At 33.5% G+C, this 57529-nt stretch overlaps 3 protein-coding genes across 3 annotated transcripts; 2 read left to right on the forward strand and 1 right to left on the reverse strand.

Annotated features, from left to right (window-relative positions):
- Positions 1-7276: 7276 nt before the first annotated feature.
- LOC133190295 (F-box/LRR-repeat protein 4-like) lies at positions 7277-19322 on the forward strand. The gene is made up of 6 exons (XM_061325834.1): positions 7277-7357; positions 7694-7810; positions 8225-8330; positions 14956-15129; positions 15323-15431; positions 16655-19322. Exons 2-6 carry the CDS (start codon positions 7746-7748, stop codon positions 16666-16668), a joined length of 468 nt encoding a protein of 155 aa, XP_061181818.1. The 5' UTR covers positions 7277-7357; positions 7694-7745; the 3' UTR covers positions 16669-19322.
- Positions 19323-21666: 2344 nt separating this feature from the next.
- LOC133190296 (uncharacterized) lies at positions 21667-40149 on the forward strand. Its single transcript, XM_061325835.1, has 17 exons — positions 21667-21775; positions 21961-22063; positions 23050-23223; positions 23356-23464; positions 23759-23849; positions 24291-24393; positions 24770-24943; positions 28240-28348; positions 28572-28671; positions 30685-30790; positions 31162-31335; positions 32429-32534; positions 33674-33840; positions 34061-34300; positions 35279-35423; positions 36534-36659; positions 39670-40149. Exons 1-17 carry the CDS (start codon positions 21696-21698, stop codon positions 39867-39869), a joined length of 2307 nt encoding a protein of 768 aa, XP_061181819.1. The 5' UTR covers positions 21667-21695; the 3' UTR covers positions 39870-40149.
- Positions 40150-51366: 11217 nt separating this feature from the next.
- On the reverse strand, positions 51367-56852 carry LOC133190825 (TD and POZ domain-containing protein 3-like). Its single transcript, XM_061326507.1, has 8 exons — positions 56756-56852; positions 56258-56363; positions 55911-56084; positions 55367-55475; positions 54904-55088; positions 53819-53936; positions 52394-52516; positions 51367-51706 (listed from the first exon to the last, which is right to left on the reverse strand). The coding sequence occupies exons 1-8, from the start codon at positions 56839-56841 to the stop codon at positions 51558-51560; spliced, it is 1050 nt and encodes a 349-aa protein (XP_061182491.1). The 5' UTR covers positions 56842-56852; the 3' UTR covers positions 51367-51557.
- Positions 56853-57529: the final 677 nt, after the last annotated feature.

The raw sequence follows: 57529 nt of genomic DNA on the forward strand, positions 1-57529 counted from the left end.
AACCGAAGAAAAGGAAAGCGGTAAGACGACACATTAGGATGTTCACGGAACAAGAAGTATGTCCAAAACCACCTTCGCCAGTGGCTGCAAAAGATAGAAAAGACTGGCTTACATGGTAAATTCAAAGCATGGATCTACCAAAATGGCGTCTTTCCCGGACTTTCGTGGATGGTCATGGCTTTTGAAATTTCAACTTAAGCAGCAGAAGATATGAAAAGATAGGACAATGGATATCTTCGTTGATGACCTGAGTCTCATCCAGTCTCACTTCCATCGGTCTATACAGCCGCAACGCGAAGCTTCAGCTATCACTTTTATCACTGGTTGAAGAGTGTACGGTTTCAAAGTGTCAGTTGACACTAAAGGATTCACAGAACGCAAATCAAATTCAGAGAAGCATGGGTGTAGACAAGAACAGGACGAAAGTGGAATGCTAGCCAAGTTGTACAGCAAGCAGGCAATATGGTCAAAATAAAGACATTAAAGAAAGCATCCGCACAGGTAGACAAGGTCTCAGAATAACTAGATACAGAGAGTGGAGATCAACAACAGGGAAATAGAGACGTAATGTTGTGTGAGACGAAATACACAAAGGAGAGGAAAACCAATAGAAATTGAAGTCAGTCGAATTCTTGACACCAGGGTTAGATAGTCATGTTGTATATTTTATTTGTCAAAATAAAGTATATCAGGAAGGACAGTTCATTGATCCTGAGAGAAGGACTACATTGTCAGATCTTTGGAGGTTAGAACCCTTACGGATTTCATTCCTTCTGAGGTCAATCTACTTCCACACCCTACTATCTGTTAACTTGCTGTGATGGCGCCTAACAGAATCACTAGTCTACGAACTGTGGCAACATTTGCCCACATACTGTCTGGGTGCAATATGGCACTCTAACAAGGACTACATATATACACCAGATTAGGAGCTTAAGAAGCCTTAGGAACGTCAGAAGCAGATAGTCTGGCCAATAATAAATAAGCAGAATACCGTCATCTGTAATATATCAAAGAACGCTTTTGACCACTTTTAATTGTGTCCGTCGGGCCCAGTTATAGCGTCGGTGGCCGATTCCTTCAATTGCTTAAAGTCAGCATTTCGTAAATTCCATGGTCGTTATAATGATCTTACTGGCAAATATAACTTGTCACTGGATTGTATCTTGGCTTACTTGTTTTAAACCAATTGTTAGGCCTTTGTTTTTGTACTAAATTTGACTACGAAATGTTCCTCTACTCGATCAATACATAGGGCTCACGAAGGGGGGAGGGGGACCGGTCAACAGGGGGTGCTTACTCCTCCTAGGCACCTGATCCCACCTCTGAAATTTTCGTGGGGTGCGTGTTTATGCCCTGTTCACAGGTCTGTATTGTTTATACTTTTTGTGAGTTCCATCACTGTTTTTGTGTCTTCACCTTCTTCATTGAAGCAGTCGTTGAATAGTCAGTCGACCAACTTTCGGTCATCGTCCGAACATCGCCAGACAGTTTGTTCAGTCGGTCGTCGATCGGTCGACATTAGGTATTGGGTTTTCGTAAATGTCGGCCGGGGTGAAAATCAAATTGCGGCTCAGCGCTTGATGATCAGGCGACGATTGGACGACATATAAATACTTAAACTTTTACAGTAATCGGTGTTCCTAGAAATTAATTTGACTGCTCCGTGTCGTCCGATAATAGAGTCGGTCGATCATGTTCTTTCAGCCGATGACACTAGAAAAATTTGGTTGCCCGATCATCGGCTTAAATATGACCAAAGTGTAACACTGACCTGAGTAAAGGCTACCTTTTACTTCCTAATTCTAGACATATTTTTAAACCAAACTGTACATTTTGTCCACCTTCTTACCCTTTACAATCGTCTCTACAGACCAATAAACTCTCTTGCTTTGAATTTTCTGCCATCCGACAAAAATTCAAAACAAGCTAGTTAATTGGTCTCTAGAGACAACTATAAAGGGTTAGGAGGTGGAGAGAATACACATGTTGGTTAAAATATATGTCTAGAATTTGGGAGTGAAAGGTATTTGATTGACCAAACCTGGACAGTGGAGAAATTTTCCCCAACCGTGCGCAGAAAATCTTGCGCCATACATTGCACAATTCTTGAATTACGGGATCTGTAGCGTTATGGTTAAAGACTAATATATATACAACCAGAACTCTACGGTTCTGCAGCTACATAATTTAACTCTCTTTGTCTCCAAACTTACTCTTTATCCGAGTATACTCATTATCAATTAAACCATTCGGACTAAATTTATTTTCTATAAACGATATGCAAAGAATCAATAACTAGATTTGCGGAGAGATGAGATCGTCAATTTGATTTTAGAAATTTAAACCTAAATAATTTCCTTATAGTACAATATTAGCCTAATATCACCGATATTTTAACGAAAGAAAAAAATCCATTCCATGACAATCTTTATCTAAAAGGTCGTTAGGAATTCGGTCAATGGTTAAAACGACTGCATTAAAATGGAAACAGTTCACTTTTTGTATCAATCCAGTACAAGAAACATGTTCCTTTTATGAGGCAACAAACTGAAATGCGTTAAAGTAGTTCACTTTTTGTATCAATAAAGTATAAATTCAATGAAAAGATAATTTCAATTGGGTCATTTACTCTACAAATCCTGTCATACTTAAATAGTTTATTTTTACTCTTTACGAAATATGATCCCTAACTTGTACTTTCGAAAATAATTTTGGCTGTGTATCCTTGCTAATACAAGTAAATGCGAACTGAAATATAAACAAGTTCAGTAAAATTGCTATTTCGGTGTAGGTAACCTAAATTTTTGGACTCAAGCTTACCAACTCTAATTACAGAAATATTAACATTTTTAATATTTATATTGTACAGATTACTATATATATATATATATATATATATATATATATATATATATATATATATATATATATATATATATATCTTTTTTTCATACTTCACAAAATTAGACTATATTTAAATTTTTGAAGTTTTATTCTCTCTCTCTTTGGAATACTGAAACACTTAGCTTCCATTTCCAATCATTTCATGCAAGTATAACTCAAAACATCGTGATACAGACGTTTTATTGCTGAATAAAATAAAAATCTTCTCTTTTTTTAACAGCTGATAAAGATCCACAAAATTTCAGTAATAATAATCATAAAAATTGAATAAATGATCAAAGCATTTGTTGTAACAAAACTAGTCTACTATTTTATTTTATTTCTTAAGTTTATCTAGGTCATCCATAACTTTTTTTTTAATTACAAGGAATTTGACATCTGTGTTCCGAATAGATAATTGTGTAAGACAGGTGGAGAATAGGAGGTTCGGTTCACCGAACGACCTTTCTTTGTTAACATCAAATTGCTGGAGGGAACAGTTTTCTTCTTCCTTTAAATATTGCAGCATTTTTAAGTGTAATAAGAAAAAAATAGAAAGTTTTAAGAAAATTAAATTTTTCGTTCTATGGGACTACGTATCAAATAAAATAGAAAGATCTTGAGCTTGATATTTTTAATGATGTACATTATATAAGACTGCGGAACATTAACTGGCAAAATTGGAAATATGCAGCTTATGTCATTTCCATCTGTTACAATCAAACATTTAATGATAGACAATGGAATGGGCGGGTACAATTCGACACGGACGTCCGAGAAAACATTATCAAATTTAAGTGCCTCCGTGATGTAGGGGTATGTTGCTCGCTTAGCAAGCGAGAGGCCCGGGATCAACTGCGCATGCTTTTCTTTTTTCCCTAAGCGGGAGACACAAATTCTCTGAATTAGCTTGTATGTAACCTATTCTAAAGACATCTCTTTCACTCCCTCTGAGTGTGTGTGTGTGTGTGTGTGTGTTGTAGCATTTATTATACTTTTTTAAAAGTAATAGCAGTACTTCATGAATATATGTGCCATAATTCTATACTCGTTATCAATTAAGTCGGAACAAATAAGCTTGGTAAAGTCGGGGGAATGGATTGATTTCAACACCTCATTGTTCGAAATAAATATTTCAATAAAACATTTTTTTTCTTTTCATCCAAAACACACCTAAATGTCTTAAACATCATCCGCTATAATGTCAAAAATTTAGAAAATGGACCGAATCCCCTATTGATCAGATAAAATGTCTATTTCACAATCCTTATATATTATGTTGTCTGTTGTCACTCTACAAAAATATTTTCATTAATTTAATCTTAAAATTGCCGTTTGAACTTCATTCTTTCGACAAAATCAATGAAATATATTACCCAAAAAAGTGTCAGATTATTCAAACAATACTTTCAATAAAAACCAATCAATGCCTCCTAAACTTTATTACAATATTATGAGAAGTACATGAGGTCGGATTGATCGCGTCAAAGAAATAACTGTAAAATTGGCCGACAACCTACGGTTCATTGTCAGTAGGGTATGATCTACCTTCTTTCTCTTGTAAACGTATTGCGGTCTTTATCATTTGTTTGTTTGTTTATTGTTTAACGTCCCTCTCGAGAATTTTTCACTCATATGGAGACGCCACTACTTGCCGGTGGAGAGCTACAAATTTTGACCTATCTCGGCACTCAGAGCCATTGAGCAGTGAGAGATCTTTTTCGTGCCAGCATCTACTGCGACACGGGACCTCGGTTTATACGGTCTCATCCGAAGGACCGATCTCCAAGTCCCACAGTGGGATTCGAAGCCGCGACGTAAGGATCAACCCCTTACTCCGCGACTCTAGAGCGTTTGCTCTAACCACTGCGCCACGCGGGCGATGCGGTCTTTATAAAAGTTTTTCCGGCCGGTAGCCGTAGAACGGTGGTAATCGGTAGTAATTGGTGGTTTGAGCGATGCCCCAACATCGGTTCTCATCAGCCAAGTAGTCCTTAACATCTCTCACAGCAACAGGCATACCCCCGCCGATGATCTACGGCACCGATTACCGTCCGGACATCGAGTGTAGCCATAAAATTCCAATGCGACACCACAGTTTTCTTCAAATGTACGTCAAACTCCAAGGTCAACGTCATGAAGTTAAAAATGTGGTACCCAAAGTAAGGTCTAGTCACAAGGAATATACATGTGATATATGAAAGTCCTAGCACCCACTTCTGGCTTCAAAAGAAGGTCAAACTCAAAGGTCAAACTTAGAAGGTAAAAATACTGGTACTCAAAAAGATTTGGACACATGAAATACACATATGAAATATAAAAGTCCTAGCTCCAACCGTTCAAAAGTTATGAGCAAGGTTAATTGCTGATTTTTTTTTTAAATAAAAGTAGGTTAAACTCCAAGTTCAAGGTCAAGAGGTCTAATATGTTGGTACCCAAGAAAGGTCATGTCACAAGGAATGAACACGTGAAATATGAAAGCCCTAGCACCAACTAATTGTGAACTAGAGTATCGTTCAATATCGTAGTAAATATTACATGTACAATAACACTTCTATTTTTCAAAAAAAATTCGCAGGTTCGTAACAGGCCCGTAGCAACGGCTTCAAAAGTGGGGGATCCTACCCAAAATAAATCTGACAAGCAAAAAACAACAAAAAAGAACTGAATTTTCGCAGTAATGTTAAGGCTTCCCGAAGCTTTAAATGCGTTTAAAACATAACACTGCATTGCAAGGTCGATTTTGATTTTCATTTGTAAGTTATTACTTAAGTACGGTCAATTTATATAGAGAGTTCTCTAGGCTATATATAAACGTATTTGTTACGATATCACATGACCTCGTTGATCACGTGACGGTCATTTCTACTTTTTTGAAGTGTTTCACATAAATCGCTTCGGCGCAGCTGATTAACACAATTATCATTAACTTTTTGTCACATAAATAAACTCTTCGCATCCTTCTGAATGACCGTTCACGGTAGCTCAGTCGGTAGAGCGCTCGCTCCGTGATCGGGGGGTCGTGAGTTCGAATCTCGGCCGCGACTGACCTAAGTCGATAAAAAATGGGTAGCAACTGTTCCTTCGCTATGCGCTCGGCACTTTGAAGTGAAAGTTGCGGGTCCTTCGGATGAGACCTTAAAAACCGAGGCCCCGTGTCACGGCAGGCGTTGGCACGATAAAGATCCCTCACTGCTCAATGGCCCTGAGTGCCGAGTAAAGGTCAAAATTTGAAGCCCTTCACCGGTATAAGGTGACGTCTCTATATGAGTGAAAAATTCTCGAATGGGACGTAAAACAACATACAATCAATCAATCCTTCTGAATGTTATGAAAATTGTTCTTAATTGAAGTTTTAAAATCGGGACATCTTTTTTTCCTTTTAGGGTTAATTAATTGGAATATTTCTGAAACCGCTGAAACAAAAGAATAAACGGAGGTTCGCATGCATTCTTTTTTAAGGATAGACTCTGCATCTGGACAACACAAATAAAATATTATAGTAGGTACAGACTGGTAAACTTATGTAAATCAAGTCACGGTCCCAAAAGAACTTTTTTTTGGCTTTTCAGATAATTTTGGGAAGTTGCCCCCTCCCCCTTTTGGTCAGTGTAGGTTTTTTCTTTTCTTTCTTTCTTTCTTTCTTTTTTTTTTTTTTTTTTTTTTTTTTTTTTTTTGCTTGTCAGATTTTTTAGGGAAGTTGGACACACAACCCCCCTCACTTTTTAAACCGTTGCTACGGGCCTGGCAAAACATACCAAATTTCAAGATTTCTCTTTAATTATGAAAAATAATTTAGTACGCATGGTATGCTATCACATGTATAATATACCAATATACGTCGCAATGAACGTTTATGAAAATGAGATTTGATAAACGGACATAATGAAATATACATGTTTGCAGGATCTATTTTAAAACATGACGTTCTTTTCTTCTCCATGACGTCGCATAAAGCAACGTCAAAATAGCTTAACGTTATCGTAAACTATGCTACTTTTACATTGAGATAAAACAAAAATTAAGGTTTGTACAAGCATATATTGATAATTTCATGGGAAAAAAAACACCCTCTGAAAGAATTTTGAGGAATATTATTTGATTTGGACACGGGCCGAATTTGGCATCAAACGCACTTTGTCCTTTTTCAGAAAGGAAGATAAAACTTGCTCTCCTATATAGATAGTGTCTATAAGAGAGCAAGTTTTATCTTCCGAAATCAAGATGTTTTTCTGGTCATAGTAGCTTGGATCTTGGTTTTTGTTCAATAATGTTCAAAGTGTCCGCACTTTTGATTGCTGTTGAATAGTCCAATATAAAAAAAATAAGTAATTTAAGCCAATAACCACACAATGAGTTTTTGTCCGTACTGGATCACCGTACCCACACTCGGGTACCTATTATATTGATCATTCATGGTTAGCACGACTTGATCCCCGGAATAAGTTGACCACAGGCAAGTTGACCTCAGGTTTGTGATTCTTTAGTATACATGGGGCATACATGTATACCATCACATTATTATGTATGTCTTGAATATTAATGAAGAGTATGAAGCTCTATTGTACGTGTGCAAGCTTGTTGTACAGTTGTATAACGTTAGATCTATACGAGTCGTGACTCTTTGGGCTCTTAGTAATAGATCAAAACAAATCAATGCATGTATATTCCCATAAAATCAATGTGTTTTAAAACTAGAATGAAAGGAAGAATGGAAAGGAAAACTTACATAGGCCTATCGGAAAATGTTCAATGTATATTTCAGTAACCATAGTGATATTTTAACAAATAAGGTTTATGTTTGCAGCCCTATGTTCAGAGACTACAGGTGATCTGGAATCGGTTTGTTGCGAGACATAATGACCGTGATTCGGCAGTGGATATCAAGGGTCCTAAACTATTCCTCACAATATGACAGTGCGGGGTAAGACTCTCTGTCTCTCTCATGCTTACAGCATACAATTTGTAATGAATTTGTTCATATATTTTAGTTAATGAACGGATTATAAATATGTAGTTGTGTTCAATCTTTATGTTTGTGAAATGAAATTTCTTGCAGTCAACTTTCATACAGTTGAACCTCTGTGTCTCAAACATCAAAATATCTAATTGTGTACCATGAATACATCAAATTGAAAAAATATATATGATGTACCGGTACTAAGAATATGATTCTTCGCTTTGATGTTTCAAACTCTCAAATATCAATTTTTCACTGAGTTTCTTTGACTCTGAGATTTTTAGGCTACAAATTAACTGTATTTATGTATAAATATTTTGGAAAAAATATGCTAATGCATTGTACCGAGATAAATGCTTATTGTAAGTATTTCTTTAGATGGTCAGCTAACCAGGTAATAGGTGCTCCTAAAGTGTACCCAAGACATGGAGATATCCGAGGGGCATGGGCTACTCAGACTAAAACTAACAAAGAATTCATAGAGGTATATACCATCTTCAATACTGTCTCTGATACACAGTTTCATGGTGCAATTCTGTCAAAATTCCACTCAGTTTCACATTCCTGTTTCTCATGGTGCATATTCTTGTTTCTCTTTTTCTTTGCATGAACACAAAAATGAATCTCACTGTATTTCAGAACAAAAGTATGTAACATAAACCAATTTTAAATGACTACTTATATCCTTATTTATTAAGGGGGTGGGGGGGGGGGTGAGGGGGGGTCCCACTTGCCTCTGGACCATAACTCTGGATTGTTTAATAAATATTTAAATATTTTGACAGTTGTCACAAAGTTAGACAATGGATTATTTGACACAATCATGACTTAATGACATTATCACTTTATATAAATTCCTTTTCTCGAAGCAAGAAATAGCACCTTAAAGACTGTAAAAAGATTTGAATCTGCCTATGAGCAGGTAGATATACAGCCAAACCTACTTTAAATTTCTGGAATTTGATGGAAATAGAAAAAAAAGTCTGAGATATCAGAGGATTCAAGAGAATATGGTTACAATACATTGAATAAAAAGTGGTTGGGACTTGCAACTCTGACATATATATATATATATATATATATATATCCAAAATTGAAATAAAGTCTCAGTAATCGGATTACAATATTAAACAAATATAAAAAGAAAACACAAGAATCCTCCGTAAAGCTTTAGCGCTTTCATTAAAAATCTTCAGAAGCTTTACATTACAAAAATGTATACAACGGTAACATAGTAACAATGATTATGACGTTAAACTAAGCGGAACGTTTAATGTCTATATTGTGACGTCATAGATAAAATACTGCAATGATGATGAAAAAGTTCGGGAAAATCATAGGTAGTTTATAAGAGACTATTAAGTTTTGGCTTTAGAATACAAATAAAATGTTTTTCTTTTTCCCGTCTCTGGATATCACTGGCACATCTGAGTTTATAAAAAGGGAAAATGTTAAATCGTTTTTTTCCACAAGTTTCCAGGTGTGCACTTAACTGGATTTGTCTATATTCAGGTGTACTGATGTGTTGCTTATGTACACGTACACGGGCACGGAGACTGTTGCCAGTTTCACCAATATAATATTCTTTGCATCCAGGACATATGATGGCGTATATGACATCTTTCGTATCACATGACATGTTGGCATTAACTTTAAATTCACGCCCGTTAAAACTATAACTCGTCCCTTCTGTAATGTAGTCACATGTGCCGCAGCGAGGGTCCGTACACTTTGACACTGTATAATTATGGTCAGCGAATTGGGAGGAACAAAGTATTCTCTTAAGGTTTTTAGGCTGACGTTTACTGCTGATAAAACGACAGTTTTTGTATGTAGTTTTCGTTTGTTCATCCTCTCTAAGTAAGCTATTTAATTCATAAACAATTGAATTGATGTTTTTATTTCTCGGATTGTACGTGTGAACAAAGGGTATAGTTTCTCCGTCCTTCGCACGTCGTGTGTTTGAAAGTAATTGTGTTCTATCACACTCCTTGGCTTTCATAATACTATTATCTACCAGTTGCTCTGGGTATTTTTGGCTCAATAAATACAATTTTAATTCCTCCAAACGGATATCCCTCGTATTAATATTGCTCACAATGGTACAGATCCTTCTTGCGAGATTATATGGTATAGCCGTTTTAGTATGGTGGGGATGGCACGATCCGAAATGCAGATATTGGTGTGTATCTGTCGGCTTATAGTATATATCCGTATTTAACCTGGTATTATCTTTTGATATAAGAACATCGAGAAATGGCATTTGCGTATCATCTGTTTCCATCGTGAATTTGATATCCGAGTTCATTTGGTTTATTAGATCGTAAAACTCCGATAATTTGTCGACATCATCATCCCATAAGATAAAACAGTCATACTCATACATATTTAGATAAAACAGAATACTTTGTTCCTCCCAATTCGCTGACCATAATTATACAGTGTCAAAGTGTACGGACCCTCGCTGCGGCACATGTGACTACATTACAGAAGGGACGAGTTATAGTTTTAACGGGCGTGAATTTAAAGTTAATGCCAACATGTCATGTGATACGAAAGATGTCATATACGCCATCATATGTCCTGGATGCAAAGAATATTATATTGGTGAAACTGGCAACAGTCTCCGTGCCCGTGTACGTGTACATAAGCAACACATCAGTACACCTGAATATAGACAAATCCAGTTAAGTGCACACCTGGAAACTTGTGGAAAAAAACGATTTAACATTTTCCCTTTTTATAAACTCAGATGTGCCAGTGATATCCAGAGACGGGAAAAAAAAAAAAAAAAAAAAAAAAAAAAAAAAAAAAAAAAAAAAAAAAGAAAAACATTTTATTTGTATTCTAAAGCCAAAACTTAATAGTCTCTTATAAACTACCTATGATTTTCCCGAACTTTTTCATCATCATTGCAGTATTTTATCTATGACGTCACAATATAGACATTAAACGTTCCGCTTAGTTTAACGTCATAATCATTGTTACTATGTTACCGTTGTATACATTTTTGTAATGTAAAGCTTCTGAAGATTTTTAATGAAAGCGCTAAAGCTTTACGGAGGATTCTTGTGTTTTCTTTTTATATTTGTTTAATATTGTAATCCGATTACTGAGACTTTATTTCAATTTTGGATATACCCATCCAGTGATCGAGATGGAAACACAAAATTCTACAAATAAGGAGAAAGAAAAAGGACTTGACAAAGACATGTTATTAGCGGAACTTTTAAAGAAAACAGATGTAACAAATCAACTACTGAAAGATTTAATTGAGGTTTGTAGTAATTTGCTACCTAATAATCAGTTTACTTCAAATTTGGATTTAAACCACTTAATGGATGAAGAGGAAACAAATTTGAAAACAGCGTCAACACAAAATGTTGAGATGACCTCATATCAGTCTCCTACGCAATTAATTCAAAGGGAAGTTAATGAGCTCGCTTTACAAAAAGAAGCCATGAGAATTAAACAAAGGATCAAGGTCACTTGGACGCAAACTCTCAACTCCAGGAAACAAACATACTATAAACAAATAAGTAATGCCAACCGCGCAGAATATTACGAAAAATGGGTAAGTCTGGAAAATCCCGTAATCCCGAGGAAATTTAGAATTAAGCCAATACGGGGAGAACCGGTTGAACAAACAAATGTTAGAGTTGAGACAGCTAAGAGTCGTGTGATGGGAGAAATTCAGTTACTAAGAATGAGGGCAGAAAACAACCAAAAAAGAGTTCTGTCGATCGACCTAGAAATGGATCGCTTACTGAAAACTAAGGCATATGGCAGAGTATTAGAAATACTACAAGATACGTGGAGATCTGATTGCCTTAAGGAGGAACAAACTTCATACAACAGATGGAGATATACGGAAGCCTGGCTTTTGGATTATGAAAAAAATTATGGTAAAGAAGTTATTAAACAAAATACACCAAGACTACAGTCATTGCATAAAAGACAAACTTCTAGGAAAAGTTACGCGTCCGCCGTAAGAACCAGTTCTGCAAATAATCCTACAGTTACAGGGGATTTCCCTACGGAAAATGCGCCTGAACCATCGTTTTCTAAAGGAATAAAATCATTTTCGGGAAAACGAAAAACCGCAAATAAGAATCAATACGAGAATTCTGAATCCAGAAGTAAATCTTCTCGTAGTGCTTTTCCACAAAATCAACAGATTCCTAAGTACCACAAAGGCATAAAAAGACGGAATCAGGGCAACAACAGACAAAATGAAAATTACCGAGGATACGTTAGAAGTAGGCGTCCACCAAACTTTTACAGAAACGAAAGAACTACGTATATTGGAAGAGGGGTACGCAATTATTTTTTAGGAGGAGGCAAAATGAACCAAGGCCAAAGATACAAGAACCAATTACCACAATTGTTAACAACAACAATTCCAGGGATGCACCCAGGAATGTAATTAAAATAGAACCAAAAGTATTTAATCTTTCCGACAGACATCTGACGGATTCCGAAATCAAATTACTGTCTAAGGGTCTTAAATACACCCCTACACCTCATGTAAATAATCAAGAGCTTAAAACGGATATTAAAGCCTATACTCGACGACTCAGGCTATATGAATATTTTCATGAAAGTGATACCAATGAATCTGATTCCGAGTCTCAAGAAGCAGAACAAATAGACCTGGTAAGAAACAAATCTAAGTTTAATCCAAAACGAGGAAGAAATCGAACTTTGGATGCCGTTTGCGACACATTAGAAAATATTCATTTTCCAAACAAACCCAGAAATATCAAACCCAACCTTTCTAAGGAAGAGGAAAAAGCTCTTAAAAGCCTATGCGATGACCCTACTATCATTATTAAAGAGGCTGATAAAGGAGGTGGAGTTGTGTTAATGAATAAGGATTTTTACAAAAATAAAATCTTACAAATGTTACAAGACAACAACTTTTATGAAAGACTGCACAATTGTCATGAGAAGAAAACAATTACTAAAATAAAAAAGCTGGTATATGGACCACTATCGGAAGGTTTAACAGATAAAGAACAGGACTACCTGACAAACTTTGAATTCCGAGAGAGCCAATTCTATGGTTTACCTAAAGTTCACAAGTCTAAAATTATTAAGGACGCCATAGCAAATCAAAATAGTGTATGTATTACGTGTCTAGATCCAGGTGATTTATGCTTCAGACCCATTGTAGGAGGACCAAACTCATCAACACAAAGACTGAGTCACTTATTGGATATACTTTTAAAACCATATTGTCAAAAAGTACCCAGCTTTGTAAGAGACGATCTGGATTTCATAAATCATTTACCTACTCAGATCACCTGTAACACAAAACTTGTCACTTTTGATGTCGTTAGTTTATATACTAATATTCCTACAGAATTAGGATTGGAAGCTGTAAAATTTTGGATGGAAAGTTATCCCGATATACTAAATGACAGATTCCAACAGAATTTTATTTTAGAAGCACTTAAATTAGTTCTAGAAAACAATTCATTTGCTTTTTCTGACCATCATTACCTTCAAACTAAGGGAACTGCAATGGGGACGAAAGTCGCACCTACCTATGCAACATTAACCTTAGGTTATTTAGAACATAAGTTACATGAACAATTATGTTCGTTGTGGGGAATAGAATCTGCAAATAATATACAGTCTAAATGGAAAAGATTTTTAGACGACTGTTTTATCTTATGGGATGATGATGTCGACAAATTATCGGAGTTTTACGATCTAATAAACCAAATGAACTCGGATATCAAATTCACGATGGAAACAGATGATACGCAAATGCCATTTCTCGATGTTCTTATATCAAAAGATAATACCAGGTTAAATACGGATATATACTATAAGCCGACAGATACACACCAATATCTGCATTTCGGATCGTGCCATCCCCACCATACTAAAACGGCTATACCATATAATCTCGCAAGAAGGATCTGTACCATTGTGAGCAATATTAATACGAGGGATATCCGTTTGGAGGAATTAAAATTGTATTTATTGAGCCAAAAATACCCAGAGCAACTGGTAGATAATAGTATTATGAAAGCCAAGGAGTGTGATAGAACACAATTACTTTCAAACACACGACGTGCGAAGGACGGAGAAACTATACCCTTTGTTCACACGTACAATCCGAGAAATAAAAACATCAATTCAATTGTTTATGAATTAAATAGCTTACTTAGAGAGGATGAACAAACGAAAACTACATACAAAAACTGTCGTTTTATCAGCAGTAAACGTCAGCCTAAAAACCTTAAGAGAATACTTTGTTCCTCCCAATTCGCTGACCATAATTATACAGTGTCAAAGTGTACGGACCCTCGCTGCGGCACATGTGACTACATTACAGAAGGGACGAGTTATAGTTTTAACGGGCGTGAATTTAAAGTTAATGCCAACATGTCATGTGATACGAAAGATGTCATATACGCCATCATATGTCCTGGATGCAAAGAATATTATATTGGTGAAACTGGCAACAGTCTCCGTGCCCGTGTACGTGTACATAAGCAACACATCAGTACACCTGAATATAGACAAATCCAGTTAAGTGCACACCTGGAAACTTGTGGAAAAAAACGATTTAACATTTTCCCTTTTTATAAACTCAGATGTGCCAGTGATATCCAGAGACGGGAAAAAGAAAAACATTTTATTTGTATTCTAAAGCCAAAACTTAATAGTCTCTTATAAACTACCTATGATTTTCCCGAACTTTTTCATCATCATTGCAGTATTTTATCTATGACGTCACAATATAGACATTAAACGTTCCGCTTAGTTTAACGTCATAATCATTGTTACTATGTTACCGTTGTATACATTTTTGTAATGTAAAGCTTCTGAAGATTTTTAATGAAAGCGCTAAAGCTTTACGGAGGATTCTTGTGTTTTCTTTTTATATTTGTTTAATATATATATATATATATATATATATATATATATATATATATATATATATATATATAATTAATATATATATATAATTATATATATATATATATATATATATATATATATATATATATATATATATATATATATGATATTTGACATGTCAATATTTGGGATACCAAAGTTCAACTGTAGCTCATTTCTGTCAATTCCAGGTAGCTTATGACCAGAAAGTGTATCCCCAAGAAATCAATATATATGAAACATTGAATTCTGGTGGGACAAAGAAAGTGCAAGCTAAAGCAGACAGTGGAGCATGGGTTACTTTGTATGAAGCAAAGACAATAGAATGCATTAAAGAAAGTCGCATATTCAAACCAGAACTGCTTGTAAGTGTGGCTTATTTTTTCCCCTACATCATTCAAGGAAATGATGAAAGAGGGAACTTTATGATGAGCATGCAATTTCTCGATTTTTATGCATATTAGAGAAAGGGAGAGAGAGAGAGGGAGAGTAAAGCATAATTTATTAAAACTATTTCTACATGAAATGCATTTAATTAAGTTCATTGCATACTTGTAGGAAACAAATATTCCTACCAATACACTGAGAATAGAGATTGATTGCACAGTTGCTGGAACATGGGTAGAAATTGATGCTGTGGAATTAGTTGGAACAGAGGCAAATCCAGGTAGGCAGGAAAAAAAACTCTTTTCTTACCTTGCGTTTCAAAATAATGGATTAAACAAGTACTGAAAAATGGTTTAACATTACTGTACATTATTTGCTCACCTGAGCTGAAGGCTTAAGTGAGCATTTCTGATCGAAAATTGTCCACAACCTCTTCCAAGGGGAGATAATTTTAAAAAAAATGAAAATTCATTGGAGTCATTGAAAAATTTTCTTCTCACTAACCACTAGGCTAGAAAAAATGAAACTTTTGTGAAGAATTTCTGACATAGCATAGATTCAAATTTGTGCAAGTCATGACTCCCAGGGATAGAGTGTTTCCACTATGAGCGATCAAAGTTTTATATGGGAATGCATAGAAAAAAAATTCTTCAGAGAACTGCAAAGCCATGAATTGTCATATTTTCAGGACTGAGGTAGTGTAAGTTCGAGTTTGTTCAAATCATGACCCCAGGTGGTAGGGTGGGGCCATTATGGGCAATCAAAGTATGACATGGGAATACATAGGGGAAAAAAATCTTTTGAAGTCTTTTCTCAGGAACAGCAAAGCTAAGCTAAGTCATGTTTATATGGAAGCATTTTAAAGCAGTGTAGCTGATATAAGTTTGTTCAAATCTGACAATGAAGGTTCAGAGTTTTACATAGGAATTTAAAGGGGAAAATTTTTTTTTAAAAAATCTTCATCTTAAGAACAGCAAAGCCATTATAGTAGTATTTATATGGAAGCATCTGCAGATAGTGTAGCTTTAAATTTGTTATTATCTTGCTGCCCAAGGGAAGGATGGGGCCACAATAGGTGATTGAAGTTTTACACAAGAAATAATAGGAAAAATCTTTGCAAATCTTTTTTGCAAGAACAGCAAAGTCATGATTATTTAGTAATATTTATATATGGAAACATCGTCTGGCAGTGTATATTCAAGTTTGATCAAATCATGACACCTGAAGGTATTTAGGGACCACAACATGTGATCTTCATTTTACATAGGAATATGTAGGCAAAAAAATCTGCTGATAAAGAACAGAAGGGCCATTAGTAACTCAGGTGAGTAGTGTGGCCTATGGGCCTCTCATTATTAAGATATTAGTTTCCAAAACTGTCGCTAAGAAAGTAGGTTTTTGATAAAGAGAATATCTATAAGAGAGCAGATATGAATGTTCCCTATGAAATTTAATAGTTTTTAATCAAAAACTAAAGGATTGTTGTTAAAATTCATTTTTCAGGGGGTTACTTATAAATGGAAAGTTGCCTGAAGAATTTATCTATGAGATCTCAACAGAACGGGAGTGAAGATATAAGAAATAAGCATGAAAGATCTTTACAAAGAATACCCATGCCTTTCTGAACCCAGATTTACCAGGCAATCTTCTGAGATCTTTAACAAATCTGTATTATTGTGGAAAGACATGGTTTCTCCATATGTTTCAAAGTCGAGGATGATCCTTGGTGAAGATTCTAACTTTTTATCTGTATAAATTTGCAGGACATTGTACATCCTGTAATGACATAATTAATTATACTATAGAGATTTAAAATTACCGTAACTTTTGCTAAACAAAACAATTGAAAAAGAGAGAAAGATGCAGCATTTGTCCAGTTTTTATTGAACTTTTACATTGATATACAATTGTACTACTTGTCTTTTTTCTGATGATTTATGTGTACATATCAAATGTATTATCAGTAACAATATATAATTTGTATCTTGTTATTGTCCCCTACATCCATAGAGAATAGCTGCAGAACTGTAGCTCACCGAAAAAAAAATTATTGACAGACAGGAGAGCTACAGTGCCACCCATTGAAAAAGTGTATACCAGGTATTTATTGCGCACAAAAAGGTGTGCTGTATCTCGATTTATTTCAACGTGTTTTTCAAACTCCCATCTCAAAGTATTACTTACCGTGTGTTCCTAACATATTCTTTTACTATTTCCACAAAAATGAATTCCTTATCACCGTTGTAAATAGCCCTCATGGGCCTAAAATTGAGACTATGGAAAATTTTGCCTATTTACTCTGCCATTTTGGGGGGCAAGATAATTCGGTCCAACATGCTTCTTGGAGACATCATACATAAGAGTATTTAATAGAGGTCAAATGAATATTTTGAAATCAAGCTTTTGTACAGTTGAGGTAAGAGTTTGGAGAAATTAATACAAAATCGAGCGCAACTTCTTGTGCGCAAGAAATATACATTTTTCGTTAGGTGGCACTGTAGCTCTCTGGTCATCCATCCCCATTTTTTTCAGACCAGCGAGCTACAGACCTGCAGCTACATAGAGAAATGGGGCTTGTGACAAGTTTCAGCAGTTTTTTTTACTATGCTAGCTCTTTATCAAATGATTCTGTTAATTAAATACTTTTACTAGTAGACCCAAATGCTTGAGAGTTGCAGATGTCCCCTATTGATTTTCTAGGTGATTTTTAGGTCAAAAGCACAGAGATATTGCATGGGTTTCCACTACATTCACAACAAACAGTTTCCAGCAAATATCTTGGAAACTTTCTTCATTGTTGCTCTCAAATTTTGTCATGGTAAACAGTTGATCCCTTTAAATTAGCAGACTAAATAAAGGTGATAGGTCACATAGTTGTGGCACATCAGATGTTTGTTTAACCAATATCCATCTTTGCTAGCCAAGGGTTTATGATCCGCTCCACTCCTCTCCAAAGAGAGGAGCGGGTCGTAAACCCTTGACTAATGAAGATGACCAATATCCAAAGATTTATGTTTTTGACAGTTATCAAACTTTATAAACAGATAGCTATAATAATCTTAGAAGACCACCATTGATTATTAGAGTAAAAGGCAGCAGAATTTCTACTATATTGCGCATCAATGTTACTACCTCTCAATATTTTGAGTAAGGCCAAATAAAAAAATATGTGTGGTTCCGGTTACCCGACCTTCCCTATTATATACCCCCGACCCTAAACTTTTTTTGCCATTTTCATATTTTTTACGGAATTTCCCCCGATTTCCATCAATGGCTCCAGTTTAAGTTTTAGTTTCAGCAATGACGGCCTCCTTGCAAAACATAATGCAAGTGTTTAATAGTGTTAAATCCAAAGCAAGCTAGCATGTAGGTGTCCCCTACCAATATTGACTAGTATATTATCACACCACATCTAAATGCCATTTGCAAAGCAGTGATAGGTATTATTTAGAAAAAATTAAGAAAATCATTTTGTTAAAAAAAAAAAAAAAAAAAAAAAAAATCCCTACCTACCTACCCTAATTTTTTTGGAAGTGTAACCGGAACCACACATATTTTTTTGTTTGGCCTAACCTTTTGGATAATCATCAACTTCATGTAGAGGTTAACCATGACAAGTAGCCCATGGGCTTCTCTGTAGATCTGACAGATCAACAAACAAGTTTATTTCCAATTGAATTTTTTTAGTATTGTTTATTATTACAATCAAACCTCATTATCTCAAATTCAGTGGGACAGAAAGAAACTAACTTCAAGATATTGAGGTTAAATTATAAGAAGAAAATAGTTTTTGGGATTTTCAAATCACTTTGACATATCCTTGGTATTAGGGATATTGGGAGTTGGAGAATATGCCGAAGTTCAACTGTATATTTACAACAGAGGTTAACATTCAAGTAGAAACTATATTAATTTGTTGGTATCGTTAATTATCAGTTTGTATCTATAGCCAAATTTGTTTTTCGTGTATGCCCTACTTAGAACCATGATTTCTCTTTTCTTTTTTAAGATTTGTAAATTGATATAGTTGGGATATTGTGATATTTAACATTTACTTAGCTGTTAGCATTATCGGAAATGGTTGTGTTCAGTTGTTGACTATGATTTAATTGTTATTTGGGATAATGTTGAGAAAAGAAAGTGTGAAGAGCAATAAAAACTTGTTATTTTATACTGTGAACAATCTTTTCTTTGACAGCAACCTTAATTTGTAAATTTCATGACCTGGAAAAAATTGCAAAATGTTGCATTAAGAGATCGTGACATGCAATACACAGATAATTATCAAAGCCTTACCTCTCAATAGTTCAAAGGTTAAACGGGAAAATTAATGCTGACTGTTAATTGGTTGAAGTAATAACTGACAGAGAGATTATGATCTGAGGGTGTATGACTTGACCTCGACCCAGGGTCTTTTGGGCAAGTTAAAGTTATCTGTAGAAAAGGCTCATAATCATAATTCATGTCTGGTGCATAACTTTGTAATGGAGACAAATTGGAATCTCTATCATACTCGACACATACTGGACCTGAGAATATGTCATTACCTTGACCCAGGGTCATTTCAGCAAGATCACTGGCAGCAAAGTGTAAAATTTTTGTCTGATCCATGAATTTCAATAAGAAAAACATGGGTTGTAGCAATGTAAAAATATTGCAGTGTGGACATAGTGGGGTACGTACGTATCAATCATTTCATGAGCAAACTCATAGTACCCCTAGTTTATTTAATTGCCATCTTTCAGCCATTTTAATTGTAAGCACTCTCCCCAGTCTGAATTTTGCCCCCTTTCCAGATCTGAAAAGCTTCATATGTTAATTCTTCAAATGTATACATTCATCCAAGCAGTATCCTAAATTCAATCTGAAATCTGAAAAGATTCATTAAATGTTCCTAAAATCTATACATTCAGTATCATTTGGACGCAGGTGAGCAGTGTTCAGTATGATTTGGACGCAGGTGAGCAGTGTTGCCCATAGGTCCCCGTATGCCTAAATTATAAAAATTAAAAATATATATATGTTAAATATCAGATATGAACTATTCAGATTATGGTGACTTCAGGTAATTTTTTTCAGTCGGGTTCAGTACTTCCTTTAGAAATATAATTTTCACGTTTTAATATAATTGCCAAAATTATTATAATTATAGTCATAGATCTAAAACAATTTGCTTTATGTCTATTTTTTAGTAATATTAGAAGCTGATATAAAGGAACTAACATTATTTTTTTTCTTGAGAAAATCCTGTGGAAAAAATGTGTATGAACTTTTCGTTAAATAGAGCGACCTCTATTGCGCAATCCTACGAGACAACAGCGTAAACAAGAAAGGGAAAATAAGGATATAAGCCTTCCATCATTTGTTCATGCTTCCATAAACACATGATAAAGGCACCGATTCTTGTTACAGGTAGGGGTGGTATATAAAAAGCTTTCTTGAGCTTCATTGTGTGCTGTTTGTATATGCAGAATAATAATAATAATATGAGAATAGAGAAAAACACGTCCGGGTATAAATATAAACGTGTAAACTTCAGCAATCCAAATTAGGGGGGGGGGGGGGGGGGGGTGGTATGGGGGGTAGGGAGGTTTGCATTTATTAATTGTTTATATGTTTAATACAAAAAACCCTGTTGTTTGTGATAATAAACACATGGGTTGGTGGATTATAGTAATATGACCATGGCATTTTAAGGTATCAAATGTCATCAACAAAAAAAGAAATTATAACTGGTGGAGATTTATTTCCATGTAATGAACTAAACTGAATATATATATATACATACAGTCAAACCTGGTTATCTTGAACTCAATTGGACAGAGAAAATACTTTGAGATAACCGAGGATTCGAGATATCCAAGGTAAAATACTTAAGAAATAAATGCTTGGGACTTCAAAAAGCACTTTGACATATCCATGGTATTCGAGATATCGGAGTTAGAGATAAGGAAGTTTAACTGTATGTAAATCCTCATAATATCAGGGGTACTGAGTTTATACTCATGGACAAGGGACCCATGGCCATGACAAACTTTATTCAATATTCTACAGACTTTAATTCTTCTCTCATTGAAAGGCACCAATTAGATTGGGGCTTTCATAAGTTGACAGGAAATGTAAAAGAAAGTAAGCAGTTGACACATCAATGCATGTGTTACAAGTAATTGTCACAACCAGGCATAATGTGATTGTCTGAGAGGTACCTGTAAGATTAACAATTAAGATTTGTAATTTTCCCAAAAGATATCAGCCTGTAAAATATTGTATGAAGTTTGTCGGGGTTCCAGAAATCCAGAAGTGGACCCAGGAACTCTTGATGTTGTGAGGATAATATAGGGCTGAACATGAAATTAATTCTCATCAAATTAGCTCATTTTCTGTGGTATTTTGGTCAAGATGTCTTTTAGAGTGGTCTTTGAGAAACACTGTATTCACAGATTATTTCTTTTATTAAGAAGGATTTATCCTTTGAAAAAAATATTATCTGTGTATTTTTAGAGCCTACATTTATATATTCTACATATTAAAGTGCTTTTGACATATGGCCACCAACAATTCCAACACCATAAGGCAATGGGCTTCTGTTGTAGATGCTTTCTCATCTCAGTATAACTCAACAGGGTGAGTAAAATATAAACAATCAACAATGTAGATCAAGCTTCAATGTACCGATCAGCATTGTCATCATCACAATTGCAAAAAGTAGGATTTATGAAGTCAGTCACTTTCAACTGGGCTTAGACAGTTCTATTAAAATATATTGCATGACTCTGTGAAATATCTTGGTGTATTCTTTTCTTGTACAGCTGGTCAGCTAACCAGATAACTGGAGCTCCAAAGGTTTATCCAAACTATGGAGACAAGCAAGGTGCCTGGGCAAGCAAAAGCTTTGGTGTTCAATTTGTGGAGGTAAAATTAGATTACAAACATGCTTATATTTTGAATTGTACTTATAAATAATGATAAAATAATGGAGAATTATTAATTGCAGATATTTTTAACATTCTTGCATGTAAGTGTATATCCTATTGAATGGACTAGATGTATTTCTTTTGTATTTGTTTGGTGTGTAAGGGGGAGGGGTACTAATGTTACCAGTGGTTTATTCACCTGTCAAAGTAACATGTAATAAGTTTTCTTAATTATTCTTATTGATATAAAGGTGTACTATGACTGCATTTCATGTCCTTTATTATTTGTCCCATAAATGCATCTGTCTGAAGAAATTCTCAACATTGAAGTGCACACACTTGTATCCTTTTTTAGCTCACCTCGACGAAGTCGAGATGAGCTTATGCTACACTCCCCGCGTCGGCGTTAGCATCAGCGTCCAGGTTAAAGTTTTAGGAGCAAGTCCATTCTAAAGTATCTATAAGCTCTACCTGGACCAATCTTGCGTGATGATGCATCTAGGGATGGACACTACCACACTTGCTTCGGATGCTGGATCTGACCTAGATTTTCCGGATGAGTGACCAGGTTTAAGTTTTTGGAGCAGGTCCATTCCCAAGTGAATATTAGCCCTACCTTGACCAAACTTGCATGGATCATCTAGGGATGATCACAAACCAACCTGCATTGGATGCTGGATCTGACCTAGACTGTGTAGAGATTTGTGCTATCGGTCAAGTTGCAAATTCAAGAAATAATTTATATGAAAAAGATGAATATATATAAATTAAAGACGTAATTTCTATTTATGCAATTTCAAACACTAACAATTACTTGCCAAGGAAACGAAAATTGAAATAAAATTTTACATTAGCAAATTTAAACCCATATTAAATTAATGTTAATGTGCCCATTTTGCATCAAAACATTATAATTATGACACTTATTTTACAGATTCATTAATATTAATTTATCCATGTTGTATTTGTTTGATATATTTGTAGATTGGATTTCAAGAAAAAGTAATACCATCATCAATCAACATTTATGAGACATACCATGCAGGTGGAGTTAAAACAATCAAGGCTAAAAACCCTCAGAATGACTGGGTCATCTTATATCAAACACAGAGGGTTGAGAAAATTAAAAGCAGTCGAATATTTTCACCACCATTGAAGGTATATACAATAAATTTTTAGAGTTTTAATTATAGAAATGATACAGTTAACATCTCTGAGAATCTTTAACTGATCTTGACAATACTATATTTAAATTAAAACATACCTGTTTGATTCTTATTTTATTTTTAGAATAACAGTTTTGAAACAAACAAAATCAGGATTGAAATGGACTGTTCTGTAGCTCAGACTTGGGTGGAACTTGATGCTGTGGAATTGGTGGGGTCAAAGCAGGGAACAGGTACTCTTGACTGTTTACAGCAGGGAATTTCTCAGAAACTATATTTACAACTTTTTGAATGCATCTTCCTAATGACAGTTTATTGCAATTTTTAAGTAATCAGAATATAATGCATGTCTGTATAGAAATAGGTTAATCAGTAGAGCTTATATTGTTGAGGGAAAATATTGAAAAGAATAGGTCAGATTTTTCTTATACATGTAGTTGGAGAAATATTAAATCCATTCTATTTTAAATTTATTATTGATTGTCTAGTGATTTTTAAAGCAGTCAATTGTAATTTATAATGTGAAGCATCCTTGAAGACAGCTAGCAGTAATTTGAAAACCATCCACCAATGGGCGTCAGTTGTAGATGCATTTTCATCTGAATATGACTCATCAGGGTGAGTAGGTCTTATAAAATGTATAACCGTGTAAGCAGAATTTTTAGCGAGGATTTAATTTTGGCATTATTAGCAAGGGTGTTGAGATCGCTAAAACTGAATATCACTAAAAATTAATTGTGTTTTATTTGTAATAGCTTCTTTAGTAGGCACTTTAAAATCGCTAAAATTGATTCTTGCTAAAAATCAATTACTATTATTTAAAGATAAATAGCTAAATTTGCGTCTCACTAAAATTTCCACTTATACAGTATTGAAATGTGTTTATAGCTGATAGCTGAGGAGAGACTTTTAAAGTACCAACCTCATCAGAGACATCATTATCATCAGCATTTTTATCATATTATCATTGATTTTGGGAATACCATGACCATAACTTTAAAAAGTTTTAGGTCCACTTAGTCGTAGTAAATAATTAGGTATACTTGTTTCAATTAATAGCTGGTCAGCTAATCAGATACTAGGATGCCCAAAGGTTTATCCAGAATATGGGGACCTGCAGGGTGCCTGGGCCAGTGGAGACTTTGGAATTCAATTTGTGGAGGTAAAACTGGAGGGGGGTTCAAGCAATCCATTTGTTGAAGAAATTTACCTTTAAATTGATGTTCCCAAATCATGAAATGTCCAGTGTTATAATTAAATAATAAAACTTTAAAGCATGTTTACTTTAATGAGTATAAAACATGGATAATTAATTCATTACATAAATCACATACTAGTTCTGAAAACAAAAGCTGCAGTTAAGAGGTACAAAGTACCAGGTAGCTCAAATTCAAAATAAAAAAAAAACATCATCAGTGTACCATGAAGGTTGAGATGAAAAAAAACCCCCACATATGTCTTTGTTTTCTTGAAAATTTGTGGTATCAATGCAGATTCATTTTCAAATTAGATTTTGTACTCTTGTGTGGTATTTGTAGATTGGATTCCAAGAAAAAGTAATACCATCATCAATCAACATTTACGAGACATACCATGCAGGTGGAGTCACTAAAATCCATGCCAGGAATCCCCAAAATAACTGGGTCATCTTATATGAAGCACCCAACCTTGAGATTATACAAATGAGTCGAATATTTTCTCCTGTGTTAAAGGTATGTAAACTATAAGTTTAACCTGACTCACTTACAGTAGATCTATTTGCTGTTAGTTTTTTAGGTCACCTGAACCACTCAGGTGACCTATTACTATTTGTTTTCATCCGTCATGCACTGTGCATTAACATTTGAACATTTTCAGCTTCTTCTCTAAATCACTGAACCAATTTTGGCATAAAACATATATGAGTTATTATATGTCTTTGACAAATACCACACAAGTACAAAATCTAATTTGAAAATGAATCTGCATTAATACCACAAATTTTCAAGAAAACAAAGAGTCAAAGACATATAATAACTAAAAATTATAAATTTCATGGTCCCTGCCTTTCTGAGACCTTAGGGATGGGGCTGAAATCATCAAAATTAGTGCTGTATTTAAAAATCATTTATGTACTTTTGGACTTCTACAGTCAAACTGTTTGCATGAGTGTAATAAGCAGTGAGTCCTCTACCAAAATTAAGAAATTCAAGTCCGAGGGGTCAGGGATTCCGAAGTTAGGAAGAGGCTCCAGAGATCATATAGTGAAAATGCACAAGTTCTTTAAGAAATTTGTGAAATTTGTGGTCCCAGGGTGAAGGGCTCTGCAGGACTTTATTTATTATACAAGTATAATGAAAAGTTTCTCTCAAAATCTTCTTCTCTGCTCTGTGTATTAAGCAACAAACCAAATATATAACTATGATGAACAAAGGTGTCTCTTCCAAAATTTTGATTTCTTGGCCCCGGGGTCAGGGGTTCTCTGTTAGGGAGGGGCTATTGAACATATAGTGAAAATGCATCAATTCTTTGAAAAATCTTCTTCTCTGTTCTTAGGTATTAAGAAGATAAACTAAGTGCATGGTTATGATGATCAAAATTTTGAAATTTTTCAAATGTGAAATTTGTGGCCTAAGGATCAGGGGTTCTGTGGGATAGGAGGCTCTATTAAATAGATTATATTGTGAAAGTACATTATTTCTATAAAAAAATTCTTCTCTGCTCCTGGGTATCAAGAAAACAAACCAAGTGCATATTTATGATAATCAAGGGTGCCTCTTCTAAAATTGTGAAATTTGTGGCACTGGGGTCAGGGGTTCTGTGTGTGGGGGGTTTACTGATTTTATAATGAAAAGGCATTCATTTTTCGAAAATTTTCTTCTCTGCTCTTAGGTATTTAGCAGATAAACTAAGTGCATTGTTATGATGATCAAGAGTGACTTTCAAAATTTGTGGACCCTGGGGTCAGGGGTTCAGATGGGGGGGGGGGGGGGGGTCTGTTGAATATATAGTGAAAGTGCTTTATTTCTTTCAAAATCTTCTTCTCTGCTACTGGGTATTAAACAAACCAACCAAGTGCATAGTTACTTGTATGATGAACAAGGTTGCCTCTTGCAAAATGTGAATTTCATGGCCCCTGGATAAGGGGTTCTGATGTTAAGGCAGGGCTCCGTTGATTATGTAGTGAAATTGCATTAATTCTTTAAAAACAAACTTCTCTCTTCTTCTTGCTTGGTTATGATAAGCAAGGATGCCTTTTCAAGAAGTTTGAAATTCATAACCCCTGAGTCAGGGGTTTTGGTGTTACGAAGGGCTTTTTTTTAATATATAGTAAAAATGCATTATTTCTTTGAAATTTTCTTCTCTGTCCATAGGTTTTAAGCAAACATACTAAGTGAATGGTTATGATTAGCAAGAGTGCCTCTTCCAAAATTGTGAATTTCTTGGTCCTCATGTTAGGGGCTTTATTGTTAGGGTGGGACTATGTTGAATCTCTATTAAAAATGCATTATTTCTTTGAAAATCTTCTTCTCTGCTCCAGGGCATCTAAAAAGAAGCAAACAGAGTAAACAAAGTTTTTAAAAGCAAGAGTATTTTAACAGATTTTTGAAATTCTGCATGGTCAATTTATTAATTTGTATTCTACTGAAATAAGTTATTTCCCCTTTGCTATTCACCTATGACAATTAATCAATATAGATAATGTAATTGAATAACAGAATTATACAAGGATTTTATATAATATTAAATAAAAAAAGTACTTTCATAGATTTTAATGGTCAGGTAGACTTTTAAATTATAGATAAATAAAAGTGGGAGGGACAAAAACACCTTATCTTTGTACATTAAATGTTCTTCAAAGACCAAGAGAAGGCAATATGAGAGAGAATGAGATGGGTTTACTACTATTGCTCAAGAACTATTGTTTAGTACCCATGGTGATAGTGACAAATTGGGGCAAGTACAGGCAAGTATATTGATCAACTTTAAGATTTTTTACCAAGTACTAATTATTTTGCTGATCCCTGATCATCCCATTTCTCTTGCTTTTGGGCAACATAGTTTCATTTATCAGTTTATTTTGTTTTATTCTATATTCAATCTGTGGATCCTTTACAGTGTTACATTATACTCAGGTGACCATTAAGGTCTTTGAGCCTCTTGTTTTTAGAAGTCTTTAGAAAATAGTCTTTAGAATTTGTACAAGCAGGGTTCTCTTTAATGCAAGAATCTGCATAATAAACATAGCAAAATCATTTGGGTATTTGACTTTATCAAAAACTAGGCAGCCGCAGACTTGTTCGTGGATGTGTCCTTGTTAGCGAGAAAATTCAGTGTTTTGAATATCAGAGATTATTTAATATCAGGAATTATCTGAAATAAATTAGATCAAAAGTATTTGATAGATATCTTTTGTAATACGATAGGATTTTAAAAACATAAAGGTCATAGATACTTTTTCTTGTACCTATTTCAATTATTAATCCGTTGTGTCACATGGTAATTCTGAACTATGGTAGCTGTAAACACAATTAAAGGTAGCAGTTTTACACACATAGAAAACTTGTATTTTATTATTTAGAAACCATATAGAGGTAATTGCTGCTTGTATACTCACTGTAACATGATTATATCATGAATCTTACCCACTGACGCTGTAGACGACCAATAGGCCTATTAGATTTGATTAGTTATGCTTCATTGTGTTTAATACTTTAGAGTATACTTGATTTGTCAGTATACTTTAACAATAGTTTATTTTAGCCTTTAAAAAACATGAAGTTAATTTTTCTAGCAATTGATTACAGATGTATTTGGGGATATAACTATACAGTTGAATTTCTGTATCTCAAACACCGATATGTTCTAATTGTGATCCCTGGAATAATGCCGTAATAATGGTGTCAAAGCTTATGTAGAAATATTTAGGGCAAAATAAAAAATTCAATGAAAATCGAAGTGCCATAACTATTAGAATGTATGAAAATATATAAAAGTAGACTTGTATTTTTTTAAATTTTATTTTCAGAATAACAATTTTGAAACCAATAAGATCAGGATTGAAATAGACTGTTCTGCAGCTCAGAGTTGGGTGGAACTTGATGCCGTGGAATTGGTGGGGTCAAGACAGGGAACAGGTATACAGATAGTTACATACTGGAAACTTATCAGATATTGTAATTTCTGTCAAAGAAAATCTTCTCTGATTAAAATAATATGACAATTTTAACTTCTACATATTCAACATTGAATCTTCAATGCATATTTCTGACCAAATAACTCATCAATAGTCTTAAGTTCTGCACAAAAAAATTATTTCATCTAAGCTAGATGTATCATATATATATATATTTATGCTAGATGCAAGCAGCTTAATACAGAACCAAAGAAGAGGACCCCAAGTCACAAGTCTGTGGGTGGCAGAAATAACCAACTTCTCCACTCAATACAACACCTCAGGGTGAGTTTAAGGTTCATAAACCCTTGGCTCACTCATATAAAATGTCGCTTTAACACTTAAGATTTTCCAAAAGAAATGTATTTTATGAATAAAATACAAACAATTGCATCATGGATTGCGAGGCAAATTTGGACAAAAAAGACATCTCAACTTGTCAGATTTATAAAGAAATAATAGACATTTATGTCATTAAGAGTTATCTCTCTTGTCATGGTGTCAATGAACCTTAAATGGGAAAAAACAAGACTCAAGTTGACAAAGAGATAAATGATAATCCTCTTGTTCCTTAAGGAAAGTTTTTATGCCCACGTAATGGAAGATTCAGGGGCATGTAGTTTTTTGGTCTCGCAGTACAGTTAAGGTGCGCAATGGAAATATCGACAAATTTTTGTGATAAAAAATGTATTCATAATCAGGATGGCGATTATTTTTAGTACATTATTTATATCTGACAAATGTAATTATGGTTAATAACTACATATTGAGGACGATTAGATTTTATATTTAGACTTGTCACGTGATGTGGCAGTCACGTGATTTGAGCACATTTACTTGCAGTATTGAGGTCACCTATAAATTTCACTAGTGCAAGGGCATAACCAAGTTAAAATTCTAAGTTTAGTTTATAAATATTTTCAACACGCATTGTAGTTTCTGAAAAGTGCTGCGATCATATATGGATTCTGCTATTTCATTGTTAAAATCGTATTTGTTTGACCGCATGTTGTATTTTTTGCTGGTCAACGACATTAAATATGGATATAATTAAATCATTTTCAAGATTTCATCAGGATCGCAGCACTTTTCAGATACCTTAATACTTCTAGAGTTGATATGTAAAAGCTTACTATGATCCATTGAGTGTATGCCCTTGCACTAGATCGATTTATTAAGACCCTTACATTACACTCCAATGTACTTGCATACAAATATACGGCAGTATCAATTAAATAGGTGATGTACAGAAAATATATTAATAAAATCGTAAAGAAGACATTGAATCCAAATTAATGGCCTATGAAATATCCGTAAATAATATTTTATTTAATTATAGAATACATTTTCGTTGAGAAAATATTACTTGATCCGCCACTCACTGCATACAAACTGCGTCAAGTTTTACGAAATGACGTCACATCGACAAGTGCATTGCGATCAGTGACTTGTTTATTTCTTGTTAAGTGGGATTTAACTAACGACAAAACAGCATGTTGTAGTAAGTTTTAATGTAGTTTGATGGTCTCCTACAACTTAAAATAGCAAATCATTTCATTTTGTGGTATTTTAAAGAATTGTTGGTTTTGTATGATGTCATAGTTAATTTTTCCCGTACAAATTAGGCTCCGCCCCCTTTTTGTAGCCTTAACTGTGCTGCGCTGTCAATCTATCTGTCCCTTTGTCAGTCCGCAAAAACTTTAACCTTGCCCATAACTTTAGAATGGTTGATGTTAAGGCTTTTATATTTCACATGTATGTTCCTTGACACATTATCTTTCCTTGGATACCAAATTTTTTAAACTCATGACCTTGACCTTGAAGTTTGACTCAATTTTGTAAAACTAAATTTCACATGTGTATTCCTTGTGAAACATCTTTCTTTGGATACCAACGTTTTGACCTCATGACCTTGACCTTGGAGTTTGACCAACTTTTGAAAGACTTTAACTTTGGCCATGAGCTGAATAAGTGAGAGAATAAGTGTTTCACAAACTCATCTTGTTTCTAACTGTTGTCCATCCCATGTACTCCAATAAAAGTTCAGTCTTGTGTTGGTTAGTCTGATATACCCTTTTCCATAAACCAACTGCTACGTACATTTGAGAATTTGAAAGATTTGTAACAAATGTAGTTACAATTATTTGTTATCACGAAGAAATCATTCATTTTGGGATTAAGCAAGCAATACTCAACTGAGGTAACATTGTGTGTTTGAAGGCATTTGATTTTTTTTTTCATATACCATCAGTTTTAGAATAGCTCTTAATTTGTTCCTTCTTTTTGTATTCTGGACAGATGGTCAGCGAATATGGTTGTTGGTGAACCAAGAGTGTATCCTACATATGGAGATGTCCCAGGAGCATGGGCTACTCAAACTAAAGATGCTCACCAGTTTATTGAGGTATATATGTGAATATGGCCTAAATAGAATCAATAAAGCATCACTTATTGACTACATAGAGTCACTTAAGCATCACTCATTTACAAAATACATGTGGAGACTTAATCAAAGCATCACCATAGCCATTTATTGACTCACTGAATTTGATAAACAACTAGCTGTGTCCTAACAACTTGTATGTCATGGACAGGTTTTTTTTGTTTGAAAGTTTATGCAATTTCAACTTCTTCTCTTTGATACAAGATGCAATTCCAAGAATATTGTCTGTTTTTACAATCTTTGAAATTAAGTGCATCAATCCAATGCTTACAAAGCTAGCTGACAATACAATTGATTAAATTTTAGATAAAATTTGCTTTTAATGCTTACAGGTGAAGTTTGAGGAGAAGTTGTACCTGAATGAAATCAACATATACGAGACTTATCATGCAGGTGGAGTCAAGAGAGTTTCAGCCAAGGATTTGGCAGGAAATTGGGTCATGCTTTACGAGACAAATCACTGCCAAAATTTGGAATCCAGTCGAATTTTCTCTCCATGGTTCAGTGTAAATATTGCACACCTCTAAAAACATTTGTATTTGTATTCAGCAATCTTTTTTTTTATTATTTGACTTATTTTAGTTTTTATTTGTCCATATACCAGTACCTTTATCCATATGGACCTTACATTTGTGGGAAAAAAAAAGAAAAGACACAAGCATAGTTGACACAGATGCAATAACAATAGTTGTGCCAGACCTCAATGTTTTTGAGCAAGGAAGGTCACAATTAAGCCTCCAAGTTGACTTTGAAATGTTTTTATTTATGCGTTACACATACAAAATATCAAAGTCCATAGACTTTACTTAGCACTTACTGAACCAAGCTCATTAAATATGTACCTTGAAGATCACTAAAAAAGATACTTAAAAATACATATTAGATCTAGCTTAGTGTGACCAGTCACAAGAGAAGGGTTCCTTGTGTATCAATACATGTTATCTCCTCTGATAATGGGGTTTTTCTCTTTTTGTTTGTCTGTGAGGAATGTTATAAAGCAAGACTCGCCCCCCCCCCCCCCCCCCACACACACACACACACACACAACACACACACACACACAAATAAATGAGAAAATTTTAACAAAATACCTCACAAAATGATCTTTGTGTTGGAAATAAAGACATAAAAACAAACTGTAGTAGATCGAAATTTGTTTAGTAGGGTTTGATATTTCATTTTGTGAGTACTCGGAAATAAAGAAGGATGTTTGAAGTATGTTCTTGTAATCTAACATGTCATATGGGGGGGGGGGGGGATGAAAAAGGGAGACAAATGACATGTACCGTGATTCCAATGTTATCGAAAACATATAGAGTGTAGTGTGATCTTTCACATTCTCATAAATCAACACTCAAATCAACACAAACAATGAATTTTGAAGTTTGAGAGTGGAGGGCTGTTTAGGCAAGAATATGGTAAAAATAAAATTGTAATCATAATGCTCTTATTTATATAAATCATAATAGATTTTCAGATTGTTATCTTTTTACAGTTCTCTCTATATTTCTAGAGCAATTGCTGTCTTTATTAATGTTATAGACTGAACAAAATTTAATGTCACACTCACTTTGAAAAAATGTTGACTTTGTTATGCAGCCTCCCAAATTTCCAGTGGATGAGCTTAGAGTTGAAATTGATTGTACAGCAAGCCATTCATGGGTGGAACTTGATGCCATTAATATTAAGGGAACCACAATGCCAGGTAAGAAAATAATGACTTCAGTGTCATCTTTTGTAACATTTTTCTCAAAATTAATGTAAAAATAAGAATGTAAGCTATTTATAGATATAATTTTACTATCATTCATAAATTAATGAAGTGAGATTATTTTAAACTTGGTTGTATGATCATGTGTTCATTATAGTCTCTTCATTTTGTATATTAAAAGCAATCATTTAAGAATTCAATGAGATTAAGAAAAAGACGTGCTCTAAGATGAGGAAAAATTGAATAGACCTGTACTGTCATATATACAGTTGAACTTCGGTATCTTGAACATCAATATCTCAAATACCATGGATATGCTGAAGTCATTTGGAAGTCCCAACTACTTTTTCTCAATGTATTTTACCCTCAGTATCTCAACCCTTGGATATCTCGAAGTTTTTTCTCTATCCTATCGAGTTTGAGATAATGAGATTTGACTGTATTTTGCATATAGAATAAGAAAAAGCAAGGGCCACTTAGGGCCTTTTTTGGCCCTGTGAGTTTCTGAAAAATCAAATCTGCTCAGATTTGGTTGACAATGCAGTATTTATCACTTGGACCCTTGGTGACCGTGTATCTATTGAACATGACATAATTTTCTCCACAGTCAATGCATTATGACCTCATGAAATGTATCATTTTTACCATATCTTGTAAATTCCTTTAAAAATGGTCAAAAGTTGGAGTATATTTTCAATATTTGATATAGAGCACAATCTCTGATCCAAAATATGCTATTACATAATGAAAGGTCTGTTTCTTAAGATCATAAAACATGTTTTAAGTTTTGGATCGAGGACTGTGCTCATATTTTAATTCTTTGCTGAATGTAGTCAAATATGCCTGTTTTCTGCAAAATTCAAGTACATTGCATTTTCACAAAGCCTGTTTTCCAATACCTGAATCCTCAAAGAGTAATTTCGTTATAGGAAATGAGAGCACTAAGTCTCTACTTTAATTATGATATATGAAATAGGGCAGAGGGTGATAGTTAATTAATTGACACAAGAACAGGGCCATTTTATGCATAAAGTGAACCTAGCTCTTTTAATTCAGTTTTGTATACCTCTGCCAATTGTATCATTTCTAAATGTTGAATTACTTGATACATTTTTTTAAATTTTTTTTTATAGAGTTATCATCTCTGGCATCCTGTTTCTCTAAGCTGGTGAATAACAAGATGTTTAGTGATGTTGAAATCATTGTGGATGGTCTATCATTCTATGGACATAAGGCCATAATGGCACAAAGATCATCTTTTTTTAAGTCCATTTTTCTTGATGGCCATATACCTTCAACAGTAAGAATTCTGGCTATTCAATACAAAGTCCACATTATTGTGTCAAAGTAGACTGAAGAAGTGTTTAAAATATTGGAACTAAAATAAATTTTCAGATGTTTGTTATTAGCTCAATTTATTGAATATTCTGAGCATTTACAGTTAGCTGGAAACAAATAAGATAAACATTGTATCTGTAAATGGTCAAACTTAATTTTCATTCTACATAATTTTTTTTCAGGCTAAACAGGAGAAGGGAATGTACCCCCCATTACCAGAACCTGTAATGCCAACAGCCCCACCCCTAGATGACGATGCCCCTCCCTCATATGATAGTTTGTTTGGTCTCCCACCCCCTAACGATTTTAGTTCAGCTCTACCCACTTCCGAGCAGCTGTATGGGGTAAAGAACTCTGTTGGTTTTAGAAATCTACCCCCAGTACAACCCCGGGAAACAAAGCTTCCAGCACACTTTTCTGGAGTAAGTTACGGAAAATTTTTAAAAAAAATTTTTTTTTACATATTTGACCCTTTCATTATCAATGCAATACATCTTTTAATATTGGCTGAAAGTTATTTTGGTTTTTGCTCTATATTTACAGTATGTATATTACATTTCTAGTATATAATTGTTAGGATTTAAAGATTTCTTCATAGATAATGGCCCACTAATTGACTTTTCTTACAAAGAATTCAAGGCATTTTTCTAGATATTAAAAAATTGTCTTTCAATGCCTAAATCTTTTGAATAAAAAAATTCTAGATACTGTATATATAAAATTTAGAGATGAAATATGATGATAATGAACAGTTATCAAGCTCAGAAGTCCATTGAAATAATTAAAATTGTGACCAGAGCAAACACACACCTCTAATAAAACCATAGGTGGGATTGGGTGCCATGGAGGAGTAAGCATTCCCTGTCAACTGGTCACACCCACTGTGTGTTCCTTGTCATAAACTGGTAAATGGAAAAATCAATTCACTGTGAAACTAATGGCTAACAATTTGTATGAAAAAACTTGACAGTCAACATTCAACTTAATGATAGATTGTATTTGCTCACAAAGGTCGTCATGCCGACCAGAGAATTTGCAAAATGTTGACTTCAAATGAGACTGCGGATCTCATTTTTTATTTTTTTTTTGAATTTGTTAGACTTAAAAATATTTAAGAAATTTTTTTTTTTAAAGTTCACAACTTTAAAAAACAGAAAGTTATAGCATTTGACTTGATATGTCCAGTAGTGTACATGTAGAAAAATGTTAGGAGTGAACAATTTTGATTCGTTATAAATGTAATTGGTTTTATCCTATGAATTCACAAAACTACAAGGAATGAAAATCACTTCACTGTAAGTGTGACGCATTACAAGCATGTTCATTTTAACCATGTTTTACTGTAGAGAGTTTTATAAGGCTGCTTGTGCCAATTGATTTATTGAATGATTTATTTGTAGGACTCACTAGTACTAAACAATGTCACACCAGATGTATTTGGGGTCATCCTTCATTTCCTGTATACTGAGGAACTCCCAGATATTATCTACGTTGCCAAACTTCCTGTAGAAATTAACGTCATGTGTATCATCAGAACTGCTCAAGGTTTGAACTTTTTGTCGTAAATTACGGAATAAAATACTTATATGTACTTCAGAGAATGAGTTTTGTTTGAAATATAAATAATAATTCCTGGGAACAATATGAAAAAGGGCTCTTTATAAGTAGTACTGTAAGACTACGCTGCATATTGATTTTGAAGTACCCTGGTACTGTTAACCAACTTTCCATCATAGCTACTTAAACAATTTTGTTGTTTTAGCAAATATATAGCAAATATACACCTGTATTGGATGTTTCATAATTATATCTCTCCCCATTACAAACATGTATAGAAATACATCAGAAAAATGTATTCATCAGATTTTAATAGATTCAAGAAATTTCAATTCAAGATTTTTTTTCTTGGTGTATGCATTCATAATTTTCTTTTGATTAAGCCATCTAAAAAAATTTATCTTACAATATGCATACTAAATGACATCCTTTTCATGACAAAAGAGAGTTTAATATAGTGTTTGGAATTATTCTTTCATTTCCTGCTGTGTTCTCAGATTTGCTTTAATAAAACACTAAAGAGTTTTCTCTGAATTGGACACTTCTTTGCATCATCCTTATAACAGTTAATTGGTTAATATGTCATTCACAGCAGAACATTTTTAAAACTGAATATTTTAAGGTATAAAATTTTCTTTTCTCGTTTAGAATACTGTTTTATTGTTTCAAATATGATTAAAATCAAAGATTTATAACAGACAATAATTATGGGGACAGGTGTTATTAAACACCCTGTAATTTGTTTCATCTATCCCAAATTTATCTTTGTGTTCAAAGATGAAAAGGACACTATAGATTCATTCATGGTTTACAGTCTTTTGCAATTTCACTGACCTCAAGAAACTTGTGAAGGTTAGAGTCTATAGTTTAATGTTGTAAGTGCTAGAAAGGTAGTTTTTTTTACAGCAATAGAAAGGTAGTTTGTTTACAGCATTAAAAATGTAGTTTGTTTACAGAGTAAAAATGTAGTTTGTTTACAGCAGTAAAAGGTAGTTTGTTTACAGCAGTAAAAAGGTAATTTGTTTACAGCAGTAAAATTTATCTAATAACTTGAGCATGATAAGGATAAGTGTTAATTGAGCTGTGGTACATTTTCAGCGGCTGAAAAATTTGATTTGCCAGGACTGAAGGCTCTGTGTGAAAGAAGGATCTTAACTGTGAATTCTCTGCCCTTGCACGATGTATTGGAGGCATTTCTGGAGTCATATAAGCAACCAGGTCTTGGTAAGAACAATTTAGTTAAAATATCGGATTTTATTTTAATTAATGTGAGTAAGACCAGTAAGAATAGTTCTGTGCAGAGGTGTAAGACATCCTAATTCATTAAGGCTTTGATGTAGTTTTAAGATCATTTGTTAATGACAATAACAATTAAAGGTAGAGGATAATATTAATATTATATATGTGACTAATCATAGTAAGAATTGTATTTTGGTGATATAAAGATTGGTATGTACACCAGTTCATTATCAATACTAAAATATGAATTAATGTAAGTTTACATATATGTAAACATAAGGTACATGTGTTGCTAATTCATGCTTGGGGGAAAATAGTAATTGAACCACATTTTGTGCTTAAGTTTGATAAAGATGAATCAAGTACACCTACAATAGCTTGTCTTGTAACAAAAAAAAAAAACACTGAGAGCATGAAGACAACATATGCTATGCTCAAGGTCGCTTGCTTAAATCAAACCTTTGTCCAATCCACAATTAAGTAAGGGAGGATTCCAAAAAATTTTTTAAAAAAGATTTGCTTGTAAATATTCAAAATTTATTTAGGCTTTGGGAATATCACAAGGTAAGACTCTTATATGGTCAAAATATGGATTGCTTCAAATAAGGCATGTAAGTTTTACATTTACATTTAAGTTTGATTAGAAGACACTTAGTTGCAAATAAATATGGGAGATTTAGGGAGGGTTTAAGTGAGTAATACTTCTGCTTTTTCATTAAAATCCTCAATTTTTTCTTTACATATTGCTACTTTTGCACAATGTAAAAAAAATAGACAATTATTCTGGTACTGTTCTGTAATCCGATGGGTACATGACCATGTGATGGAAATGCTTGACTAGTGCCTTTCTTGGAGTGCCTCATTTTTGCCTGTTGGCATGCTTTTTCAGTATTCTTCAGATATATACCTCTCTCAGCATGCCTTCTTTTATCTTTTTCAGTATGCCTAATCCAGGTCTCCCTCAGTGTGTCTTTTTAACTATGCCTCAACATGCCTCTATCAGTTTAATGTGTCTCATTCTGACAAGAATTAGTCTTAATTGCTTTTCTCAGCATATTTTAGGTTGATTCTTGCAGTATTTAAACAGTAATACTCTTAATGTGATCCAGACATGCTTCTTTCAGTATGCTTTCACATCTGATTCTATGAATGTACCTCATATCTGCTTATTTCAGTATGCCCCTTTCATGCTTCTCTCATTATGTTTTCACATCTGATTCTATTAATATACCTCATATTTGCTTATTTCAGTATGCCCCTTTCATGCTTCTCTCATTATGCTTTCACATCGGATTCTATTAATATACCTCATATTTGCTTATTTCAGTATGCCCCTTTCATGCTTCTCTCATTATGCTTTCACATCTGATTCTATTAATATGCCTCATATTTGCTTATTTTAGTATGCTTCATTCATGCTTCTCTCATTATGCTTTCACATCTGATTCTATTAATATGCCTCATATTTGCTTATTTCAGTATGCCCCTTTCATGCTTCTTTCATTATGCTTTCACATCTGATTCTATTAATATACCTCATAATTATTTCCTTATTTCAGTATGCTTCATTCATGTTCTCTCATTATGCTTCACATCTCTTTCTCTTAGTGTACCTCATATTTATTTTATTTTCTGTAATCAGTATGTTTCATTTATGCTTATATTAAATGCCTCATCCATTATGTGTTAACTATGCTTTTGTTATTCTGTTTTATTCAAGCAGATTTTTAGTATGCTTTATCCATGCTCCTTGTAGTATACCTTTCACTTCATCTTTCTTCCTGCCCTACCCATGACTATTCAGTAATCTTCCTCAAGCACAACCTTAAGTATGAGACACAGTTGCCAATATTAAAGTTGTGAGAAGAAAATTTGAACTCTTCATATCCTCAGTACATACATGAAGTAGATCTCTTCAGGGAGGAGAGTTTGAGACAAATTCCATTATGGATGAATATGTTAACACATACATGTTTATGCTCAAAGCTTTTGATTAACTTCTTATATGTAAATACAGTCAAACCTGTATGAAGTGACCTATCAAGGGAAATTCTAAAATGCTCACATATGACAGGTAGTTTCTTAAATCAGGGAACCATATTCTAGCAAATTTTAAAGTACATGCATGAATACTAAATAGAATACATGTACTTGTTTACTTGTTTTCCTGTTTCCTGTCCATCATACATGTGGTCTTGAATCATTTCATTCTTTTTGATAAATTAAATATATTCAATAAATACATGTATTTGTACAAATTGTTTGTATTCCTATCTGCATTAAGTGTATATGTATATTTTTTTTTAAGAAAATCCCAACAACTGTTTTGTTTTTATTGCGTTTCACACTTTTATGACAGTGTTAAGGATAAAACTACTCTTGACAAGATTATGCAAAAAAGGGAAAAACAAAACACTACGGTAATCAGAAAGAAAGCAATGTACACAAGTTTTATACAATCCTTGTCAGAGCAATTTCAATGATAATCTAAAGCTACATTTAAAATGTTTATTTTTCTGCAAAATTGGGGCAATTTAGGGCATAAAAGAAGCATTTTATAATTTTTGATTTCAAAAGCAGGGATGAAAGTCACTAAATTAAGGGTCATAAAGTGCTTTGGGATGAAAATTGATGGTTGCATCTCGCGTTGGACAGCGAGTCACTGAATTGAGGTAAAGTTAAATGAAAAATTCATGAGAGAAAATTTTATGGTCCCATATGACAGGAAGTCACTAAATACAGCTAGTCACTATGACAGGTTTGACTGTATTCTCCACTATGGAAATGGAGTTTATAGTACATGAAGTTGAACAGTTTAGAGTGGTTTTTGTGATCAAAGATTTAGAAATTAATTGATTTTAATCATTCTTTTTGTTTGCCTCCTTACAACTTAAACAATGGAAATTTTTATCAATCTATACAAGAGACTTCAAATGACTTCCTGAGCAAAAATTTTAATGTCACAAATAAATATCCTTAACAATTTTTTTTTCAGAATCCATTAACAAAATGGCTTGGCATTTCATGCTGAGTAACAGTGACAGAATAAAAGATCAACCCAGATTTAAGGCTCTTCCTAAAGAGATTCAGACAAGACTGACTACTAGCAGACCTAGCTACTCTGACCAGAGCAGTGGGCAGACGTCATCCTCAAAAAAAAGTTTTCCCTCCTCAGATGTCTGTAGTTTGCAGTAAATGAAGAGTAATTGAGCCAAAAAAAAGGATTCTCTGTGGTTTTTGAATGAGATTATTTAAGTACCTGATATATATATAATATATATATAATATATTAGGGCTGCACAATAATTATATCGATATTCTGGTATATTGCGATTCGTTAACAAAAAATATCATATTGCGATACGTTTTTCCAGTACCAATATACCGGCAAAATGATTGGGCTTTAGATTTATGAAGTAAAACATGATACTTGTCGTGAGATGTCAGAAACGTAAATATGTATTTATAAAGTCATATGCACTCATTACTGTAGATTCCTTATTTTACGCGAGTAATAAATATTGCGACATGACTTGAAAATGACAAATCCCAAGACAATGAATTGTTGAGTGGACAGTCGATCAAGAGTTTTACATGCATTTAAACCATATAAAAATAGTGGTGTTTCTCACGAAATAACAGGATAATGAATTCTTTGCGTACATTTGGGAATCTACAGTAACACTATTGTGATCACTTGATTGTGCCTTATGGCATTTGGAAAAAGCTATTTAATTTACATTTTCATTATTTTTTTGAGTGAAGCATAAGTAATTGTGAATTCATGTTGTTCAAAGTTTGTATAATCAATTTTTCTATTATTGGGCAAACAAATTAACAACATATGTAACCTAATTGTTATGGATGTATGGTGTTTTTCATGGGGTTTTAGTGGTATACACTGTGTAGTCTTCATACTTTTATTACCCCCCTCCCCTTCTCCCCCCCCCCCCCCCCCCCCCCCCCCCCAAGACAAAAGATCTCAGCACATGGTAAGTATAGCTTCTTTTTTTATATTGCTCATGCACACATAATGTAAAAATAGTTAATCACATATCTGATTATATATTTAAGGAACATGGGAACATGATCTACTTTTGGTATGTATAATATGTCATCATAACCAACATTGGAGCACATAATAATTTGTCTGGATAGCAAGATGTGTATGCAGGAATTATCACATTCAAATGGGTTGGTCAACTGCAACTGGAATAAAAACATACTTGTTATTTTTACATTGTGTAAATTTTTATACCAGTATTGTTATATTTTATTCGTTGTTTCCATCTTGTTCTAGCCTCCTTTTAGCTCACCTGGCCCTGAGCCAGATGAGCTTATACATATATGCCATCACTTGGCATCTGCCATCATAAACCCTTTCAAAACTATATGAGCAAAATTCTCTAGGGCTTCATAAAATTTAAGTGGGGCATGTCCTCTACAAATCATTTCATTTTAATCCAATGAAAAACAAGACCACTCTTACTATGGATAGAACATAAGGATGATACATGTATGCAGTCCTTTGCTAATCACTCGGAAATAAAAGCAGATCTTGTAGGGCAAAAATAATCAGTATGCCAAGATCAAGATACCTTGCAAGTTTCATTGCAAAATTCTATGCATTCATGTTAGAGTTGTGATCCTCAAAATGTCAAATTCTAATGATTTTTGCAGTTTTTTTACTTATAGAAAATGATGTGAAATGCATGTACATGATGACTGTATTAACAAAATAAAATACATAAGGTCTGTATGTGTACCAAATTTCATATATGTTTGATCCTGAATTGGAGTTATAGCCTCTGAAACATGATAATTTTATTATTTGGGTAGTTATTTGTAAATTATTTCAGATAAATGAGAAATGTTTAAAAAAAAATTATCTGACATAATCTATATATTTATCAAGTTCCATAAATATTCTATCATCCATTTGGAATTGTTGCTGCTGAACTGTCAAACAGTCAAAGGTTTGGTTTGTTTTTATAATCCAAACAAAAATTAAATAATATTTTTTAATTGCCTACAGCCAGGTGAGCAATTCTGGCTCCTATAGGCCTCTTGTTTGTTTCCTAATTGAGAGATCTGTGTTAGCTAAGGATTTTAATGTTGTAATCTTCTTATTTATCAAGGTTTAACCTTGGGTTTTACTGGCATTATTTTTCTTGACAATTCATTATTGTTTTAATTAGTAAAATTATTTTGTAATATACACTGTAATGTTCAAAATACTCAACATTTTAAACCAATTGTTATTGTACAGTTACCTTGTTATCTAAATTAAAAAAGTGCACTTTGTTTTGTTATACTGTAAAATCACTTATTCTTATTGTGTCAATTTTTTTGGTTTGAGGAAAAAATATTGATTCATGGGGATTTGATTTCATGATTGAAGAAAATTGAGTTGTTTTAAATTTGATATTTTACATTTTATGGAGGACCTGAATTTTTGGGTCTCTACTGACCATGAAATCACAAATTTACCATGAAATCATGAAATTAGTGATTTCACAGTATTCAGGGAATATGTTAACTGTTAAGAATATGTTACTGTAACAATTTCTTGGAATATAATAAATCTTTGCATGTTCAGATGGAATGTGTTCAGGGAATTTTAAAATACACTTTCTTTTTGTTAGGGTCACCTTTATTTATTTGTATTTACTTGTGCAAGAATATACTTCTTAGATTTGACAATCATTATGGGTTTATGTTCACAATATTGTTTTACGCATCTCTGCAAGTCAATTTCTTGAAGTCATTTGAACTTAGTACTGCTTTTGCTATAGGACTTTTCTTATTTTTTATATAGCACCAGTAATATTGTTTAAGTTGCTTAATAAATTTAAATTGATGGTCAAACTCTGTGATAAATAGTTATTGTTATTTATATACACATTTCTTGTATGAAACTAATCGTTGAAAATAAAAATGATAGTCTAAATTATACACTTTTTATTTCAATAGACGTATAATGAGTCTGAAAATCAGAAATATCTGACATTTTCCAGGCTTTTTAGCTCACCTGAGCTGTAAGCTCGTGAGCTTTTCTGGTCATCCATTGTCTTGAATCCATCTGTCTCTCCATCTACTTCTTTTAAAGAACACTGGGCCAAATTCAGTCAAACTTGGTCCTTGGGTAAAGGGGATTCTGAATTATTCAAATGAAGGACCATGCCCCTTCCAAGGGGAGATAATCAAGAAAAGGTAAAAAATAAGTGGGGGTCATTTAAAAATCTTAAGAACCACTGAGCCAGAAAACATGGAACTTGGGTAAAACCCTTATGAAACGGTCTAAATTGTTCAAATTATGACCCCCTCGGATAATGTGAAGTCACAATAGGGGAACAGTTTTGCTTGTGATTATAAAGGAATAAATCTTTAAAATTCTTCTTTTCAAGAGCAGGTCAGGAGGGCCATGAAACATTTTATTTATAATTATGTGCATCCCATGGAAAAGTGAACTGCCTATATAGGCAGTTAAGAAGCAGTTCTTTAGCAGTTTTACAGATTTCAAGCAGTTTTCTAACAGTTTCAGACAGTTGGGCTTTTACTGCTCTTTTATAACTGCCAGAGCTTTAGGAGTAAACAGTTTTCCTAAGCAGTTTTTAAGCAGTTATCATTTTCCCTAGCAGTTATATCACAGCTGCCAATGCTTGGGGAGAAGACAGTTTTCCTAAGCAGTTTTGTAAGCAGTAATTAGCAGTTTCTTTAGTTTTTTGATTGGGATTGAGATTAATTTCAAAGTTGGGCTCAGTGATCAGTAAATATACACAACAGGAACCATGCATACAAGTCTGACCGCCAAAATTCAACTTCAGCTGCCATGTTGTATTGTTGGAGTCAGAAGGAAAGCAACATGAAGTACTCAAGAAGCCTGCAGCTATAGCCACAAAGATTTAGCTAGGTTGATAGAAATTATGATGCAGACATTTAACCACTGGTAGGTACAATATATTTATTAATATGTCACCTTGAATAAGGAGATGAATTGCATGATTTAAAATATATGCCTCTGTTTGTATTAAAATTATATATATATATATATATATATATATATATATATATATATATATATATATATATATATATATATATATATATATATATATATATATATATGATCCATTTCACATAATTTAATTTTTTTTCATTTACAGTTTCAGAAGAGAAGTGAGACTATAATTATCTTGGATCCCCCTGTTTTTGTGTCTCTTTCAAGAAAAACAGCTTGATCTATAAACAGTTGAATTAATTACAGAAACAGTGCCAACATATTATACTTTTGTGGTAACCAGATTGAAAAACCTGACAATTTGGATTTTTTCACAAGTTTATCAGCTTGTATATGTTTGAATTATGTGAGTCTTGTCAAACATTATATATGCCCTGGGATATATTCTTACGTCAGTGAGTATAATTGCATGCATGGTTGTGAATGTGAATAATATATAAGATGCACATATTGTATCAAGTTACACAGATTATAACAGATGTAGGTATTAAACAGTACATTTTTAAATATTTTTCCTAAGAAAATATATTTCTAAAAAGACAAAATTGCAGTGTTTAATTTTTGCTAGCAAAAGTTCCATAATCAATGCATTTTTGATAATATATAAAGGAAAATGGCTGAAGTAGGTACCATTCTTTTAACATGCATTCAATTTGATATCTTAATGTGAAATAATGTGTTATAAACTACAGTATGATAAATATATAATTAACTTACAATTCTGTTGTTTTAATTATTTCATGGATTAATATTATTACGGTGAGTCTGCAATATTTCAGCCAAATCTCGGCAGGGTTTCAATTTAAAATTGTACGTTTGTGTTACCAGTTTTAGCGTCATCGTATTGCTTTGAATATTCATTAGACATAACCATAAATGGAAATGGATTAACAGTTCTAAAGCAGTTATTTGCAGTTTCAAGCAGTTTTTTAAAACTCATTTAAATATTTCGCTAAAATTAACTGCTTCAAAACTGGTTGAAAACTGGGAAGGCTAAGAAAAACTGCCTTGAACTGCCTATTTTCATGAATAATTATCAACTTGTCTGAGGGACATGGAAGGCTAAGGAAGGTTAAGGAACTGCTAATAAACTGCTTATAAAATAAAACTGGGAAGGCTTAATAACTGCCAACAAACTGCCTTCCACTTTGACATGGGCAATCATCCTCAGGTAGTGCAGATTAGTTCATTCAAATCATGGCCCCATGGAAAAGGATAGGGCCACAACAGGTGGATCAAGGTTTTTACATGGGGACTGGATAAAAAGTACATATAAAATTCTTTTCAAGAAAATCAAAATATCAAATTTTGTACAATTCATGCATGCAGAAATCTCTACAAGGCCATGTTACCGTATAAGCAGAAATTTTAGCGAGGATTCGATTTTGGCATATTTAGCAAGGGTATAGAGATCATTAAAATGAAATATCAATAACAATTTATTTGACATTAGAGGTAACTGTTTTCTTTCTATGCACCATAAAATTGCTAAAATTACTTCTCACTAAAATTAAATACTGATTTTTAAGGACAAATCGCTTAATCTGCAGCTCATTCAATATATCACTTACATGGTAGACAGCTTAATATTGAAACAACCCAGTGTTGTATGGAGTCAGTGTTTGTTATGTCATATGACCTCCTGGGGCTAGAGTGAGGCTACAAAGTTTGTAGCCCATGGATCTATGATTTGGATATTTGATGTGCCAGGCTTATATTCTTACATGTACCATGCATCATATTTATTAACTAAGTCAAAATGCTTTTGAATGACCGGTAATGTACAAGCATTTCTTAACTAGGCCTATATAGTGTTAAATTCACAATTTTTCAGTCTTCTAATGAAAGCAAGTATAAATGTATTCATATTAATATGTGAGTGAAGAATTCTCATATGTTGATTCAAGTTTTTCAAAAGAGGACCCATGTAGGAGTACATGTATGGGAGATCAAATAATATAATCTGGTAAGAAACAATAGGACCACAAGTGGCCAAATATTTACTGTAGATTAATTGGTATTAAATTGGGAGGGAGAGGGGAGCAGAGTAAAATACTATAATAGAGCACAGTTATAGTGAACACGCTTACAATGAATTCACATTTTCATTGTTATCAAACTATTGAGGACTGTTCAGATAATTATAATAAATTAAGTTTATAATACTGTATACAGGGAAATTTTTGCCCCCGTTTTATTTTCGCCCCTTTCGCCCGACCCTCAATTGGGCGAATTTAAAACGGGGCGAATTAAAGGAATACACTATTATTTCTTAAACAAAACTATGACTGGGCGAATTTAAAACGGGCAAACTTGTTTGCAAGTGTGAAAGGGCGAAAATAACATGGGGTGAAAATAACCCTGTATACAGTAAATAAAAATTATTTGTCCCTGTCACTTTATCATACGCGTAATTTACTTCAAATGTACATACAGTAACAAATAGGCTTCAATTTGTAAACTTGCACAGTATTTTATGGCAAATTTAATTATTTAACAAGTCCTCTGTAAAAAGAATTTAGATTTTTAAGAATTTTTTACTTAAATCATTAATGAATACGTAGCTTACAGCTACAGCGGTTGAGCCCCAGTAAGGCTGGGTATGATTCAATTATTTGTAGGAATTTAGGCTGGACTGAGGACATTGGCCTGGATAGCTCAGTGGTTAGAGCACCTGACTAGTAATGCAGGGGTCCTGGGTTCGATTCCCGGTCCAACCATATGTTTTTCATTATATATATATATATTTATAAATTTTCAATGTATATTAACTCATTCCTCCTTTCCATACTACATATTCATCTACCAGAAAGAGAAAAGGGACTAGGGAGAGTATAATTGCCCATGGATCTTCCATATGTTAACATACTCATCTTTATGCATCCGTTTTTGAATTAGCAAAATCCACAGGATTTTGTGATACTTTTGGGTCAAATTAAGATTTTTATGTGATAAAATCTATCAATAGTGAAGCTGTTAATACAGTATTCATTTAGACATTGACCAATCAAAATTACTTTTCACAAAACCCAAGGTTTATAATAATGATCTTTGTCACAACTTTAATTCGAAGTTCTAACAAATCACTTTCAAATATTAAGTTGAATGTGTTGAAAAGACTAGAAATATGTCCATAGGTCATGAATGCCCCGCCGAGGGTATATTAGTAATGCAACATTTTAACACAAATTGAGAAAAGTGAGGTCAAGGTCAAAGGAAAGGTCAAGGTGAAAAAATATTGATGCAGTTGAATAGCTTATATCAGTATGTATCAGCATATGAAGTTTGACACTAATTTAAGAAAAGTGAGGTCAAGGTCAAAGGAAAGGTCAAGTTCAAAAATTGTTGATGCAGTTGAAAAGGATACATCAGTATGTATTAGCATATGAAGTTTGATAAAAATATTATGAATGGTTTCTTTAAAACTGAACTAAACACTAATTTAAGAAAAGTGAGGTCAAGGTTAAAGGAAAGGTCAAGGTCAAAAAATATTGATGCAGTTGAATAGCTCTCATCAGTATGTATCAGCCTATGAAGTTTAATAACACTATCTTGAATGGTATCTTTAAAACTGAGCTAAACACTAATTTAAGAAAAGGTCAAAGGAAAGGTCAAGGTCAAAAATATTGATGCAGTTGAATAGCTCAGCATATGAAGTTTATTAGAAATATCTTGAATTGTTTCATTAAAACTGAGCTAAACACTAATTTAAGAAAAGTGAGGTCAAGGTCAAAAGAACGTTCAAGGTCAAAAAATGGTGATGCAGTTGAATAGCTTACATCAGTATGTATCAACATATGAAGTTTGATTACACTATCTTGAATGGTATCTTTAAAACTGAGCTAAACACTAATTAAAGAAAAGTGAGGTCAAGGTCAAAGAAAGGTCAAGGTCAAAAAATGTTGATGCAGTTGAATAGCTTACATCAGTATGTATCAACATATGAAGTTTGATTACACTATCTTGAATGGTATCTTTAAAACTGAGCTAAACACTAATTTAAGAAAAGTGAGGTCAAGGTCAAAAGAAAGGTCAAGGTCAAAAAATGTTGATACAGTTGAGTAGCTTACATCAGTATGTAATAACATATGAAGTTTGATTACACTATCTTGAATGGTATCTTTAAAACTGAGCTAAACACTAATTAAAGAAAAGTGAGGTCAAGGTCAAAGGAAAGGTCAAAGTCAAAAAATGTTGATGCAGTTGCATAGTTCTCATCAATATCTATCAGCATATGAAGTTTGATAAAAATATCTTGGATAGTTTCTTTGAAACTGAGCTTTGAACAGAGCAAAACGCAAAGTGTGACGGAAGGACAGGCGGAAGGACGGAAGACGGACATGACAAACACTATATGCCCCGGCCATATTCATGGCGGGGCATAAAAATAACAGCTACAACATTATCACAGATTTTATTTTAAGAAAGTTACCCTGAGCAGAACAAGAGTAGAAAGAGTCAATAAAAGCTGTTAATTTACAATAAAAGCTGTTCATATTAAAAAATACCTGAGTTTGTATGAGACAATATTTTTTTTGTGCATTGTACATAAGATAATGTAGACATACTTTTTTTCCGTGTGGTATAAATTTACGCTATGTAATGGCAATCCAAGAAATCTGCATTATTTTTCACCTGCAGATTGAACAGAATTTAAGATTCTGCGGAATTATGACCCCGTGAAATCTGCATTATTTTTTCACCTGCAGATTGAACAGAAATTATAATTCTGCAGAATTATGACCCCGTGGAAAAAAGTACAGGTACATTTACAGTATAAAATCCATGAGTTAAATTACAATTGAGTTAAAAGACATAAAAATCTGATAAAAATTTGGATAAGTAAAATACATATAAATAAAATAAATAAATAGGTAGATACACATGTATCACAAATATCATAACAATACATGTATTTTGTTTGCTATAACTGTCGAAGTACAAATCAACAAGTACAAATGTAAATAACTTTGAAAACACTTCATGATTTTTTTCTCACACAAAATAGATTTTAAAAAATCAAAAACACTAAATTGAAATATTTTTAGGCATGGTTGTGAGTATATATTAAAAAAAGAAAATGAATTTGTTTTAATTTTCTTATAAGATACTACAGATTTGAGTATTGTGAGGTTTACAAACATTTTCATTCTCCATGGTCAGAAATAATTAATCAGTAGTGTTTAGACTATATTTCCACTAACGTACACACATGATGCACTGCATAAAATTCAATAAATGCAATTTCACCTTTCAGGGTTAGTATATAGGCAAATATAAACATGTATATACTCACAAAATCAACAAATCTAAGTAACAAATTTTACATATCTATAAAGCACTATTTTTGCAATTTGAAAGATTGTATACATGCATGTGTCAAAAACATAAAGAACTGACTTGTTGTCAATTTACCATGTTTACCAGTGCTTTATTTATATGTGAAATACCATCTCAGGCTCTGTGCATAACATCGCATTACCTTGGTAACTTTTCAGAAAGAGTTTTCTATGTAAATAGTTGATTAAAAACAAAAATAACAAGGCCATCCCAAGTTTTTTCTATGTTTAGCGTCCGCGTGCGCCTTGGTTTTTGACACCCCATGTCAGAAAAAACAAACAGAATCAGGGACCAAAAATTCATTATTTTGGTCAATTTTTTTAATTTCTGCCGATCTCTCTAAATTATTTGTAAATAATATGACATAATTGTAATTTTAAGTATTTAGTACCTCGATTTTGCTGAAGAAAATAAGTTGCTACATGAAAAATAAATTAATGAAATCAAATCCTTACGTCATTTTTATGACTATAAAGTCTGTGTTTTATTTTTTGGCTTGTGTGTGTTTTGCGAATAGGTAGCTAGGTTTTTGAAAGGTGGGTGGACGCTAAACAGAGAAAAAACTTGGAATGACCCAATGTGTTATCCCCTAAATTCAATAAAAAAACAAAATCACAGATTTCAACTGATAATATCAAAATAACACTATTTAATAACAAGAGGCCCAAGGGCCTTAATGGTCACCTGAGTATAAAACAACAATCCATAGAAGATCCATAGAGTATAAAATAAACTGATAGAAAGAGCTTTTGTAAATCTTTGATTGTCCTTTGTGGCCCCACCCTATCCCCAGAGTCCAGAAACATGATTTGAACTTGAATCTATACTACCTGAGGATGTATCCATGTAAATATATCCAATCATGGCTTTGCTGTTCTTGAGAAAAGAATTTTTTCAAGATTTTTCCTACATATTCTAATATAAAACTTTCATTGTCCATTGTGGCCCACCCTACCCCTGGGGATCATGGTTTTAACAAACTTGAATCTACACTACAGAAGATGTTTCCACATTTCATCTTTCTTGGCCCAGTGGTTCTGGAGAAGATTTTTTCAATGTATTCCTATGTAAAACTTTGATCATCCATTGTGAACTTGCCCTACCCCTGGGGGTCATGATTTGAACAAACTTGAATCTAAGCTACCCGAGGATGTTTCCAGATAAGTTTCATTTTTCTTGGCCCAGTGTTTCTGGAGAAGAAAATTTGTAAAGATTTTTTCTATGTATTTCTATGTAAAACTTTGATCATATCAAAATGACTAATCATGGCTTTGCAGTTCTTGAGAAGAAATTTTCCTATAAATTCCTATGTAAGACTTTGATCCTCCATTGTGGCCCCACCCTACCCCGGGGGTCATGATTTGAACAAACTTGAATCTACACTACCTGAGGATGCTTCCATATAAATATGACCAATCATGGCTTTGCTGTTCCTGAGAGGAAGATTTTTAAAGATTTTTGCAATATATTTCTATGTAAAACTTTGATCGTCTATTGTGGCCCCACCCTATCCCCAGGGGTCATGATTTGAACAAACTTGAATCAACATTACCTGAGGATGCTTCCATATAAATATGACTCATCACGACTTTGCTATTCTTGAGAAGAAGATTTTTAAAGATTTTTCCTATATATTTCTATGTAAACTTTGATCATCCATTGTGGTCCCTCCCTACCCCGGGGGGTCAGGATTTGAACAAACTTCAATCTACACTACCTGAGGATGCTTCCATATAAATATGACCAATCAGGGCTTAGTTGTTCCTGAGAAGACGATTTTTAAGGATTTTTCCTATATATCTTTATGTAAAACTTTGATCCCCCATTGTGCCCCTGGGGGTCATAATTTTAACAAACTTGAGTCTACACTATCTGATGATGTTTCCATATAAGTTTCATCTTACCTGGTTTAGTGGTTCTTGAGAAGAAGATTTTTAAAAGATACCATTAATTTTTCAAATATTCTTAATTATCTCCCCTTGGAAGAAGGCGTGGCCCTTCATTTGAACAAACTTGAATCATCTTTACCCAAGGATAGTTTGTGGCAAGTTTGGTGGAAATTGGTCCAGTGGTTCTTGAGAAGAAGTCAAAAATGTGAAAAGTTTATGCAGGACGCACACCCGCACGCCCGCACGACGAAAACAGATAGCAACAGGTCACCTGAGTGACTCAGGTGACCTAAAAACTATTTAAATAAATCTAACAATATCCTTATCTATGTGATGATTGGAGGTACTGCATCAGATTTATAGTTAATAGACACAGTTTTATATGAAAAATAAATTCACATAATTTAAATTATTTCTATATAGGAACTAGCATGTGTACGTCATGGAAACTTGCATTGTGTACATACTTATACATTGTATATAAATGGCAATTTTCACTGAAAATAGCTTACGTATATTCACCAGTACACTTGATTCCACCTAAACCAACACCTGTGCATTTCCACATGATAAGGTGAATCCTATTTTCCTTGTTCTCTCTAGTCATGTGATGAATAAAATGGCTGTTTCCTTTTATTTGGAATCGGAGATGGACATCTTCTCTGTCATGTGTTGGATGATATCCACCATTACATCTTTGGGTAGAGATGTGAAGTTTGGCTGTCGGACAACCTCATCCATTTTTGATCTCATAAATCCCATGGCTGCAGTCATCAAATCCTCTGTAAAGAGAATTTAGATTTTTGAAAATTTTTGACTTAAGTAAAAATATGAGGTCATTAGCACATCAAAGTTTCCCCATGGTAATTGTTATGGCTGCATGTTCTTGAACTTGATTTTAAAGAAAAAATGTTACGATTTGAGTTCAACTTTTGTGACTTCTCAGTGTTGCATTGCAAACCTGATGCAAAATACTACTGGTATTATATATTGCAAGATTTACTTAAAGATATAAAATAGATAACAAACACTTTGAGAATGCAGCAGTAAATTTATTTTGTTTATTTTAACAAAATAAATTTACAGCTGCATTTTCACGAAGTGTTGGTGATCTGTTTTATATCTTTTAGTTTACAACTTTAGGTATAGACCCTATTGAATACCGTTCGGTATCCACACGTGAGAATCTTCCACAATTTCAACCTCAAGGTGTTGGTCTCCAGTTTTTCTTTGTTTTGTATTGCAAGATTTAGTTAGAAATTGTTCCATGTGATTTTTGATTTTATAACTTATACATGTACTCCATAGCAAAGCTTTACCTAACTTTAGTATTACAGCTTATATATCAGTACCTTATATATAAAGTATTCTTAAGAAACCTAGTTACCTGAAAAGTTACCTGAGTACAATGTTTGTTACCTATCATGGGGAGTTTAGTTATTACCTATCATGGGGAGTTTAGTTATTACCTATCATGGGGAGTTTAGTTGAGGCCTCTACGTAAATGTCCACCACATTCTCCGTATTGAGGTTGGAGCAAAGGTTGATGAAAGCTATTGACTTCAGGCCATCAAGACAGAACTGGTCAGCAACTACAATGTTTTAAAAAAAAAAATGTGTAGTTCTTACCCTGAGCCATTAAACAATATGCCACAGCATTAGATTTCCTGCAATATAAATGTGTCCTCATGATGCAAGACACTGTTAAAAGAATACATAATATCATTCACTTGTGTGTATTCTTTTGAAAATTTTTCCTCTCATAATATTATTATCCTGACTCTAAAGGGCACATTGAAACAAGAGACCTTAAAGGCCTTAAATGCTCATCTCAGTAACATTAGTTTCTTAATTAAGGAATGACCCAACTTAGCTGCACCTGAAAACAAGCTTCAAAATCATGAAACAGACTTTCAAAATTTCAATCATGTTGGATGTTTATCAATTTTGAATTGAAATTCTAAATTTGCAGGTAGCAGCACTTTGTTGGTGAAATGTTGAATAATATTTCTCTTTTTGGACTACTGTAGAATCCTCATTATTCATGATGGACCAATGTTCATGGATTTCATGGGTCACCCTTACCCATGAACGATTATTTTATCTACGTATTGTTTCACTGTTAGTATTAACCATATAAACGAGTAACCCATGAAATTACGTCCCCATGAACCAGTAAAATTTTGTTTGCCCACGAACATTGACCCCCCACAAATGATTCCACAGTATTTGACATTCACATCATTTCAGTGCAATACATATACACATTTTGACTTGCATGAATTAGACAAACTAGTAGTAAGCTGTTTTCAATTATCATCATACAGTTTGTCTGATTTATGATCAGGAGTATGAGAGATTTATAAACAAATAATGAATTTTTATCATAGGACCACATTATTGGAATAAATTGTAAATGAGATTGGTTTTAAGGTTGGGATTGATTTGTTTTTGATATATTTCTTATTCCTTCTCAATGATTATTTGCACGTAGGCATATTTTTCATGAAGCACTAGCGCGCTTCATGAAATATGCCTATGTGACAAGTCTGTGTAATTTACACACCAATAACTCACACAAAACCTAAAAACATTCCTTATATTTACATATTACATGTTCAAAAGCACCAAGAATATACCCAGAGTTTGAATTATTCACTGCCCTATATCGTTACTTTTTTATTAACGTCTCTGAAGCTCATTGTGATGTCACTTTAGGGCGAGTTTCTCCATGCATATTTCTACGCATGAGTATACATGAAAATGGCATTCAAATCAATTTCACAGTTGGCTTAGTAGAAAAACATAGCAAATGTAAATATAATGTAATAAGTCTGACAGTGGATTAAAACACTTGAACGCTATTTAAAAACTAAGAGTGCTAGCCTCTATACCTCTCCATATTTCTAGCAGTAGAAGGCAGTCAGAATTCTGGTCAATCTCATTGGTGTAAATAAAATGCAGAATTATTGCAAAAGCATCCGCACTAACATCCTTCAGTTCTATTGGCTCCTATAATTAAATAATAATCCAGACTAAATAAAGATTCAAACAAGGTAAAAAAAATTCTTAAGGTTCATTGATACACTGCCCGCAAGATATGCCAAAATTATGTGCATTTTAATTATAAATTAGATGTCTTGCGGAAAATCATAAGTGTTGAAGTAAAATTTTATAACATGAGCTGAGGGATCATGAACCTTAACTAAGTTTAAAGACTAACTGTATATCAGGTAGTTTAAATTTAAAAACCAACTCCAAATTTAAAAAAAATTGGAACGTGCATGTTTTTGATTTTAATTATCTAATTGATAAAAGACATGTATGGACTTTGCGTGAAGAAAAGCAGTATCTATAAACCTGACACTATATAGGGGTGCAGCGGGTCACTTACTGTGGAATCATTTCAATTTGAGGGGGTCAATGTTCATGGACTAGCAAAAATTTTATTGGTTCAACATAATTTCTTAGGTAACTTGTATACAAATGATTCAATGAATAAATTTGTTGACAAAATTAACTGTTTGGATGTAAATTTTGTAGGCAAGGGTGACCCACAAAATCCACTAACATTGGTCCCCCACGAATTATATTGATTCCACAGTATTACATATAAGTAGTACAAATGAGCTGCTAATAAATGATACCCTTTTATGATTGGGTATGGATATTGTGTTGAAATACATGATAAAGTAATCTTTCTGAAAAAAATAATATTAAAATATCATAAACTTTATTAAATTACTTACCTAGCTTAAGTATTCAATCACACAGATTTCCTAATATTACTGCAACTTTAATGCATGCATTAAATGCCTATCTCTATAAGAGTTTGTCCTTGACCAAACCAAACCATTACATGAATTCCTTACAGTTCCCTAGTTTATTTGATGTCATCCTGTATTCTTAGTAATAGTTTATCATCAAATCTTATGTGTGTAGTGATTTATGTTTAGACTTCAGTTAATTCCATCCTTACATTTGCTCTACTCTCCCTCATTTGGTCACAGAACATGGCCCTGAAGAAGTCTGAACGGACAGTCAGTATAGCCTTGTGACCATGGAATATTCTACCATCCACAGAAAACTTGACATCACTAAATAGGTCAGAATTGACCAGCTGACCCATATCTTTGGACAACTGTGCTGGCATCTCTGGCAAATCTGTAACAATAAAGTCCTTGAACAATGTTTATTTAATTTGTGTGTAATAATCACTTCATATTTGAATGTGACCAAAGAGACATGAACTGGAAAATCAAATGGAGAACTTTTTTGTAAGTTATTTGTTAATGTTGAGGTTTTTCTTTCTAATTTTTTAATTGTGTAAACAAAATATTTTTTGATAAATTCACTCATTTTATTGCTGTTCATCTGTTCTTTTTTCATTTATTGAATTTATATATAATGTATACTATATAATCAAATATAGACAGCCTTACCAAAATTAAATTTGGTACCGACCATCTCAACAGCATCAATCTCCACCCAAGTTCCAGCTGCGGTGCAGTCTACTTCAATTCTTAATTCATCTACTTGATAGGCAGGTTTCTGGTAAAATAATAACATAATTAAAAATACCAGAGTTATAAATATGTTTGGGAAAAAAAGGCTAGGTCTCCCACAAAAGAAATTTGAGGAATTGTATTTCATAATTTTTTTCTGAATACTGTACAATTCTTACCAAAATACGGATTATGTTCAGAATTTCAATAGCTGCATGCACCAACTGTGCAAGTTTTGGCTGATATACAGATAGGCAAGATAAATTTCTGTCTCAAATAGTATGCCTTACTTTCCCATTTATCTTTGTGATATTGAACATGCAGATGTAAATATCCTATGCATACATGATTTAGTAACATACTTTAAATCTTTATTTATGTATCTACAATGCATGCCAAATTGTACTGCTTTCCTTAATGGTAAAATGTTGTCACAGAGATAATTTTTTCATGACGTAAAAAATATTCTTTCTTAATGTACCTGAATAGGTGGAGAAAAAATCCTGCTTTTCTTCATACATGTTACATGGTTGGCCTGATAAATTGTCTCCCATTTTCCTGAAGGATTTTTTACTTTGACCCTCTTTGTGCCTCCTGAATGGTAAGTCTCATAAATATTGACCTCAGTCAGATAAACTTTTTCATGATACTGGACCTGAAAATAAATTATTAGTATGGCTAAATTGTAAATCTAAATTGATGATGCTCAAATAGCTGTTTGAAAGCATGTTTTTGAATGACAGTAAAATATTTTGAAAAAATTGCAAATGGTTACTTTAATCCAAAGATAATAGAATCTCCCCTAGGAATTCTCAGAGAGAGGCTCACCTCAACAAACTGATTGGCATCAATATCCTTGCTTGCCCAGGCCCCGTGGAGGTCTCCATGTTGTGGGTACACTCTCGGAGGTCCAACTACAGTGTTGGCAGACCAACTGTTTGTAAGTCAATTTTAATTATCATTGTAAGAAATATTGTAATGAATGTTCTTCAATGATCTGTCACAGATCACATATCTGTCAGAATGTGGACTAATTTGGGTCACAGAGACTGCACCCTCTTAATAAAAAGAAAATTAGAAAAATAAAAAATTTTCAATATTTATTATTAATCCATTTAAAGTATTTCTGAGAGATTTTATTCAATATTTGATGAAAAGACTTTGAAAGCACCTGACCCAAACCAAAATGGTATCCATTAATAAACAATTTTCTGGCCTAGGGGAAAGGGTACCCTACCAGAACCACACCCCCGCCCCTTCTAAATTTCCAGAAACCCTGGTAATGGCAATATTATTAAGCACGTAAAAAAAATATGAAATATTCACCTGCTGGAATTGTATTGCGAGGAAAAGTTTTTAACTTTTGCTACAAACTGTCGAATCTTGTTGATATCTTCACTACACTGAGCCATGTTGATGGCTGAAATTTGCTGGAAATTTCACCTAAAATTCACACAACAATTATTTAACTAATGTATCAATCATTCAAGGTGAAAGAATGATGAACTTTTATTCAATAATGTGCAGTTTTTGAGGAGTTGGAGTGCTCTTTGTTGGTATTTTGAACTTAGCTTATGCTTTTTCATGTGGCGACAACAAGCAACAAATTATTTATTTTTAATACAACAGGTCAAGTACAATCACTCTTTTGTAAGCAATAAATATACAATTTTTCCAATGGGTGGCACAGTAGCTCTATGGTCGTTCATCTCATTTTTTTTCCAGACCAGCAAGCTATATTCTCTTTAGAGAAGTGGACAGGCTTTCGCCTGGGCGAAAGCCTGTCCACTTCTCTAAAGAGAATAAGAAAGCTACAGATCTGTAGCTTGTCAAGGTACAAGTGCAATATCAGAGAGGATCGTCAGAGAGAATTAGAAAATCTTCGTCTTATCAAAGGCTTTAACAATAGTTATACAGATTGTTCAGAATTGCTTACTTTAATACACTTGCACTGATGACGGATGTACATCAAAATAATGATGACAACAGTTTGTTTTTCCAAAATATTGCGCAACCATTGCATACAAAGTAGATCGTTCATAAAATTATTCGTTAGACTTCCATGTCCAACTTTTAAGAAATAAACAAACTTTGTTATCT

Source organism: Saccostrea echinata, unplaced genomic scaffold (assembly GCF_033153115.1).
Source record: "Saccostrea echinata isolate AGI-Se365-2 ecotype Australia unplaced genomic scaffold, CSIRO_AGI_Sech_v1 ptg000022l, whole genome shotgun sequence".
In the NCBI taxonomy this organism is placed as follows: Eukaryota; Metazoa; Mollusca; class Bivalvia; order Ostreida; family Ostreidae; genus Saccostrea; species Saccostrea echinata.

What these genes read in the sequence shown, in the direction of transcription:
- LOC133190295 (XM_061325834.1), top strand. Translation starts at nt 7,746, where the DNA reads ATGACCGTGATTCGGCAGTGGATATCAAGGGTCCTAAACTATTCCTCA. An exon ending in TCACAATATGACAGTGCGGG is followed by an intron (nt 7,811 to 8,224) that starts GTAAGACTCTCT and finishes GTATTTCTTTAG; the next exon opens with ATGGTCAGCTAACCAGGTAA. An exon ending in TATTCAAACCAGAACTGCTT is followed by an intron (nt 15,130 to 15,322) that starts GTAAGTGTGGCT and finishes GCATACTTGTAG; the next exon opens with GAAACAAATATTCCTACCAA.
- LOC133190296 (XM_061325835.1), top strand. Translation starts at nt 21,696, where the DNA reads ATGGCCACCAACAATTCCAACACCATAAGGCAATGGGCTTCTGTTGTA. An exon ending in TCTGAATATGACTCATCAGG is followed by an intron (nt 23,850 to 24,290) that starts GTGAGTAGGTCT and finishes TTCAATTAATAG; the next exon opens with CTGGTCAGCTAATCAGATAC. An exon ending in TTTTCTCTCCATGGTTCAGT is followed by an intron (nt 31,336 to 32,428) that starts GTAAATATTGCA and finishes TTTGTTATGCAG; the next exon opens with CCTCCCAAATTTCCAGTGGA.
- LOC133190825 (XM_061326507.1), bottom strand. Translation starts at nt 56,841, where the DNA reads ATGGCTCAGTGTAGTGAAGATATCAACAAGATTCGACAGTTTGTAGCA. An exon ending in TTTTTTCTCCACCTATTCAG is followed by an intron (nt 55,476 to 55,910) that starts GTACATTAAGAA and finishes TTATTTTACCAG; the next exon opens with AAACCTGCCTATCAAGTAGA. An exon ending in TGAGGGAGAGTAGAGCAAAT is followed by an intron (nt 53,937 to 54,903) that starts GTAAGGATGGAA and finishes ATTTAATTATAG; the next exon opens with GAGCCAATAGAACTGAAGGA.